At 36.6% G+C, this 54,660-nt stretch overlaps 1 protein-coding gene and 1 long non-coding RNA gene across 2 annotated transcripts; one reads left to right on the forward strand and one right to left on the reverse strand.

Moving 5' to 3' along the window:
- Positions 1–12,530: 12,530 nt before the first annotated feature.
- On the reverse strand, positions 12,531–34,007 carry LOC121735519. Its single transcript, XR_006036872.1, has 3 exons — positions 33,860–34,007; positions 19,762–19,771; positions 12,531–12,541 (listed from the first exon to the last, which is right to left on the reverse strand). It is a non-coding gene; the product is annotated as an uncharacterized LOC121735519 (long non-coding RNA).
- Positions 34,008–38,844: 4,837 nt separating this feature from the next.
- On the forward strand, positions 38,845–42,060 carry LOC121735678. Its single transcript, XM_042126579.1, has 7 exons — positions 38,845–38,866; positions 39,482–39,595; positions 40,282–40,356; positions 40,556–40,630; positions 41,486–41,557; positions 41,676–41,771; positions 41,984–42,060. The coding sequence occupies exons 1-7, from the start codon at positions 38,845–38,847 to the stop codon at positions 42,058–42,060; spliced, it is 531 nt and encodes a 176-aa protein (XP_041982513.1).
- Positions 42,061–54,660: the final 12,600 nt, after the last annotated feature.

Here is a 54,660-nt window from a genome sequence, read left to right on the forward strand (position 1 = left end):
TTACTGAAATATTAGCTTTATAAAAATAAATTATCATTATTTTTAATACTATTTTAGCAATACTCTCGACCTCTGTGGCTCAGTGGTGAGCGCGTTGGTAGCTCAAGCCGGGGGTCGCGGGTTCGAATCCCGCCGACGGAACAAAAAGTTTTCAATGTTCCCGGGTCTGGATGTGTACCTATTAAATATGTGTATGATATAATAAAAATCTTAAATATATGTATGGTATAAAAGTATTAAATATATTTCCGTTGTCTGGTACCTGTAACACAAGTCCTTTAGGTACTTAGCACGAGGCCAGACTGACGTGGTGTGAAGCGTCCATAGATATTATTATTATTATTATTATTATTATACTGTGATAATTATAAAATACAAAGAAATAGACGTATGTCGTGAAACAATGAACATTATATCAGTCTCTAATATTATCTTGATGTTATTAAAATAAAAATTAAATAAATAATATTCCTGCTTACTTCTTTGCTGACTATACTACAAGGTCAGAGCTATATAGTTTGTAGAGTAACTGACGCTAACGATTATAACTTTGGTATCGTTATTATTAATTTGATTCTAAAGGCTCAGTGATCATATTACGAAGGGTCGCGGGTTCAGATCCAGATATTGCTAGAGTAGAAAATAAATGTCCTTGTTTAGCGTTTTATTTTGTCCCCACTATAAGTGCCCTATTGTGATCGATACGAATTGTTTAAGTCCCATTAGGAGGGCCGGTGCTAGGGTTACTAGCGCCCTGGACTTTTTTGATGTTTTACCAAAATAGTTGTCTAAAATTTATTAAGCAACATTTTACTCTGAATTCTGTTTTCTTACCTTAAAGGTGGTCGCGCATTTTGGTGGCCCCAAAGAGTCGCCCTGCCTGATACTGCAATTGCACCCTTAATACTAAAATATGTAAAGCATCATGGTATATTTAACGTGATAAAAGAAAAAGTGTATAGAAAAAGCTTGTAAAATGCGTGTAGAGACTCATCCTTACTTTCGAATTCCTTAGTGTTTTCCATAACGTCAGTGCCAATTAGTGCGAACTCTCTTGGAATGTTAAGGGTATTCCCGCTCTTATTGACATCCGATATGAAGCTGATATTATAGGTGATAATAATCATCACCTTTAGGGTGCAGAACGATGCATCCGCGTCGCGCATTTTTATCCGTGTTGAAGTTTTATTCCATCAGTGCGTTACACTACTGACTACACCAACAAAACCAATATATACATTAAATTCTGAAGTAGTGACAATACTGCAGAATTTAATGTATATGTGTTCCTTATATAGAGTTCACTGCTAAATACCTAGTAAATCCATTTTTTTTAATGAAATAAGGGGGCAAACGAGCAAACGGGTCACCTGATGGAAAGCAACTTCCGTCGCCCATGGACACTCGCAGCATCAGAAGAGCTGCATGTGCGTTGCCGGCCTTTTAAGAGGGAATAGGGTAATAGGGGATGGTAGGGAAGGGAAGGGAATAGGGGAGGGTAGGAAAGGGAATAGGGTAGGGGATTGGGCCTCCGGTAAACTCACTCACTCGGTGAAACACAGCGCAAGCTCTGTTTCACGACGGTTTTCTGCGAGAACGTGGTATTTATCCGGTCGAGCCGGCCCATTCGTGCCGAAGCATGACTCTCCCACGTATAAATCCATACTATAATATTATAAATACTGCTAGCTAGCAGTATTAACATATATAAGAAACATTTAATATCATTTAACATATATAAGAAAAAACTATTACAACACATTCACTCAATTGTATAAAACCTTAACCATAGAGTGAATCTGCTTAACGTAATAATATTGTGTAAGCAAATGTTTGGTACACCTGAACAGATTTTATTAATCCCTTTTGTAAATAACACAATAGATCGGACGGGACGATGACATCGCGTCGAGCCCGCTAGTTTAATATTTTATAAAATAATAGTAATTAAACTTACTTAAAGCAAATATGAAATATATTGTTGGTGGAACACACAATATTATTAAAACAACTTATACTACTGTGTATTTATATATTACTGTAATATGACCATTGTAAAAAAAAAATGTAACTTTAGTTTTAAGTTCTCATATAAGTGACTGTATGTCTTCTGAGAATAAATTCATTAAACCTTAACCTTATAAATACGAAAGTCTGTCTGTCTGTTACCTCTTCCGACCTTAACCTCTGGACTGATTGTGATGATATTTGCTAAGGAGATACTTTCTGTGTCGAGAAAGGACTTAGGATACTTTTTATCCCGAAAAATAGTACAGTTCCCGCGCAATTAATGAATTTTGGCGCAATATACAAGATGTAACAAAAATAAGTGATAATACAGTAGGGTGTGTACATGTTCCTTGTAGAGAGTAGTACTGTGAAAGTAGCAGTGCTGAAAGACAAAAAGAAATTCACTTTTGTATGGGGAAACTCGTGAGGCTCGGACCCTTTTGCCCATACGAAAGTGAAAAAAAAATTCGTCTTTCAGCGTTGCTACTTTCACAGTATACTCTCTACAAAGAACACGTACACACCCTAAAGTATTATCACTTATTTTTGTTACACAGTGTACTCTATAGTTATAGACGCCTCCGTGGTCTAGTGGTTAGAGCGTCGCTCTCGACTCCGGAGGTCGTGGGTTCGAATCCCGCGTTGGAAACATGTTATTTCCAAGTTTGGTTAGGACAATGCAGGCTGATCACCTGATTGTCTGACAAGATGATCCATGCGTCGGATGGGCATGTAAAAAGTCGGTCCTGCGCCCGATCTTTTGCCGGTCGTGTCGGTCTTCCGTCCCACTGGGTTATGAGAGTAAAGGAATAGAGAGTGCTCTTGTGTACTGCGCACACACTTGGGCACTATAAAATTACTCCTGCGTACCTGGTCTGGTTTCAATGAAACCGGCCACCGTCACCGAAACCGGTGTGGGGAGTATTATTATTATAGTTATAGACGTCAGTCATCTAGTGGATAATATTGTACAGTGTGTATCGGTTTCTTATATTATAGTGTTCACTGTTAAAATTGTGTTTTAAAGTCACAGTTATTATAGAGTTCACTGTTAAATACTGCGTAAATAGGTAAAATAATTTATAAGTCACGACTTATAAGCCGTTTAGTCGAAACCGTAAGCATATGCATAATACGCTATAAACACGGCCATTTAATTTCGGTTAACGATTTTCAATTAATCAGTACCAATTACACTATAATTATATAATTAATATTGATATTTGAGTCGTGATACTTTTACGTAATAAAATACCAAGTTTTGAAGCGAATGGGTAAACAGTTTTTTGGTAGGAAGCCTATAAGTTTGGACCAAGGACCAAACTTATGAACATAAACTTAAGAAGTAGTAAAATACTTTTGTGTTTTAAACAGGAATAATAATAATAATGAATGCATTATTTTATTTAAAAAAACTAAATTAAGTTTAATTTTTTATATAATAAAATATTGTAACAATTCCAACCTACATTGCCTATTAGATATGTGTATTGCGATCTCCAGCTGTCTGTCTGCTTTATACTGCCGCAAACAAATCAGTGCAGGCATCAGGCTGGTGATAGTTAATGATATATCCCGGTCGCCGAACATAGAAATTCGTATTGCTTGTTGATGTATACTTTTTGAACGGATGAAATTAAATTATCTTGTTTTAAAAATGAAAGAGACAAGTAGTGCAGCGAAAAGAAGGAAATTCTATGTATTTGGTGAGTATTAATTAAATTTTAAGAGCCTGTCCAGATGAGGCATTTTACGCGCGAGTGAGCGACTCGCGCTTATATATCGCGTCCAGATGCCTACGCGCGTTTTCTTACTCGCGCGTAAAACGCTTGCAATGAGCGGGGCTCTCGACTCGCCCGTAAAACGCGCGAGCGACGCACGAGTCGAGATACTTGGGTACCATTTCAGCGTCCAGTACTACGCGTGAGTCCGTGGTGAATGGTCGTATTTGGTTTGTAGCGTAAAAATGCGCATCTAGATATCTGCAATATAAATTGAAACGCGCGTATTCTTAACTTCTACGCGCGTATTCGTAACTTCACGCGTAAAACGCCTTATCTGGATAGGCACTAATAAAGACGTTTACGCAGCCTAGAAGTGTTCAAGGTTCGCTGTCTTTGTCTGTCATTTAGATTTTAGGCTTATATGTGTCCGCTAGAACGAGCGGTTTGGCCGCTCCAAATCGAAACTGCTCGTTCGCGCGGACGCATATAAAATAAGCCTTACATTGTGCCACGAAAAGACATTTTGCATAGTCATTCGCTTGTATTTTTACTAGTAATTAACGATTATTTTCGATAAATCAGTGCAGATGTGACTGATAAAGGAAATCAGAGCAGGGTTCTCATTATGTTAAAACACTGTCGTTAGTCCATTATTGGTTCGAGTGGGCAACGTTCGCCGAAATGATATCGTGTGGTCATCTACAGAATGAGTCCGAGTTCACATTCGCTACTTATTAACTGGTTTTGCTCCTCGTTTTGTGAGGACCATCGCACATTATGGACGAAATATTTTAGCCACGTCCATAGAATAATTTTGACAAATGTTTAACACATACATTGTTAAACATTTATTTACGTAGAAACGTAAATAAATGTTTAATGTAGAACATACAGACGTATATTAATGTAGAAATCAAAATAAAAATGCAATTATAATATTATGTGCAATGTGCATATATTTTTCTATCACAAAATGAACCTAATAGTCTTATAATAGCATTAGTATGAAAATTAAACAAGACTATCTTAATTTAAATTGTGATTGTGAGTAGTGTGCGATCGTTCTTATGAATAAATAGTATAATTTTTTCTTAAGTGAGAAATTTATTCTGAGCAAAATTTACTGTTTTACATTTTCGAAGAAAGCCGTATGATAATTTAAATAATTGTGGAGGGTAATTCATAAAATTAAAAGCGTTAAAGTGTACTTAAATGAAAATGATGCCTCTTTCGTTTAAAATTATGAAGTATTTGCAAGACCTACAATTAAAAATCGTAATGTGTGACTCTTGCCGCCTTTAAGGTAAAATTTTATTTAGCGAATTCAAAGTCAAATAAAGCGGGCAGGAAACAAAAATTGTTTAATTAAACAAAGTTAAAACGACAGTTATTAATCTGTCTTTCAAAGTTAACAGTCTTGTCGGATGTATGAAATATTTTAGGAGTACAATTTCTAGGTCACAGTGGCGGCCTCGCACAGAAACATTAACTGAAACATTATTACAGCGGTCACGTACGCCATTTTTATTTTTGGCATTTAATTTTTTAGTACGCATTTGTCACACCTACAAACGTATGTGATATTTTAAGTTCTTAGGTACCACGCAAATATAGGTACTGTAGAAAAAATTTGGCAGTATATTATACGAACTCTTCATCAGCAACAATTTTTATATGTTGGGGTAACCCGTCTAATTTTATTATCTGAATAAAAGCAATAATAATTATCTCTACATTTATTATTATTTATACAAATAGAGGGTTGGATTATACGATTTAAAAAAGAGATAACACTGTGTAATACAAGGTGGTAGTTAAGTAGCTATGAATTAACTATAAAAACACCAGCTGCTAATCAAAGAAATCTATTAGAAATTGATCGGTAGTCGATTACGCAAATAATTAAACCAGTAGTAACAAATTAAGTTTTTGTTTTAGTTATAACGTCGGAATCATTAAAGCACGTCAATCAAATCATAGGCTGCGATATTTAGTAAGAGCTCTAAATGGAATGATATGATGTATACGTTTGATAAAAATGTCACTAAAATTGTGAGTAAAAGGAGCGAGTACGATGGAAGTTTTTCGAGGGGAGTTTTGCCAGCAGTAGGACAATAAGGGCTAAATAGAAACTGCTACTGTTAGAATATAGCTACATATTCCATGCAAGGTGTAAATTTTTAACCGTTTATCGCAAAGAACTTACAAGGTTTCATGAGATTAATCTTAGGGCTAATTCAGACCGCAACGCGACGCGTTAATACCTTTCTAAATTAGTATGGATTTGACAGATTTGCAAGACGTCACACGCAATTGAAATCTGTCAATTCAGTACAAAGTTTGAAATGCATCTACGCGTCGCTTTGCGGTCTGAATTGACTCTTAATTGTACACTGTTTTGATGTAGAATTTAGTTGATTATTTGTTTTATATACTATTTATCAATTATTTAAGATTTCCAGTGAGTCTGAACACTAGTTTTATCGGAAATAACTGTCAAAGAATTTTGAACCTTAGTGAATAGGACACAACTAGTTTGATATAAAGTTTATCGACTCGCCTCGACATATTTAGTTCAGTTGTGAACGAATTGCCTTCATTGCGCAGCTAGGGCGTGGCCAGACCTTAGAGAACGGATGTGGCGATGGGAGATATAAAAATGAGTGAAAAGGTCGCACCCAAATTAGAAGATAATTCGATCTATTAGCTACTTGATTCAGTCGGTCCTTGATTCAAAGTTTGAGAGCAATATAATTGGAATTATTTTGCTCTCAAAACTTTTTTTTTTTGTTTTAGATAGCGTTGTTTTTCGTAAAACATTATCCAACACTATCAGCGAAATAGTTTAGAGAGTGTTTATTCAAAACGTCCCCCAGTGGACTACACTATACTACAACAGTACTATACTTAAACTATATTATATTTTAGAAGATATACGCTGTGTGTTCTAGACATCGAGCACGTATTGGCTCGGTGGCTGTAGTCTACCATAAAAAAAAAGTTACTTCAAAGACAAATTCTCTCTTATCGATTATTTCTGCCGGGTTAGTTCTCGAACCGATTTTATCCAATAATTAGATCTATTCAGAAAGCATAACATTTTTTAATGTTCAAAAACAAAACTTACTATATTTCGTTTTACTTAACACAGAATAGCAAATATAAGTTTGTAAATCCTTATAAGCGAATTTGTGATTCGATTGTCAAGTTATCAATATAATTAGCCGTTATCATTTTATTGTGAGTCAAGGCGATTATTAATAATCGCAGCCGGAAAGTGTCCAGATCCGCAATGACTTAATTATTTATGTGGAACATACGGACTTGGACTTGTCATAATACATTTTAATGGGTGTTAAATATTTAACTATAATATATAAAATGGTTAAAATGGGTGATCAATACTGTCTTTTGATTGTTGGCCGAAGCCGAAGCCGTTTATTTGGTTGTCACTATAAGCTTCAATTCAATTTGAAGCAAATGTTTCAAATCTCTTGAAAAGTTTTTTTTTTTATGAAATAAGGGGGCAAACGAGCAAACGGGTCACCTGATGGAAAGCAACTTCCGTCGCCCATGGACACACGCAGCGTCAGAAGAGCTGCAAGTGCGTTGCCGGCCTTTTAAGAGGGAATAGGGTAATAGGGGAGGGTAGGGAAGGGAAGGGAATAAGGGAGGGTAGGGAAGGGAATGGGGTAGGGGATTGGGCCTCCGGTAAACTCACTCACTCGGCGAAACACAGCGCAAGCGCTGTTTCACGCCGGTTTTCTGTGTGAACGTGGTATTTCTCCGGTCGAGCCGGCCCATTCATGCCGAAGCATGGCTCTCCCACGTATCCCAGTTTATTCTTTATTGGCTGCAACTTATAATTTTTAATTTTACGACGATTTCAAAACTTTAATGTATTAGCTTTAAGAATTTTAGAGCAATAAATAAAATTTGGAAATAGCAATATTTCGATCTTTTCTGGATTTTTTTCAGGAAATGAAATTTGGTCGAGCCTTCGGCTACGTGTAACTTGTGCTTCGGCTTATTTCGGTGCTCGAGCCAAACCACCAAAATGAAAACATGGGATTATTATATGAAATTATACGAACTTGGCTGAAGGTAGCCGAAGTTGGCCGAAGCCGTTCTATCAAACACTAGTTATCATTTATACGCTTGTTGATTGTTCAAGCCCACACGGGAGTAAATTTATTGGGACCAGTACTGCTGATCAGACATCGACAGGCTTTACCTTAACACTGGATTTTGAAGCAAATACTAGAATAATTCATGAAAAATGCTAATTTTTATTATATAGTCGCGAGACAAAATATAATCATTTTTTTTTGGATTGGTACATGAAAAATAATAGTATAATATTATCATAACTGGATTCTATCATTAACTTAGTCTTTAAGATTAACATGAGTACCATGAGTACCATGGCATTAAATAATGACCAAGAACATGTAAGAAAGCTAAGGTAGAGCTGTGGAAACCACAGACTAAAAACAGCCAAACTGCGCCTCTATGTTTATTGTTTAATAATAATCGAACGAAAAGGAACGAAAACGAAAACGAAGTCACATTAGTGAAACTACGTCTTATTTTCTAAGGGCCTGTTTCACCACTTCCTGATAAGTGCCAGATAGGCTATCCACCACTTAACTTAACAGTTAGAGTATGGAGGAGAATCGGTCAAAAAAATTGTGCATAGCGTATCGGGCACTTTATCAGGAAGTGGTGAAATAGGCCTGAAATAGTGTTTTTTTTTTATGAAATAAGGGGGCAAACGAGCAAACGGGTCACCTGATGGAAAGCAACTTCCGTCGCCCATGGACACTCGCAGCATCAGAAGAGCTGCAAGTGCGTTGCCGGCCTTTTAAGGGGGAATAGGGTAATAGGGGAGGGTAGGGAAGGGAAGGGAAAAGTTGAGGGTAGGGAAGGGAATAGGGTAGGGGTTAGGGGATTGGGCCTCCGGTAAACTCACTCACTCGGCGAAACACAGCGCAAGCGCTGTTTCACGCCGGTTTTCTGTGAGAACGTGGTATTTATCCGGTCGAGCCGGCCCATTCGTGCCGAAGCATGGCTCTCCCACGTTTTGTATTTATTTTACGTAGAATTCTACGAATTAATATCACTTACCGTGTGTAGTAATAAAGTTCTAAGATGACTGTCTCCTCTAGGACATGTTGAAATCGTATTAGCGCTATGAATAATGGATCCATGGCACCTAGACCAGAGCATATGGTCTTGACAAGTTATCAGTGTTCATTAATTAGATTTTATCACATCAACATTAGTTGTACGCTGTAATTTATGTAAATGTCAGTGCATACAATATAAGTTCATATATTAATAAAAACTTTAGAGGTGTCAAGGGACACCCGAATGGAACGAAGTTATTTCTTAATATGTTCAAAAACCTGTATACTGTATAATATAAGTACACCTAATTTTTCATCTATTGACGCTCAGGAATACTAACAACGCATCGCTGTACTTTATTCTCAAAAAACGCTATCTAGTTGACGCAAAGGAATACTATCAACGCCCTCTGCCCCTACTATGCGGGTACTAATAAAAAAGTGTCGAGGCCAAAATATATCGTTCTGTCTAGTCTCCTTTACGCCGAAAGCGCGATAAGGAACTTCGTTCCAATAAGTGTAAGAGTTGTGTGTATGTGTATTAAATATTATGCTGATACATATTTCATTCAAGAAATGTATTTAGTCTTATCATAATAAAATAAAAAACAACCGGATGACATCTTTTATTGATCAAATATTTATTTAACCTAAACCATATTATCGATTACTTAAACATTGTTAGGTATAATATAAGAAGTCGAGATAGTTTCTTTGACGCTTTGCCTGTATCTGTGCGTGTCAAAACACCAAGCGAAATACTTACCGTTTTCAGATGCATCTCCTGTTCATTCAGAACCGTCTCGTTTCTTGAAGTGATCGTTATTGGAATCAGAAATCGTCTATTAAAGTAACTAAATACGATACAGGGTGTAACAAAACAAAGCGATACATTTACTACTCTATTGCAATACGGAGATTTCGCATAATATTACTAGCTCAGCTACAATAGTATCACGGGGGTGTGAGGTGCGGGGTGCGGGGGACTCGGGCGTGGTCGGCGCCGGCCGCTCGCCTTGACTCCAGCGTCAAGCATCGCATGATCTCTACTGGTCTAGTGGAGCGGAGTGGCTTGATACTTGAAAGTTGACAAAGTTGAGCTTTTATACAGGATATAACAAAACTAAGGGTCTGTTTCCCCACTTCCTGATAAAGCTTTCCACCACTTAACTTGACAGATAGAGTATGGAGAATCTGTCAAATAAGTCTGTCCGGCACCTTATCAGGAAGTGGTGAAACAGGCCCTAAGTGATAATACTTTAGGATGTGGATGTGTTCCTTGTATAGAGGTCACCGTGAAAGTAGCAGCGCTGAAAGAACAATTTTTTTGTGATTTTTATGAGCAACTAGCAAGAGCCCCAGCGTTATGAGTCTGCCCATACAAACAGCAAAAAAAATAATTATTTCTCTTTCAGCGCTGCTACTTTTACAGAGAATCTCACTTACTTTCTTTTATTACACCCCTTATAAGATACATGCTAGTTATAATGATATTACGTTTTAATAATATATATTATGACAGTATTGTAACATAAACTGTGTGAAAATCCACGGTCAGGTTTGTTAGAGCTGTTCTAAATGAGTATCTCCTAAAGTCTATAAAATTCTTTGTGATGAAAAAATTACATTAAATTAGGAACCGTTTATTTTTCTGAGATAAAAAGTATCCTACGTCCTTCCTTGACACCTAGCCCGGGCGCGCACTAGCGGCCAGGCCGCGGTGGCCATCGAAAGTATGCGGCCAGGTGCGCGTTGTCTATGGCGGTTTCATACTAAGGTATATATCTTGATGGCCGCAGCGGCCTGGCACACCAAATTTCAGCAAAATCAATCCAGTGGTGTACGCGTGAATGTAAAAGACAGACAGACAGACTCACTTTCGCATTTTATTATTAGTATAGATAGTTTAATTACTAATAGACATTATAGTATCAATTCTCAAGTATCAAAGCACCGTAGTCGCGGTGCAACTGGAGTGAATGTGGCGAGCGGTGGACGGGCGCGGTGCGCGGTGATAACGCGCCCGTTATCAGCGCACACCGCGCCGGGTACAGTTACCCGCAGCGGGCTGATGTGGATGAACACCACCAGAGCCTGTTTTTTTTTATGAAATAAGGGGTCACCTGATGGAAAGCAACTTCCGTCGCCCCCATATGGACAGTCGCAGCATCAGAAGAGCTGCAGGTGCGTTGCCGGCCTTTTAAGAGAGGATAGGGTAATAGAGGTGGGTAGGGAAGGGAAAAGGGTAGGGGATTGGGCCTCCGGAGGACCGATTTTTTACATGCCCATCCGACGCATGGATCATCTTACTTGTCAGACAATCAGGTGATCAGCCTGCACTGTCCTAACCAAACTTGGAAATAATATGTTTCCAACGCGGGAATCGAACCTACGACCTCCGAGTCAAGAGCGGCGCTCTATACCACTAGACCACGGAGGCGTTTATCTGACAGTACTAGGTCATTATGATCCAAAGAATTTCTTTTACTTTTTTGAATGTAAATAAGTTGAACGCGTTTTCACTAATTTTATTTTCTAGATTTAGGCTTAAGTTATATTAGTTTTAAACTTAATATTAAAACAACAAGCTTTCTTTCAAAGTCTAGTTCCACACTTGTGACATAGAAAGTGGTCTATATTCGATCCAAAGGAGAGAAATTATTTCAGCCCACTGTACTGATTGCCTTTTGTGTTATATAAGGCGTAGTAAAGGAAGTCGTGCGCCATTTTTTGTGACTATAAAAATATACCGCTCCAAATAGCATCGCCATAATTATAACATGTTTTTTTATTCTCGTATAAAATTAGTCTTAGATTAACTGAGTGAATGTGGGGCTTATGTGATACGTCTAGCTCTTTTTAGTTTACGTTACTTCAAGACTTGTTTATAATATTTTATAATCTGCTTCTTAGAATATACTCCTAAAGGGCAATAAGATGTTGCTCCCGACTTTATACACATTATAATAGTCAGAATTTTACCGTTTGATTACAATATAAAAATGATCTTGTTTTGTCGTCGTTTTCTATTCAAAAGCCGCTTCACAGTTAAGGACAAAATATTACTATCCATACTTACCTTGATTGACTGTCTGTGTGTTACCTCTTCACGCCTAAACCGCTAAACTGATTTAGCTGAAATTTGGTAAGAAGATACTCTATGTCCCGGGAAAGGACACAGGACACTTTTTATTCCGAAAAAAGGTATGGTTTCCGCGCGATAAATGAATTTTGCCACAACGGTGGTTAGTTTTTATTATTCGTAGGGCGTCATCTACTAAAACTATAATATTTGGTTGGATCTTCTGCTAACGTTTGTTAGCCTTTAATACCTTCTGTGTTGGCAAACGATAATAGTATTATGATAATATACATTTTCTGTATATCGTATGGAATAATTATTATAATGTAAAGGTGTGGTCCACCCAGGAAATGTCTAGTGTATCTAAACTCTATAAAATTATTCTTTCTTGATAAGTTAAGTATACAAACAGATGCCTTTGATTGATACCAATAAAGAATCGATTGAATACATAATAACTATGTTATTAACGTTTGACATGTAAATAATATAGACTATATTGGACTTATTATGTGCTTTGAATAGAGAAGGTTACGCTGTTCATCCAAAGAAGTTTTAGATCAAGGTTCTAAAGTGTTTTATGAAGCGTATAATGCCTGTTCCCTGGAAAAATCTATAATAGATATGATTTGCGTTTTTTTGTCCTGAAGTAAAAAAATCATCAATTTTAATGTAGTGATATAAATATGCCAACACAATATTTTCAATTCGTTTGATAAAACTGATTTATCTTTGAAATATCTCTCTTTTGATACCGAGCAGGGAAAATGCCTGCTGTTTTATTTTCACCCCTCGCCCCCCCCCGGCACTTCAGGAGTTGGTTCTTTCTGTACTTTATCTGTACACACTTCTCGTTAACGAGGTGTATAGTCCAAGCGGGGAAAAGCTCGTGACCTTGAGTTTTTCCGTACAATGTGTAATACGCTTTACACCGTCATACTTCCTCAATTGACAGATCAATTATTATAAAGTCCGCCTCTATAGTAATTACTGGGACGATACCGTTTGATCGACGAATAAGGAAACGTGATAACATAATGTACCTACTATGTTAATTAATGTAATATGTAGTTGATACGAATTCATTATTCTTTGACAAACTAAAATTATAATATTCTCAGCAGGTATAGTGTATAGAAATATGTTTAAAACTATATTTAAACAAGATGAACCGTAAATTCCGGGATAAAAAGTATCCTATGTCCTTTCCCGCGAATGAAAGTATCTTCATACCAAATTTCAGCTAAATCAAAATTTAACGGTTTAGGTGTGTCAAGACAGACAGACACACATTCACGTATTTTATAATATTAAGTAATAATATGGATTCTTGCAACTATCAAAGGAAAAAATAGAATAAGAGTATCTCTAAAGCTCAAAATATGACTCTTCATATTTTAAAGACTCCTAGTCCTACCTTGATTTTCGTTCAAGATACAGTTTCGTGTTTTTAGCACATTTTTAGGCATGTAGTCCACAAACCTGCTTCTTGTTGCCATTGCCATGCATTTTGCCTCTACTCTCTACTCTATCCGCTTAAAATATTATGTCCACAGTATGTCATCAATATTTAGAGCGATCGTATAGCGAACTCGATACTGCGAGTATGCCGTAAGCGATCCGCGGTGCCGTATTGCCGGCGATCCCCCGGCTCGGGTGACACACGCATCGCTGCTGTAATCATCAGCATCATCAGTATCATCATCACTATACTCTTCATCATCGTTATTATCGTCATCATCATCATCTTAGTCATAATTTGATATTTGCTACGCTAAGAGGCAAGAAATTTTGATTCTTTTTGTAACAGATTTAGATTAAGTATAAGACTGATTTGATCTTCAACATCTTCATCATTAATGTCGTCCTTAAAGCTAGGTAGCTGTAAGGCTGTAGCTAGCTGTATTTTGTGGGCTGCCTACTTCAAGCGACTTTAGCTCACCTTTAAAAAAATTACGACAGTAATTTAAGAGTGCAATAGAATTATTCCAAAGTAACTTTTTATTAAAGAAAAGGAATTACACGAAATTTTTTCGCGTATTTCCGATCAGTTCACGTGTGCTAGCCCTGACGTAAAACAAATTCATTATTTTCACCAAAAAGTTCCTAATTCTGTGAAAGAACTTTTTCCTTTCAAAATCGCAATTTAAATCCCATTTTCAGCGTTTTTCTACGAACATTCCTGTGCTTAATGTAATGCTGATACAGCGATTGTGCGAGTGGGCGTCCTCACGCAACATGCTAATGATAAACCCCGATAGTACGTCAACTGTGTGGGCATTGTGTGGAGGATCGTACGGACTAGGAGACCTGGCTCTACTAACGCCGCTACATTGTAAAATAGTCAATTCAGATACACACTTCACTGGCCGAGTACACACTTTTTCTGTATTTAGACATTCGAATTTATGGAGTAAGTAGAAAATACATTAAATGACGCACACCTTAGTTTTTTTTTTCCAAAAGGAACGAATTCCGCACTTGCGTTTCGAATGTAAGCCGGCGCATTGATTCGAGAAGAAAAACGAACGTTTGTGTTTGTCTCACGGAATTTCAAAACGTGTGTACGCAGCTTTCGTCAACGTCAATCCAAATACTTAAGTCATTTTAGTGCCAGCTGCATCGATTCCACGACCCTTGACAACAACGCCAAAGCATCACAAGATCCTTATAAATCTATAAGGCTTGTCTAACTTAAAATGCCCTTCTTCGTATTCACAGTACAACATTTTTCATTTTAAATATCAACTAGTGAAGTGGCGAGGCGCGTCATTTCACATTAGACGCTCTACGTAGTAATAAAATAGATGACAAGTAGATTTCGGAACTGATACTTATTAGATTACAACTCCGAATAATTCACAAACAACCGAAGAAAAACTTTGCTCTGTCTTTTCTTTACTATTTTCTGCTTTTCTCTGTCAAAGTAATCAGCGATATTCACCAATGATATTTTTTTAAGAATTCATGTTTTGTGGTGTTTGCAGCTTAAGATTTAATTGCATTGTTACTTGAATTGAGACTTATTGACCTATCTAGCAATATACTATAGCTAGATCCTAGACGCCGCGCGCCGCTATAACCTAGGCTAGGCTTAGTGCGCACGCGCATCTAGGTTCACACTTTCACGTTTGTTCGACCCCCGACCTTATGTTTATTATAATGAAGTACAAACAAATTTGTGTGATGTATGAGAAAGGATGTCGCTAAATTCAGAATATTCGTGTCCTATTGAATGCGGTATCGTAAACGCTATTATTGGAATTCTATTGTTATTTTATCAACGTATTCTTGACCTAGCACAAAATAATGTCTGTGACGTTGAAAATGGAGTCCGGTATTTGAAGCCGATTTCATGTAGATATATTATGTATTATGACTAGATGACGCACGCAACATCGTTGCGCCAACATTCGTTTATCGCGCGGGAACCGTACATTTTTCCAGGATGAAAAGTATCCTTTGTTCTTTCCCGGGACTCAAAGAATATCCATACCAAATTTCAGCTCAATCGGTTCAGTGGTTTGGGCGTGAAGATGTAACAGACAGACAGACACACTTTCGTATTTATAATATTACTATGGATTTAAAATTTAATAAATAAAATGTTGATTTGCTTTTAAAATGCATGCGTAATCGCAGATTGTGGAGATGACTGAACATAAATATGCGAAAAGTTGAGATGTAATGAAGGACGTTAAACATAAAGCCATTATCGAAACATCAATCAACAATCATCGAAACGCCCAAAAAACATTACTTTCTTGATCGCTTCAATGATATTCATCATCATTATCAGCGGTGCAATAATGATTCATTAAAAATGAATAAGTTGCAAGTTGAACGATTAATCATTGTGCTCATAAGCTCGTATTGCCAATTATCAGGAAGAGAAGATCATGTTAATTATTATTTGCATGAGAAAAAGGTAAAAGAAACGTACCAACGAATAATAATTATCAATCAAACTTTAAAGTAAGGTACGCGATGTAGTTCATAATATTATTATTACCTATTGTCACTTTTCTGCTGTCAAATACTAGTTACAAAAATTAGCTGATGTAACACTTTCATTTGCTACTACTCTCACAGTGGACTCTATACAAGATAATATACACACACCACCAAAGTACTATTACTTATTAAACTTAATTATATTACACTCAGTCTACAGGGCTTAACAGAACTAAGTTATAATACGACCTCAGTGGCTTAATTGGTTGAGTGTGTGGTAGCTCAAGCCGAGGGTCGCGGGTTCGAATCCCGCCGACGGAACAAAAAAGTTTGCAATGTTCCCGGGTCTGGATATGTATTAACTATTAAATATGTGTAATGTGTATGATATAATAAAAATCTTAAATATATGTATAGTATAAAAGAGTTAAATATATTTCCGTTGTCTGGTACCTGCAACACAAGTCCTTGAGGTACTTAGCACGGAGCCAGACTGACGTGGTGTGAAGCGTCCATAGATAAAAAAAGTATAACTAGTTACTAAAATTAGCAAATGCAACTTTTTCAGCGCTACTACTCTCACAGTGGACTCTATACAAGATATACACACGGTACACACCACCAAAGTAATATAACCTATAAATTATTAAACTCAGTTATATTACACTCAGTCTACAGGGCTTAACAGAACTAAGTTATAATACTTTAGGGAGTTTATGGGTCTCCTGTATAGAGTTCGTTGTGGAAACAGCAGGTCGGGCGCTTGATCATACAAATCACAAAAAAAATGGTCTTTCAGCGCTACTACTCTCATATTAGAATGTAGATGCTATACAAGATATCCTAAAAATTTAACGCTATGTTTTGTTGTAACAAGGTGTACCTTGTATTATAGTCCATGCAATCCATGAAGACCCACCACTATTCCTCCTAATAGTCTATAGTATATTATGTGTGCAAGCTTTCGCCAATGTATGAGTGCTATCGGTACACACCAATTATTACCTATGAGTGCACGCGCACACTACAATAAATGGACCAATTAAGAGAAAGCGTCACGGTCAAAGGGAAATATGCTCACCCAAATATTGGTGGGGCGCGTCTTCGTGCATACAAGGGCACATACACAGTACACACCCTAGATTATTATCACTTTATTTTGTTACACCCAGTCTGTATTCCATAAAGTCGTGGTCACAAGTCCTGCCCGCGGTCACGCTTGACATTACGGTATGATGATTCGTTTGCGTCTGCGATGCCCCATCAAACGCCCCGGATTTATTTATTGCCATGGAAACACTTAGATTGTGAAAACACCGCGCTCTGCCCGCAGGCACCCAATAGGTGCTACAGCAAAAAGGGCAAATTTGTAGCATAATCCGACCATACTTATATCATAAATGAGATTGTCTGCAGGCTTAAATGGTTGAACCAATTTCGATCAAATTTAAAATACTATCAGTCCCGGAAGAAAACGGTAGTTTTTATCATAAAGTTTCCGTGTGGTGTTTCTGTATGAACAAAATTATGAGCAAGATCTTGTTAAAATTCTAAAAGAGTTTTATACCTTTACATTTTTAACTTGATATAAAAGATTGCAACGTGTACTTTAGCTTGCGTTGAAAATATATATTTGAAGACAAGTACCAACTCTACTAATGTTTTTAATTTAAATTGTTTATTAAAACATAATGTTTTTAGCCGACTTCCAAAAAGAGGAGGTAATATAATATTTGTCTTATTTTATTTTATTTTATTTGGAAAGCAAACAGTTACATAGCAAAGGTAGTATAAGTATCCAGAAATGTGACAAGGGAACCATTAACTTTCTTTATAATGAAATAAAAAAGAGAGTTAAATATATTATTTTACAGTATTTCCACTATATGTGAAATTGAAACTAGATCTACAAAAAAATATCAATGTAATCTAAAATTCCTCATACTTAACTTACAGCTGACTGTCGTAAAACAATTTATTGTTTACCGACAAGCATTGCGCATCAGATATTGGTATTTATTAAGTCATTATTATATCTACCGTATCTATATTACAATTACTTTCTAATAAGGCACATAACGCATTACAGATTTTATTCTGTATGACAGCATATTTATCAAGAGCCAATCTATTGTGCGCCTTATCACCGCTTGAGTGATCGGGACTATAGGTATGGCAAATCAATCTTCTTATGCAAGCATCCGATACGCAATGTATTTGACAAAAACGGTCTACCATCTGTTGCTAATGTACTGATGAAATAATATTGCTGAAAAGCTCGGTACACTTGGAAGTTGGAACGCATAAATTTTTAATCAGATTGCTTCTCGATCACCGCTAAAAATTATAATACGATAATCCGCACTTATTTGTTTTTTTTTAATGTAATAAGGGAGAAAACGAGCAAACGGGTTACCTGATGGTAAGCAACCTCCGCCGCCCATGGACACTCGCAGCATCAGAAGAGCTGCAGGTGCGTTGCCGGCCTTTTAAGAGGGAATAGGGTAATAGGGGAGGGTAGGGAAGGGAATAGGGTAGGGGATTGGGCCTCCGGTAAACTCACTCACTCGACGAAACACAGCGCTAGCGCTGTTTCACGCTGGTTTTCTGTGAGAACGTGGTATTTCTCCGGTCGAGCCGGCCCATTCGTGCCGAAGCATGGCTCTCCCACTTTTTTTCATATTATATTACTGTAAAAAATAGTGTCAAGCTATATTTATCGAAATTAAAGGTACAAACTGGAACCGAGCGACACGCGACAACTGCAGACGACGTATTGTCGCGACTGGTTTCTATGTAATTGTATGAAAAACCCTCCGCAGCGACACGAAGCTAGCGACACATTCATAGAAATACATATAATAGATAGAAATAATCACATAAACACACACAACACAGCGCGGTAATGATATTTAATAATTTTAGTAACTTTGTTTTTATTTTTAATTAAGATACTATTCTGGTGATCTGCAGGACAGGCTCAGCCTAGTGCAGACATCAAAGAAACTCGGCACTAAAACGTCTTTAATCTTAAAATAATATAATGTACCTTTAAAAATATTTTATTGTTTTCAAAAAAATATTAATATTATTATTACATAGAAACCAGTAGTGTTGCGACGATACGTCGTCTGCTGCCGCTTCATGTAGCGGTCCAACTTGTACCTTAATTGCTCTCGAAATTGTCACTTAGAGAATCTCCAGTCACCAGTGGAACCTATCTATGGTTCAAACCTCTAATACAAAAAAGATCATAATACTTGGCGACTTTAATGCCCACCACGCCGACTGGCTCAATTCCAGTAAAACTGATCACGCGGGGAGATCTGTCTGCAACTTTGCCCTTGCGAACGACATGACACAACTGGTTACTACGCCTACGCGAATCCCAGATGTGGATGGTCAGAATCCTTCCTTGTTGGACCTCCTACTGACTTCAAATCCTGACGGCTACCAAATATCCGTAACCGCACCACTTGGTTCATCGGATCATTGCCTTGTTAGGAGTTCTGTGCCACTTACGACGGTGTTAAGACAGCGCGCTGTTAAATACCGTCGTGTGTGGCACTATAAGTCAGCAGACTGGGATGGGATGCGGTCGTTTTTTGCATCCTATCCTTGGGGGCACGTGTGCTTCTTGCCGGATGATCTCGACAACACTGCCAACTCTGTTGCCGATGTGGTGATGCAGGGGATGGAACTTTTCATTCCGACCTCTGTAGTGCCAACTGGCGGCAGATTTCGTCCCTGGTTTGGTTCATCCCCCAAAAAAGCTTCTCGCCGGAAGCAGGAGGCTTACCAATCCTGGGCCAACGCAGTGTCTGCTCGGGATTTAAATACCAGCACATATAAAAAGGAGTACAACCTTGCCTCTAGGTCCCTCAAGAAAGAGATTACTCGGGCAAAGCAACAGCACGTCAATAGAATTGGCAAGAGACTTGAGCGCCTCCCCTCGGGAACCCGTGCATTCTGGTCTCTGGCCAAAGCTATTGAAGGAAATTTCTGCAAGCCAACCCTACCATCCCTACACGTAGGAAATGGATCGTTGGCCCAGGACGCAAAAGACAAAGCCGATCTTCTGGGCAAGCTCTTTGCGTCAAACTCGACCCTGGGTGACGGGGGGCAGAAACCGCCGACCATACCGCGATGCACGAGCATCATGTCGGATATACGGTTTCATCAGCGCTCAGTGCGAAAAGCCCTCTGTTCCCTTGATATCCAAAAGTCGAGTGGGCCTGACGGAATCCCGCCTATTGTGTTGAAAAAGTGTGCTCCAGAGTTGGCTCCGGTCTTGACGCGACTTTTTCGGCTCTCCTATTCCACTGGCATCGTCCCGGCTTCCTGGAAGACAGCCTTGGTGCACCCGATCCCCAAAAAAGGTGATCGCTCAAATCCTTCCAACTACAGACCAATCGCTATAACCTCTCTCTTCTCGAAGATAATGGAATCCATTATCAATAGCCAGCTTCTTCGATACTTGGACGGCCAGGGATTGCTAAGCGACAAACAATACGGGTTCCGTAAGGGTCGCTCGGCTGGTGATCTCTTGGCATACCTGACTCATCGTTGGGCTCAGGCAATTGAGTCGAAGGGAGAGGCATTGGCTGTTAGTTTGGACATTGCGAAGGCCTTCGATCGGGTTTGGCATAAAGCGCTGCTATCAAAGCTTCCATCATACGGGCTGCCCGAGAAATTATGTAAGTGGGTCACTAGTTTCTTAGCAGACAGAAGCATAAAGGTCGTAGTTGATGGCGAATGCTCGGAAACTCAGTCTGTTAATGCTGGTGTCCCTCAGGGCTGTGTGCTATCGCCTACTCTATTCATACTGCATATCAATGACATGTTACAAACCAAAGGCATTCATTGCTATGCGGATGATAGTACAGGTGATGCTGTATATACCGGCTCCCCTAATATTTCTCGGCAAAATGTCACTGAGAGTCGAAACGAACTTGTGTCTAAGGTGGAGAATTCATTGGAGAAGGTCTCTGAATGGGGTAGACGTAACTTAGTCCAATTCAACCCCGCCAAGACACAAGTCTGCGCGTTCACCACTAAAAAGTCACCAATGGTCGTTTATCCTCGTTTCGAGGGCACATCTTTAACCATCTCCCCTAGCATTGAGATACTTGGCGTCAACATATCGAGCGAAGTCCAGTTTCGATATCATCTTGAGGGTAAGGCCAAATTAGCCTCGAAGAAGCTTGGCGTTCTTAACAGAGCGAGACAGTACTTCAGTCCGGACCAACGCCTACAACTCTACAAGGCGCAGGTTCGGCCTCATATGGAATATTGTTCTCATCTCTGGGCAGGGGCGCCAAAATACCAACTGCTCCCTCTGGATCGTATCCAACGAAGGGCTGCTCGAATTGTTGACTGCCATAGTGTTTCAAGCAGCTTGGACCCCCTGGAATTACGCCGAGATGTTGCTTCACTCTGCATCCTCTATCGGCTGTATCACGGGGAGTGCTCTGAGGAATTGTTCGGAATCATACCACCTGCAACTTTTCGCTATCGTCCCACGCGAAAAACATACCATCCTCATCACCTTGATGAGTGGCAGTCTTCCACAGTGCGTTTTTCGCGTAACTTTCTGCCGCGCACTGTAAAACTCTGGAATGGGCTGTCACCAGCAGTATTTCCGGACCGATACGACCTGCAAACCTTCAAGAAAAGAGCGTATACCCTCTTAAAAGGCCGGCAACGCACCTGCAGCTCTTCTGATGTTGCAAGTGTCCATGGGCGACGGTAGTTGCTTACCATCAGGTGACCCGTTTGCTCGTTTGCCCCCTTATTTAATAAAAAAAAAAAAAAAAAAAAAAAAACCTGCTTGATTTTGTTAGGTTAGGCTTACGTGTGAAGCAGCAACAATGACAGAATATTCAAAGTTTATCAATTTCCAAAGAAGTGTTTTCGGATGCAATGTTCGTACACAACTTGCACAGATATGCCTGTTTTTATAGAAAGCACAGATAAAGTGTGTGTACAGATCCTATGGAAGGACTTATCTTAGCGACAAAATTCCCTTGGGATTTCCTTGGAAGTTGCGAACAACATATCAAATATAAGCTAATAAATTCCTATTTACATAGAAGCTAACGCAATACATTGTGGTCACATCCGCGTACAACGTCCGCGGGAAACGCAGATTGATTCGTTTCCCTGCCTCGTCTCCGCTACTCTGTTACGGTGAAAGTATCATAAATCCGATATAGTTTTTGTCTAGGTTTTATTGGCTTTGTTACATGTTAGCCGTATAGAAGTAACCTAACCATTTCTAGATTTGGCTCGTCGACTCTAAGTAAGTCACATAGAAAGAACTACCTTTTTGCATTGATTTGTTAGCGTGAACTATTTGGTATTTAGTGTCACACTTACCTATTTAGTGGAATTTAAAAAAAAATCCTTAATTAGCATAATATGTAAGGCTTCCTAATTGTTTTAGTTTCCAATTGAGACTATATTTTTAGTACCTACGTTTCATAATCTTCTCAAGCCCTAGATCTAGCTTAGTATGTACCATTAAACAAGAGATAGACTAGCTTAGTATGTACCATTAAACAACAAAAAGACTTGTATCTAAGCATTGGTTTGACGGTGTTCTCTGACTGTCGTTTAATATTTATTACTGATCTTTGATTATTTAAATATTTCAAAATTAATAATAATTATAAATGTCTGTACTTATCCTTTAATAAGCTATAATTTTTCTATAAGTGAGTTTATGTAAATTTTTGTAAGCTTTCGTAATTAATTAGTTTCTAAATGTGAAAACGTGTAAATGGTGTCTAGATTTTATACAGCCTTCTATAAATTAAAAAACACTGTATGTTTTCCAAATAAATAAAAAAAAAAAAAAAAAAAAAGAAATTGATTCATCTTTCATCTTAAATATAAAATTCTCGTATCACAATGTTAGGCCGCGTACTCCTCCGAAACGGCTTTACTGATTTTAATCAAATTTTATATGCATATTCAGTGGGTCTGAGAATCGGCTACTGGCTACTTTTTATATTGATAAGTGCATTTGTTGAATAAATAATAGTAAATTATTACAACTCGAGACTGACTGAGACCATTGTTTGTGCGACGGGATAGCCATGGACGTTGCCATGTTGACATACTTATTTAGTAACTTCAATAAAATAATACGGGCGAAATACTTTATATTATGTCAAAGAAACGTTTGCCGGGACAGCTAGTACTTATATTATAAAGAAATTAATTCATAGGCAATTGATGAACCTACGACGTTTGGTCGGATAATGTCAATTCAATGATAGCTGATCTGTCGGCTGGGTTTGACACAACGCGACCAATTTACATAGGTCCGCCATCTGCCTATGAATCAACTTCTCTGATAGTACCTAGATCTAGCTTAGTCTTCACCTAAATCTAGTTTAGTTTGTACCTAGATATAACTTAGATCTAGTTTAGTCTGTACCTTGTTCTATGTCGTCGGCGCGTCCGTCTGTTGTTTGATTTAGATGTCCCTAATACTTCCTCTAGCGTCTTGGCCCACGATCGCTCGACACACCACCTACATCATAACCTGAACGTGACCAGCCTTATCTGACTGTGATATTCATTATCATCATCGACATTACGAGGAATTTAAATCGTAGTAACTAGCGGACCCAATAGACTTTGTCCTATATCAACTTTTTTGAAATAAGCTGTTCCAGTTTGGACTATAGTATCAAATGGAAATTATTTACTTGACTGAATTGTAAAACTAAATAACAAAGCAAAAATTTTGAAAATCGGTTCACAAACGGCGGAGTAATCGTTGAACATACATAAAAACCTCGTTTTTGGAAGTCGGTTATAAATATATCGGACTCATTTGTACACACGCGAAGAATGACATTAAAATCGATCAACGATAAAGGTAAAGAAGATAAATAATGATAATCACCATACGAGAGAGGAGCATAATATTAGGCTGGCTACTTTTTTGCAATGGATCAAAACCATAGTTCGCAAAAAGTCTAAACATTAATATCCCTTTAATAAATTCTAGCAATTCTCTGCTCATAATGTAATTCTACCTGGCACACCATTCATTTCTAAATTAAACACTATTACTGCAATTTAAACAACCAACTCATGTCGCTTACATCTATCAAAACAATTTTCACGCTTGTACTTCAGGTGGACATAATAAGCCGAATGATACTCCACTACAAGTGTTCCGACTGTACCTCTATTCCTGGTTTCGTACTGCACGCGACAGTACAGTCTATACTAGACTCTAGGATCTCTAAGGGTCTGTAGGCATTGCGATGTAACGCGTCGATGAATGGACTGCATTTTTATATCAGCCATTTTTTAGAACAGATAGCTTGACACTGCTGAAAATCTATCAGTGTTTAACTTTATGGACACCATACTAATGTTATAAATGTAAAAATGTGTCTGTCTGTTTAAGTTCGGTTTAAATCGAGTCTTTCAAAATACATTACCTCTTGAAGTTCTAATGTAAGCTGACCCTAAGTTAGTGAACGCGACAGTACCGGCTAATGCCTCTAAGTGTTTGCTCCGGCATGCAAAAATTACTGCGTCTGCGCACGGATAAAATGTAAATTAAAAGCGGACATCGCGGTGCGGTGAACGAAAGTTAAGCTGTGTGCACACTGCACACTGCTAAACGTTTAAATTAGTTTAAAAACCGGCCAAGTGCGTATCGGGCCACGCACAATATAGAGTTCCGTAGGACCGCTAGTTTTTGATTTTGTAGATCCTATAGTCTCTGAGCAAAACCGCGGACAGACAGACGAACGGACAGACCGAAACTGTAAGGGCTCCTTGTTGACTACGGAATCTTAAAAATGTGCTCCTGCTTTATTTTTACCGGATAAAATAAAACAAAGTGATTAATCTTTGAGGTTGGCCACTGCCACTTATACAAGGGATATACTCTCCCTTAAGTATTATTCCACACTTAAATTGACTCATATTTACATAGTAAAAGCATCTACATAGTAAAAGCAAAAGCTTATATTTTTCCGACTTTTATAAAAACTTAGCTTTTTCATCCAGGCTTCTTTTTTACTTTACCATGTACCTCTAACCCCCCTTCCCCAAAACCAACTACATAATTTAAATATCGACACGTCTGCCTCTCCTTTTCCCAAAACCAGTACTTTAAATTACGGACATTTAAATTATAAAATCCAGTGTGTCCCACCCCTACAATAGCATGCGCTTCGGAACATACAATCGTAACAATACATCAGCTACATTAGCACGAGAGGTGTCGCGGTCCGCCTGACCCGTCTAATGAAGGCGATACGGCGTTTGACGTACAAATATCGTTTATCTGATCCATGTTCGTCCTATCTGGTCATTTTATTGCATATTAATTGCATTGATAATGCTGCTTAAGTAGGCTCTTTCTGCGGCTTTGCGCGCGAACTTTGATTTTACCTTTGGGGGTGAAATTTTCAAAATCCTCTCGCATTTGTGGTTTACGATAGGAACACGTGTAAGTTTCTTTGCATCTCTTCAACTTTTCTATTGAAAAGAAATAAAAAAATAATAAAAACTTGAGAGGTGTCAAAGCACACCCGAATGGAACGAAGATATTTTTTATGTTCAAAAAACCTAACGTATATATACATATTAAATACTTACACTCAAAAAAATTTATTAAAAACGCCATCTATTGACGCCCAGGAATAATAACAACGCGTCGCTGTTTGTTCTCAAAAACGCCATCTAGTTGACGCACAGAAATACTATCAACGCCCTCTGCCTCTACCATGCAGATACTAATAATAAAGTGTTGAGTTCAAATATCGTTCTATCTAACCTCCTTTACGCCGAACGCGCGATAAAGAACTTTGTTCTGAAACTGAAATCTAAATGGTTATTACATATTAAGTAATTATTATTAAATTTAAAAGCGACCCTAAACTTCAAACTTTAATATGATTTAGTTAGTCACAAAAAGTTGCTTGATAGTAATAAAAAACAAAATTCTAGGGAACCCTGACTATTACTAGGTTGGTTTTAAAAAAATAAGTGTGGCACCCGGGGACTGCGGCGGTAAAGCTATTGCAGTCAGCAGCTAGTCTACACGCATAATAGTGCACAAACACCGTGCCGATATCTGCAGAACTAAAACGACGTTAGACGAGAGTTAGGTTTATTTTCGTTACGGAATTTTTTGATTTGGTCGCCGTGCTCAAAGTCGGTGATAAAAGCGACTTAGTTTTGGGTATTAATAACCACGCGATGATAGACGACTAGTTATAACTAATAATAATATAACAGCAACATTTGTAATTGAATTAAATTAATCTAAAAATAATTGAATGATTGACCCTTGTCTAAACATTAACATGACTATTTCATTACAATTAATCATATTTTATTGGCCAAACGAGCACGCAATTAATTACGTAATCGAAACAATTAAATACCGTACCGTAGTTTGCTTCTCCAGTATGTAATTTGGGAAGGCTATACTTATATGTGCATTACTCAATATAGGCCTAAATAAACACGGCACATAATGTATACTATTATCGAATTCTTCGGGATGCGCTTTTCGATTCACAATTATGTACTTACGATAAATTATGCGTTTCATATAAAACGATGCAATCGCGTATTACAACACTAACATCTCATTCCAAATTCAACCTTGTCTGTTTATGTTAAGGTATATTTTTTCCTAATTACGAATTCGTGTTACGATGTTCCATAGTGTTGTGCTCCCATTTGATTATTCCGCGAGATATGTGGTGGCTGCATGCAAAATACTTCCCTCTAAGATATGAGGACTGTCCGTGGACGTTTATAGCGAGCCACACACGACGCCATTACTGGTGAGAACTCGGATGCTGAACATAATTGATCATACGGAATAGGGTCCCAGGTTCAAATATAGTTAACCTATGTGAATAAAATGCAAAATTTTAGAAATTGTTATCGAAGAATATACAAATGGATAAAGTTCGGAACTATGGCAATCACGTCAGCTTTCAATAAAAAGTAAACTAAAACAAAATCATACTATTTATTTGTAAACTATGATGCTATGAGCACAAGCACACATTCCTCTGTTTCTTTCCAAATTCCAAATTGTGATTGTATAGTCTGTCAAGAGAGTGAAGAAATTAAAAAGTGGCAACATCGTGGTGTCATCCCTTTCAAATCGATCTAAGAAAAAAGGGATGACACTACGATGTTGCCACTTTTTAATTTCTTCACTTTCTCGACGGACTATAAAGGTTTTTGTCGGGAACGTTCATAAAAATGCAGATCTCTACAAGCAACAACTAATTAAGGAATACCAATAATAATTGATGGGTAGCCTAGAAACATGACTAAAACTGTAAGTAAATTCGGTATAATTTCGAAAAAACTCCTAATTTACCCAAATATAGTCAGAGACCACCCGTGACCTCGGGACACCCACACCCATCACGAGTCCACAATCAGAACATCTTAATTACGAGCGTGTTCCTTCAAATTTCTACCTTAAACGGCATTAAAGCATCTAAGTACGTAAGATTACTCTCCCGGTAAAGTTATGTCACGATCTGACACTTCTGTTCTGATCTGTGATCAACACGTGCCTCTTGGACTAGTTTCGAAATTTAAAAACGACTCTTGGTTTCTGAGGGTTTTTGACTCGAGTTTATCAATTCACTAGCGGTTTTATTTAGCTAACGGTCAAAATAATCCTACCAAAGTAAGCCAAACCAATCAACAACGCCGTTGATTACATAAGCTCATGTCAGAAAATCTTTTAGTTGGCATGGGCATAAGTTAAGGTTCTTGCCTAGCTTACGACATAGAAAGTTAGCAAAATTAGTTAGTGCTTACATTATTTATTGGACAACAAATGCATAGAAGTTTGAAAAGAAAAAATGCCAAATTTAATTATGTTGTCTTGATACTTGACTCACGAATACCTACCCAACACAACACAAATTGCTGCACATTTATTCTTTTTTAAATTTCAGTTTTGAGGTTATCTTTCGTCATCTGTATATCCACAATAATAATAATAATAACTCCCACATCGGTTTCGGTGACGACCCGGGCCAGTTACGCAGGAGTAATTTTATAGTGCCCAAGTGTGTGCGCAGTACACAAGAGCACTCTCTATTCCTTTACTCCTATAGCCCAGTGGGACGGAAGACCGATACGACTGGCGAGAGATCAGGCGCAGGACCGACTTTTTACATGCCCATCCGACGCATGGATCATCTTACTTGTCAGACAATCAGGTGATCAGCCTGCATTGTCCTAACCAAACTTGGAAATAACAAGTTTTCAACGCGGGAATCGAACCCACCTCCGAGTGAAGAGCCGCGTTCTAGACTACTGGACTACGGAGGCGTTTACGTATCCACAATAAATACATTCCATGAAAGGCAAAGAGAGTAATGGACGCGTAAGTCGATAACGCCGATATCTCACAAGTTAGAATCATCACATTATTCAATGGCGCGGGTTCGCACTCGATACGGGATCTATCGTGCTGGCCTCAGGCTGTTTCCACTTCAACATCGTTTACGCGATTAAACGATGCTTCCCATCCTTCAAGTTCTTTTCGACGCTTAGTATTTATGTTCTAATACACATTGCTAAGATCCTTTGCCGATATTAAAAGTTCCTAAGTAGTCAGTACTTAACTAATTTAAACAAAATCAGTTCTGCTGAACTGATTTTGTTGAAATTAGGTAGTTGGCTGAGTTGTAAAAACAGACGCAACTTCTGACCTATGGCATAAGAGGTATGGATGTTTTCGTTATAAGTGTATTTAATAGAAATACGACAATAATTTTCTTTAGCCATACTACAGTATGTTATGTCTCTCGTACTCTAACTATACAAGGTGTAACAAAAATAAGTGATAATACTTTAGGGTATGTACGTGTTCCGTGTAGAGAGTTCACTTTGAAAGTAGCAGCGCTGAAAGACCAAAAATTTTTTTCACTTTTGTATGGGGAAACTCGTGACGCTCAGGCCCTTGCCCATACAAAAGTGAAAAAAAAATTCGTCTTTCAGCACTGATACTTTCACAGTGAACTCTGTTAAAAAGGAACACGTACACACACTAAAGTATTATCACTTATTTTTGTTACACACTGTATAGTGCAGTATATATTTGTCGCTAAAAAACGACGCCTTCGCCGAATCGAGTGCTGGAAAATCCTACACGTTTCTTAAAAACTTAAAAACAGATCCGGCTCAACTGAAAATGATCCAATCTAATAAAATTAGAGGGCGAAAACGTAATTAATTGATCAATTATGTGCTTAGGCCATATAAAGTATAAATAGACATTACTAGGTCTTATATGCAACAAATTGTACATGTCGAAATGATGAATCAATAGAATTTAGCACACTTTGATGATTTTCCGTTGAGTGATAAATTGCTCATAATTACCGGATATGTGGACATTCGTCATAGAGCGTCTCTCATCAAAGCGGCAACAGCAATCTGCAGTATGCAAACGATCTTGATACTTGACGCGCGAAAATTTTAATTAGTTTCTTCCAATCTTCACTTACAGAAGGTAGTAGTAGTGTAGCTTAAAATAAATAAATAAAATAAATTGCTACAAAATGCATCATTTTGAAGTCATTTTAGCTTGTGGTAGACTGTTATAAAATGCAAAAATGAGCACTTAGAATTTATGATAAATAATTATTAATAGTAATGAGACTTACTAACGAAGAATACAAAGATACAGGACTAAGTTAACTATGGTCAATAATGACAGTTTAATAAATAAATCATAGAATTAAGATTTTAAATAAAAATCGGCCAAATGCGAGTCGCGCACGAAGGGTTCCGTACCATTATAGATCAAAATTAGGCCGAAACTTTTATTTTTTGTTGCCCCCCTTAATTTTTCAATTTTATTTAAAAATGATTATTAACTCTTAAAGTACACATATAATTAAGGACTTTGAGAAAAATTCAAGTACCTACCTGTTGTCATTATTGATATAGAGCAAAAAAGGCCAAAAAATCACGTTTGTTGTATGGGCGCCCCCCTTAAATATTAATTTTATTTTGATTTTTGTATTTGTTGTTATAGCGGCAACAGATATACATCATTTGTGAAAATTCAACTCTCTAGCTATTATTCTTGAGTTACAGCCTGGAGACAGACAGACGGACAGACAACGAAGTCTTAGTAATAGGGTCCCGTTTTTATCCTTTGGGTACGGAACCCTAAAAAGCATATTAGGTTGGGCGCCATCAGTCAACAACCAAAGTACATTTGAAACTCTGTCCCGACAGCGGTTAGGGTGTAAAAGGTATAAGTGATATAATGATGTTTAAAATACGCTATAAGATAACGACGGCCCGGTATGGTCACCTCACGCGCCGATACCTGCTAGGTGCCCCTGACACTGACTAGTCTTGAAACTGGTCACATTTTTGGAAAATCACAAATATTTTTGTGAAAAAAATATTATTGAATTATCTTAAAATATTTTAGAGTTTATTATGCCCGATCAACTGATTGTTAGTCGATGGAATTAACTTGTAAGAGAAAGCTTAAACATATCGCTTAAACATAGTAATATTATACAGTTATGTAGATAAAAGCTTTATCTATATTACTCCTTTAAGCTAATAATTAATAGATTTTAAAAATTATTAATTATGAAATTTTACTTATATGTTATTCATTTAACCTTTTTGATCTAGTGCGAATGTTGAATAATAATACATTTTAATTTTACCATCGTTTTACTGTCATTTGTTATCCGAACCTGCACTTCGATTCGCTTATTATTCCTTGAATAAATGAATATTACCATACGTATTTTTAATAAAAATATCCGTTAACATCCTTTACCTTATAAAAAACAATAAACATCAAATCCTTGCGGGCGCGCTAAATATGGCCGGTGTGATTGCGGCCTGCTACAGATAAGGCAAATAGCTCATACAATTGTTAGAATAGCCGCTTTTGTTGAGGAAGCGGTATCTAATGGCTTAGCCACTGGCTAGACTTACATGGTGTAGATTACTGCCCAGCCGTTATCGACTATTCCCCGTACTCCACTTTAAATTAGTATTTAAATATAGTTATTTTACAAGCGCTTAATGGTCATGGTATATTCTACAATTCGTGAAGGAAGGTTTAACTCGTTACGTAGTCACTTCACGAGCGAAGAAATACACTAAATTCATTTTACTAGATAATATTATAATATCTTGATGAAATTTGGCACTAAGTACAAGGCATTGGGTAGGATGGACTATTTTAGCTGCCGGAAAATGTACGATAAAAATATTTCTGCAGGCACGTCACTATTAATAAAATACATAGTTATGTTTATCTTATATATAAGATTCTCGTGTCACAATTTTAGCTACCGTACTCCTCCGAAACGGCTTTACTAATTTTCACCAGATTTTATATGCATATTCAGTAGGTCTGAGAATCGGCTACTGGCTACTTTTTGTATAGCAATTTTGTTGAATAAATAATACTCGTAGTAAATTATTACAACTAAAGACTGACGGCGACCATTGTGATTTGCGACGGGATGGCGATGGACGTTGCCATGGTGACATACTTAGTCACTTCAATATGGGTGAAATACTTTACATATCAAAACAACGTTTACCGGGACAGCTAGTAATATTATATTTTGTTTATCTTTTTGAAATAATGACATGTATCAATTTCATTTACCATACATAGAACATAGCGCTTTTGGAGATCTAGTACTTTTCCTATTTAAAATTCTTGCTAAACGCATTAACATTTTCAAGATTTTATCTTCTCGTGCCTAATTATTTAAATAAATTAAGCCACTTAATACAAATTGCAAATACAGAGAACAGCAGGTGGTATTGCATTTACATTCAAATGCCGCTTAATGCGGTTTTAATATTCTGTTCTTCTTTCAATTAAAATCTGAAATCAATTCAAGAGCTATATTTAAAACACAATTTTTCAATCATTTAACAAATTCATAGTTAAGTATCCAACTACTAGATATTGTACTTTTCCAGGATATCTACCACTGAATTAATAAAATAGATAAGCTTATATTATTAATTAAAACAAGAGCCGTACTAAATAAAAAAATAATCGCTAACCATTAAGTAAGTAAAATATATTTATAATAGCAGCAGTAGGTAGCTATATTTATTCGGTTTTCTTCGCTACGATAAAATCATATTGCTGTGATAAAAAATAAATTTCAGATCTCAGTAGCAAGTAACCATTTAATATACTTAACTTAAAATTAGTCTCAATCCCAAAATTGTATAGAACTTGAAGTAGAATTGTATACAATTTCCTTTGTCTACATTTTAATTATACATAATTTGTATCTAAAATTAAAAATCTATCTGCGATCAGGAGCTAAACGCGAGGTCAGGCGACGTCACGATCTTGACCACGGCTGTACCATTTTGGATGCGGTTGTATCGCCCATAAAACTGTCTGTGATAACCAAAACGGTGTGCTAATGGGGACACAAGTTCTGCCACCATGTAGCCGGCCCAGTAATTACTGTTACACTACTGGTAATGTGATAGGCTGATAAATAAAGTAAGGAAAATAAAATAGGTATTTCCCGCAAGCTTAACATTGGGGAATTTCAAGTGTATAGGATGTTAATTTCAATCAATAAAAAAATATATTTGATACATCAGACACTTCTTTTTTTATGATGCCTTTTTACTGACCAAATTTTATTAATAAAAGTCCTATCTTACATGGAACATGTATACGTGGAGAGAAAAGAACAAATAAAATTAAATAAATCATCACTAAAGTCATTCGCAAACAACTTTAAAGATTTCTGAATCAAAATCATAAAGTTACACTATAATATCCATAGAGCTTTATAGCTACAGTTCTCCAGATGAAATATTTTTAATACTAACTACTCTTCTTTTGAAACTCATTATTTTGGTATTTTATATAATAAACTATAAAGTACCAAGACTGTTCGTATTTGTGCACAAATTAGTGTCGAATCTGTGCATCACACATGGCCGGAGGTCGGCGCTCTCACGATTGTCGCCACAATGCGATAAGAACAATATTAGGTTTTGAACAACTATCGAGATCCACGAGTCCAATAATTTCCTTCGCAATAAACTTTATACATAATATAAAGGTGTTTAGTAGAATCAGGTCCTTTTCTCTATTAACTAACTCGCAAAATAAAGATTTTACCTACGCACGCGCGATGTGATACTGTATTATTCTGCTCTCTAAAGCAGCGGCTCTCAATCTTTTTTGGTGGCGACATTTTTGTCAATGAATGAATTGTTTCTATATTGGTGTCTGATGAGATTTCTAAAAACAATATTATATGACGTATCGCTGTATTTGGATTCCGCGGAGCACACTTTGTGAATGGCTGCTGAAACCTATCTCAAATCACACGTCTTGTATGCGTGCGGATCGATCCGGGTGGCTTAGTCTGGAGAGAGTCTACTGTATATCACTTATACTATGCTTATCGATTCTCTTATTAAATTTTACTCGAAAATATCGATTATGCGATATAGGAATGTCATCGCCCAAACTTATGTGGGAGCACGCTGATTTTATCAACAAATTATTGAATTATGATCAATAAAACTTAGTATTATCTTTTAAGTACTGCACAGGTGGAATAAATATGAATCTATAATACATTAAATCTGGTTTATTAAGGACGCTATCACATTTTTTCACAAATATCAGCGATAATATATTCGTCTCCACGTCTACACCATAAATTTTTTATAGCCGCATACAAATTTAATAAATACGTTTTAACCATCACAATAATCGCAAAATATTAAAAAATGGGGTTTGATTAGGTACCATTATAGCTGAATACACTGAACTAAGGAAAATAAATATACAAAAAATTGTTGCTTATTTAGTCCCCTGTACGAATAGCTAAATATATTATATAAAAATAAATAACATTTCCAATTATAAGCCACGTCTCCACTAGGCAACATTTAGCGCGCGACACGTGACGCTCAACATGTACGGCAACGCTGCACAACAGCGCGCGATGTTGCCAGCTGACGCGCAACATGACGCGCGGCTTGTTGTTTGTTTAAAGAGAATTGCATCAATTGTCGTCAAGTGGAGACGCGCGCAACAATGTCCGTAGTGTGGTCTAACGAACAAGTGCTCAAATTAAGCGAACTGTACCAAAACTATGAACGTCTATGGGATACTGCTCACAGATACTATAAAAAAAATTATAATCACTGCCACTAAAATCAACACAAGTTCCTCTGGCGACATGTCGGCGACGACTGACGTAAAGTAGATGCGTAGACAGAAAACGTTGTTCATCAAAAGTCCCGCGCTGACTTTCAACATGTTGGGCAACTTGTTGTCCAGCATGTTGCGCGTGAATTGCTTGCTTAGTGGAAACGAGGCTATAAGAAAAATTTCTTATTTTTCTTATAAATGGAAAAAAAGCGTCACTGTACAAGGCGCGCTAATATTGAATGTTATTTTAATGTCCTTAACGTCGATATTCGTACTGACCTGCTAATTTTTGTAAAAAATTTTGTGATAGCGTCCGTAAACATTTTGATTTTCATTGAAACTTTTCTATGTACTTATGTATTTTAATTATTATTTCTATACCAAATTTAATCAAAGAGATAACAGATGGACAGACAAACAGGTTTTTTTTTATCTATCACAAAGTTTATAAAATATAAGAATATTATTTTATCTTTGTGTATAAAAAATATAAAAAGAACGTGTCACGTTGTTTGTTCGCGAATCGCGATGGACTCCTAAATTACTGAACCGATTTAAAATTTAATTTTTTCACTGCGTGCAATTTGATTCAACTTGAAAAATAGGGTAGCTTAAATCTAAAATAGTCACAATATTATTGATTTTTTATTGCAACTTTAAGGGTAACGGTATTATGAAATCAGTTATGAAGGTTTTTTTTAAACAGAATATGGCATCTATGCCACAGCAACGCGTGGCCGGGTCTACTAGTGAAATATTAAAATTTAGACTTTTAAGATTTAGGATTTTGCAACAGCAAAATTTACAAAGCCTTAGGCGATATAATTATTGAAGTATATAAATCATAATCAAAGTCAAAGCTGGACCACTTAGACGCTAATTCTATTTCTAGACAATTATTTTTAAGTACTAACGCCCGATGGAACAAATCAGGGTTAAAATTAACTATGGGCTGTCACGTTCTCTCTCTCATTCTTCGTATTATTAAATTGACATCATATTTAACCCTGGGTTAACTTTAACCCAGATTGGGGCAAGTGGGACCATAGGTGTCATAAAGCCAATTTGCCCAGAGGGTTAGTAAAAATTTGTATGAATTATGACGTCTAGAAATGTAATGAAAATAAATTATTTATTAAACAACATGCAATTATTTCTACCTATAATCAGACAGGTAGCACGGCATTTTTGGGCATTGACAAATCTGACTTAGAAAAACAACTTTCTGGTTGGTCAACAGTACCTCTACCATGAGTTTAAAGCTATAGTATTTATCGATACTCGATACCGACTAGGTAAATATTTAGTATGGCGATTTTAGTTCCGCAAGTGACCGCTAGAGGCGCTGTAAAATTTGCCATACTAAAAATTAATTGTATTTTAAATTACCCACAGATATCAGAAACAAATTACCTGACTGGTAATATAAACAATACAATACAATACAAACAATACAATTGGTAGTCGGTATCGAGTATCGAAAAATACTATAGTTTTAAGCTCATAGTAGAGCTACAGGCAGAAATTAAAACAAAAACAGAGATGGTTATTTCATCCAACAAAGTTGATATAGATTAATAATAACATCTGCAACTCCGTTGAGTCAAAATCTGTTGATCGCGCGGGAACCGTACAATTTTTAGGGTTCCGTAACCAAAGGGTAAAAACGGGACCCTATTACTAAGACTTCGATGTCTGTCCGTCTGTCTGTCTGTGTGTCTCCAGGCTGTAACTCAAGAACCACTATAGCTAGACTTTTGAGGTTTCACAGATTGTGTATAGCTGTTGTCGTAATAACAACAAATACTAAAAACAAAATAATTTAAATATATTTATATTAAACGGGGGCTCCCATAGAACAAACGTGTTTTTTTTGCTATTTTTTGCTCGATGTCAATAACGGCAACACTTAGGCACTTGAAATATTTACGAAATACCTACTCAGTTTTTTTTAAATAAAATTAAAATAAATGAAATAATTAAATAGCCATATAAAAAACACAATTTTCAGCCTATTTTTGCTCTATTTCGTTCTTCGTGCGTTTTTTTTTTATGAAATAAGGGGGCAAACGAGCAAACGCGTCACCTGATGGAAAGCAACTTCCGTCGCCCATGGACACTCGCAGCATCAGAAGAGCCGCAGGTGCGTTGCCGTCCTTTTAAGGGGTAATAGGGTAGGGTAGGGATGGGAAGGGAAGGGAATAGGGGAGGGTAGGGATGGGAAGGGAAGGGAATAGGGGAGGGTGGGGATGGGAAGGGAAGGAAATAGGGGAGGGTAGGGAAGGGGATTGGGCCTCCGGTAAACTCACTCACTCAGCGAAACACAGCGCAAGCGCTGTTGCACGCCGGTTTTCTGTGAGAACTTGGTATTTCTCCGGTCAAGCCAGTCCATTCGTGCCGAATCATGGCTCTCCCACGTATAAAGTTGGACGTTTTTTCACAACAATATCTATACAATGTCATTTCCCTTCTTTTAAAGTATCTCTATACCAAATTTCATACAAACAGCGTGAACAGGTAACAGACAGGCACACTTTCACATTTAAAATATTAGTATGTTAGTAATGACAATTAGGATAGTCTCCAACTATTTGTATATCCTAGCGAATAAATAAGGTCCGTAATTTACCCGAAAAGCAATTCGGTTTTACGGTCTCCTATCTACCTGCAGATCTACTAGCGTTTGTTAAACTAATAAGTATTCTGTGCTAGCGTGTAAATTACTCGACATGAATACATTTTCAATCACAATCTCTGATTCAGTTACTGCCTCTAGCGTGAAAACATTGCAGTTATAATGTACGAGTATACTTAATATTATAAAGCGGAAGAGTTTGTTTGTTTATTTGTTTGAACGCGCTAATCTCAGGAACTACTGGTCCGATTTGAAAAATTATTTCAATGTTAGACAGCCCATTTATCGAGAAAGGCTATAGGCTATATTTTATCACGCTAAGACTAATAGGTTATAGGAGCGAAGAAATGGAGGAAGTGTGGAAAAAACCGGGGAAATTATTTAAAAGGGCTTAAATTATTTAAAACTACTGGTCTTATTTGAAAAATTCTTTCAGTGTTAGATAGCCCATTTATCGAGGAAGGCTATAGGCTACATTTTATCACGCTTAGACTAATAGAATTACAAATTACTTCAATAAAAGTAAGTGTTAAATAAAATTTTAATACTGTACTAACGGCTACCTATACATTTTAAGTTTTAACATTTGGAGAAGCAATAAAATAAATCTTTGTCTTGTTTACAATATTAATGAGTTCAAATTCAAAAGAAGCGTGCCGACTTATTATCATTCACTAGCTGTTCCCCGCGATTTTTAAGTGAAATATAGACTATGAAAAGTACCAATAGTAAGATCATAAGATGACGAAGATGAATGTAATTTGCATGGTAGCATATAATATGCTTTCCGTTCTTAAAACAACGCCGAGGCCCCCAAACTGGTATCTATAAGGGGTCAGGTCGAGTTCTCTCAGCACCTTCTGAACTACGGTCTACTTACGGTTTACGTACGACCCTTACTTTTTGGTAGGATATTGGACACTATGTTTTGAATACATACTTCTCATGAAACCGGAATCACCATTTAATTAATTTTTAAAAGTTTCCTCGATTTCTCATGGATTCCCTCATCAGATCACAACGTTTGTGAACATGATATCAAATAGGAATGATAGGAATGATACACTAAACACTAATTATTTTTTTTCGATAATCGGTTCACAAACGCTGGAGAAATTTTTGTATTAATCTAATAAAGTAATAACATATTTAGAGGTTTTCTGACTAAATAATAATATAATAGCTCAATATAATATTTTAGTGGACAGTATTGCAAAAGTAATTTAATCGTTGTGCATTGTGTGTGTCCTTCAAAGAGACAAGCTAGCCTGCCCGTGAAGCCTCGACGTCGGTGATTCCTTTAATTTCCGGTTTTTCCAGGTGAGTAAAAACTTTTTTACTGATATTACAATGCCTCCCTAGCGGAGATGATAAGTATATAACAATCGAATTACCGTTTGTTTACAATCGATCATTTCGTAATACTTATCGTAATATTAAAGTTTTAAATTGTGAGGGTACTTGCTATATTTCTACGGTGGCATATTAAAGTTTAATCAAAATTAAATCCTTTTTAATTGTTATACAATTACGTTTACTTAGAATTAATGCTAAAGTACCATGAAATCAAAACTTTATAAATACAGCATTTTGTAAACTTAAAAAAAAATACACGGCTTGAGCAAATTGAGCAACTAAAATTGCTGAACGTACTTATTTTTATTATATTTGTTAAATTTTTATAACTTAATAAGTTTTCATACGCACTTACGTTTTACGACCAACTTTACGATATTTTTACGGATTTTTTCAATCGGCGTACACATAAAAAGAAACGTTATAATATTAACAAATATTATTTCAGTGGCTAGTGTTCGTATGTCATATTTTGTGCTTATTTTAATGGAATTAAGTGGCATATATTTGTATTTAATTTTATGTCATCTAAAACCTTTTAAAACAGGTCAGTGTAATAACAATATAATGATTGTTTAATTTTGCAACGGCTTTTAAATGTGACATAATTTTTTGCACAATAAACTACAACGTAGAAAACTCTAAATTACTCTCATTTTTGTTCACTCAGAACTGTATCTATAGGTTGGCAAGTAAGTAATTGCGTATTACACTCATAGATGGCTTCAGTTGAATTTTTAGGTTTGCAGACGTGGTACAAATTATTGTAAAATACATGTTGTTATTTAATAGCAGCTGTTATCGGTAAAAAGAGTTTTTTGACAGGTTGCGTAGTTTTCGTTTGGCCTTCGTTAAAAAATGGAAAATCAAAAGGAACATTTTCGTCATATGCTTTCCTTTTTTATTTCCGCAAAGGGAAAAACGCATAGCAAGCTCATAAACTTATGTGCTTTTTATGGTGACGAAGCCTTAAAAGAACTACAGTGTCAAAATTGGTTTGCCAAATTTTCATCTGGCGGTGGAGTTGTCTACTTTGAATACTTTGAATTCTTACCGAGACCGAATGATTAATTCTTATTTCTACATTGAACAACTCACAAAATTAAAAGCAATGCAAAATTAAAAAAATGCAAAGCCACACACATCTTTGGTCATTCGGCAAAAATTATTGGAGCTTGGTTGGGATGTTTTGCCACATTCACCATAATATAGACCTTGCACCATCTGATTAGTTTTTGTTTCGACCTTGCAAAACTCCTTGAATGGTAAAATTTTATGGATATAGGAAGTATGAAAATATGGATATTATTTTAAGTTAAAAGTATATCATGTAGGACTGACTAAAATTATATTTAGATAATTTCATAGAAAGTTTGCCAAAATATGACGATATCGAAGTAGAATTTACTATAGAAGCAGAAGGCGGCCCTGAAACTACTACAACTAAAGTAGTGCAATTTACTAATGCATGTGAGTTTAAAATAATAATTCTTTAATGTTTATTTATTACTCTAAAACAAAATTCAAAAACCAGTACTAACACTTTTTATTTTGAGAATTTACTTAACTTGAAATAATAGCTCTATTAAACTATTAAAATTCAAAGTTCTGTAAAACAAAAACACTGCTTTTTAAATAATCGGACCACATTTTTTTTATATTCAGAAGTTTCCTAATAGTACATCTGAGAAACCCTAACCCTAAAAACATAATGATGACTTATTTTAATCATAACTTAAACTAGAACTATATTTTAAGATGAAATAATATCATTTGGTATAATTTCAATTTGCTACTGTAAATTTACTTACACCTACCTTAGCTCACTGCACATATTATTCTAATATATTCAGAACAAAATAGTGCTTCCTCCATCGAGTTTATAGTCCAAGAGCCAACGTCACATTAATGTCGAACCCGCAGCTGTATTTTAGACCCCTCGCTAAGTGCCTTTGAGAAGCTATGTTCTATTACTAACACGTTATTATTATTTTGGTGTTTTTAATATATTTATCTGTACTTACTGATATTATAAAATGGTTAATTAAAATTTTACAGTAAAACACCAAATTATTAATCGAAAAGTTATTTATATTTTAAAGTACTTAAGTGAATTAAAAACTATTTTAATCGATCTTCTACATATTTCATTATAGATAAAAGGCAAGTTATTAGTGTAGAAGATCTGAGAAGGTTATTTCAAGAAATAGGTGTTGGAAGACGAATTTTGAGTAAGTCAATATTTTTCGTGGCATAAAATTATTCGTAGCATAAAATTAAATTGAATAGTGTAATAAAATAAAACTCAAAGTATAGCAGCTACCAGACACATTTAACCAGTATGTGAGTTTAAAAAAAAAGACTTAAATAATCTTAGTATTTCGTTCGATTTTTTTTTTTATCTAATATAAATTTGAATTTTTAATACAGGAGAAGAAAATAGTACAACTACAACAGTCGCCCCTAAAACAGTCACAACTATAAAGGTCGCTAAACAAGCCGAAGGTAAAAAAATATTAAAAATAAGTAGGTACCTACCATCGAAGAAATTAAATCAAAAGCAGTTGACGGACGGTCAAATGGTCGGGTTATGTCAATTCAATAATCAATAATATATTCGTGATCTGACGGCTGAGTTTGACATAACTCGACCAAATTACGTGTAGGTCCGTCATCTGCCTATGAATTAACTTCTGTGATAGTACATAATATTATAATAATTATTCATAACATACGTCTTGTAATATTTAGGGCCAACCCACACGTACCACAACCACACTCGCAACGACAAAATGCCGTCAAGCAGTGGTTATGTATCTCCCTGCATCTTTTTGTAGTTGCGTTGTGACTTATGGTACCGACAAAATGTCGACGTGGGTGCGTTGTCGCCAGTAGTTGTGATGTGATTACGTACGAAGGTTAATGAAACGGAGCAGGGGAAGAGCGCGGGCTGTGTGCGGCGCCGCACTGTCATTGCATCGACGCAACGTTGTGGTTGCGATGTGGTCGGCCAATAGTTCGCTTGTGGTTGCGATGTGGTCGGTATCACACAAGTGGTTGACAACAACTGCAAAATGTGGTAAGTGTGAATAGTGCAGTTTACTTACAATACGAAATATACACCCGACCACGTGGTGTGGTTGTTGTTGTCGTGCGGTTGTGGTACGTGTGGGTTGGCCCTTACTAAGGCCAAGGATTCTTATATTTCGAATGCGGCTTCTATTGAAGACAATATTCATACTCGCGTATGAATATTGTCTTCAATCGAAGCGGTATTCAAGGTACGAGAATCGGAACATAGATATGACTTCATACTCGCTTTTGATTACTATAATATGTAATTATTATTATTATTTTTAGGATCGGATGATAAGATGGTTCACATGAAAGACCTTAAAATGGCTATAAACGATTTAGAGGATAGGCTTATGGGTAAGATATACCTTCATTAATTACTAAAAATGTCCTACAAATTGCAATAGTTTTTATTTTCATAAATATATTTTTAATTTCATAAATCATAAATATTTAAATTTTATTTTAATTTCAGAACGTTTCAATAGTTTAAAGTTCAATCTAACGTCGCCGTCAACCAATGAGACAGTCTCTGCAAAAATATACAACATAATGGATTTTATAAAAATTGGTGGGTTCCACAGATGAATTTTATTAGAAAACTAATTAAACTATGCGCTACCGATATGTGACGTAATTTTATTTTCGTAAAAAATATGAGCAGGGTAATTATTATTTTGTACCTTGCAAAAGCAAAGCATAGGCGATACAGTATACATTGACTGCTGCGTTGCTGTCGCAAATTCATGGATTTATAATTTTATATGTTACAATATTTTTCAGGACGTGGAGAAAAATCACCCGATCCTCGTACGGATAACTTAAATTGGTTAAAAATAAAATTTCCATTCAAAAGCTAAGACTTGTTTAAATATTATGTCATAATCCATACCTACTACATTCGTATCTATATTAATATTATAGATGCGAATATGTATCAGTCTGATAACTCTTTACACCAGAACCGCTGAACCAATTTTTCTGTTTGATATGGGTCCCTTTGAGTCCAGGGAAAAAACGGATACTTTTTAATTTTTATCCCGGAAAAAATATATATTCCCGCACGAGTTACGACAAACGAATTTTGGCGCATCGGAGTTGCGGACGTCAGTCTAGTAAATCAAATAGTAATCAATTTGAAACAAAACAGCAATTATTTAAACGCCGACCTCTACCGTTCAGAAATTCGTGGTTATTTATGAGCATGTTAAGGTTTGCGAAGTCAAATAGTTCAAATCGCTAACATACTACAAATGCGTACTAATTTATAATGCTAAGAAACAATTTGTTTGAGCTAATGATTTAGAAAGGTCGTTTAAAAATTATCTGATGTGATTATTGTTACTGCTTCCGTGACTCAGTTTTAGGATTTTTTATAACTAACAAGTTGATGTACTGTATGATTTGTTTGTTACTTCTTATAGAACTTTTACAATTTCTCCTGGTACCAAGATTTCCATACTTAGGCCTACTTGCATAAGTGTGGGTTGAAACTCGGTTAAACTATAATAGGTATGTCATAATATCACATATCAAATCATCAATAGTCAATCTTAGGCGTATCATTAATAAAATTAGGGGGCAAACAAGCAAACGGGTTACCTGATGGAAAGAAATAATTACTCTACTTCATTCAATTTCAGTTAAGTAAAAAATATTCGTCTCTGATTGCGGCTGTAAGTTTTGAAATTCTTGCATACTTTTTCTAACTTTTTACAAGTGGTTAATGGAATCAGGCGTTACTTTGCGGAAATCCATAGCTTAAAATTTAGTTTGTTATTATTTTAAGCAATATTCAATTGACGGACGTTGTTCGTAGAGTCCACATCCTGAGGATGCTCCGGTGTTGGGGCGAAACGCGCGTCGAGGTTTTCAACCTGCATGGTGGTGAGGGCCTTGCACGGATTTGCCGACATTGTTGCTTGTGTGGTGGTGGTGTTTGCAGATTCTTGCAGGTGTTGGAGGAGGGAGGTGCTGTACGCATGCCTATGCGTACACTCACTCATTTACTTAAAGGTGGAAGTTTATTTCGCGGAATATTGCTAAAAATACTAACAAACGAATGTTTTTACAAGTGTTATGATCTATTCCTTTAATGGATCTCATCCCAACCCGTCTTAACGTTAAAAACACGAGTAATTTAACATTTTCGCAACAAAGTTATCGATAATTTCTTGACCCCTCTGATCCTCGTATCAAATAATATTTCATGATGCAACTAAAACAAGAAGCCGTTTTGAACTTTAGCTGAACTTTCGCTGTCCAATCTACGGTTGGCTGGCTAAACTATCTCAATTAGCGGCTAGATGGATGAGTATAATACCAGAAGATTGCAGGGTTAAGCGTTAGCTGGGGGGTTAACTGTTATGGGCCATAGAGGTAATTGTAACACTCGTGTCAGGGTCAACTTGGATCGATTCCTAGATCGAAGCCGAAATTGGTTGGTTAAAGTTATTGTTGGAGCGTGATCACACTGCAGTGTTGCGTTTTTAGATAGAAAAACGCAGCTATGTGGCATACGAAGCGTATGCCACATACCCGTAAAGTTAATATACCTAGCGGAATAGAGCAACAATCTCGAGCTGTCAAACGAAACCGAAATTGGTTTTCATCTGTGTGTAAAAATATGTGTACGTATACACTTACACAAGCATGATTGAACATGAATTCTATGATATTAAATTGTCAACGTGCGGCACGTGCCGTCAAAAAAAGAGTGCTGCTGTCATGTATCACACGTTTCTTTTTACCACGCAGTGTTATTGATAGTGACATCTCTCTTGCTCAGGCCTTTGTTTCTCTATTCCGCTAGGTATATTAACTTTATGCACGTACCTGCGTTACGACAACGCACGTCAATATCAAGACAGTGACAACGCAACGTGTCATATTTTCCCCTCTTTGATAGTTGACATATTTAAACATTATATTTTAAGCGTAGAAAAATATATTTTGGAATTAGTTCCTTATCGCGCATTGCGCCTTGGGCTAGCCTGAAAATGTGGTTACGACACTTTTTATTAGTACCTGCATGGTAGGGGCAGAGGGCGTTGATAGTATTCCTGTGCGTCAATGTTTTTGAGAATAAAGTACAGCAACGCGTTGTTAGTATTCCTGGGCGTCAGTAGATGGCGTTTTTTATATTTTTTTGAGTGTATATGTATACAGGTTTTTTGAACATAAGAAATAACTTCGTTCCATTTTTTATATTATATACTTTTCTTAACAATTGTTTAGTTAAATCAAACTCTATAATAATAATAAAAAATACATACAGCCGAACGTATTACCTCTTCTTTATTGGAAGTCGGTCAAAAAATACAAAATATTCGGCAGATAACAACATCATTTACGATTTAAAACACCAAATTCATGTAAACATGTTGACGTGGGAGAGCCATGCTTCGGCACGTATGGGCCGGCTCGACCGGAGAGATACCACGTCCTCACAGAAAACCGGCGTGAAACAGCGCTTCCGCTGTGTTTCGCCGAGTAAGTGAGTTTACCGGAGGCCCAATCCCCTACCCTTTTCCTTTCCCTACCCTCCCCTATTTCCTTCCGTACCCTCCCCTATTCCCTTCCCTACCCTCCCCTATTACCCCTTAGAAGGCCGGCAACGCACCTGCAGCTCTTCTGATGCTGCCAGTGTCCATGGGCGACGGAAGTTGCTTTCCATCAGGTGACCCGTTTGCTCGTTTGCCCCCTTATTTCATAAAAAAAAAAAAAACAAATAATTAAGAAATGACTCTACTATACTGTTATAACTAATACGTTAAAACTTAGTATTTTGTATCTGTCAGTTAAGCACACATGCAACGTCTTATAAGACTGGCAACCAGTAACCACCAAAGTATTTCGTCTACGCTACACAACAGAGACAGAGATATACACCAATTTTGTCACTGTCACACGTGCCCCAGCAAATTGCAACAATAATTTATTGTATTTAAACCAACAGTTTGTATTAAAGCATTTCGTCATCCAGTTTAGTAATATCAAAATGTCTCCCTAACTTTGTTTCATACGATATGTTAGAGAAACCTTTACTGAAAATAAAATTAAGGCGTTGTGAATTATATCGTAATACTAGCTGTCCCGGCCAGTTTCATTTCGCCCATATTATTTTATTGGAGTGACTAAATAAGTATGCCACCATGGCAACGTCCATCGCTATCCTGTCAAACAAACAATGGTCAGTCTCGTTTACTATTATTCATTCAACAAATGCACTAATCAATATAAAAAGTAGCCAGTAGCCGATTCTCAGACCTACTGATTCTGCATATAAAATTTGGTAAAAATCAGTAAAGCCGTTTCGGAGGAGTACGGTAACTAACATTGTGACACGAGAATTTTATATATAAGATTTAAGCACCCCATTATCTATATATATAAAAATGGATTTTCAATTGTGTTAGTAACGCTAAAACTTGAAAACTGCTGAACGGATTGGGCTAATTTTAGTCTTAAAATATTCGTAGAAGTCCAAGGAAGGTTTTAAAGTGACACGAAGTTCATCGGGACAGCTAGTATTATTATAAAAGTTATCTAATTCGCTCCCCGTGTCATACAACAAAGTCTATGAAGAATTACTCTCTGAATAAAACGGCCTAATAAATCCAGCCCGGTATCAATTTAGCAACAGCAAGTACCAAATCACTTTGTCCGCTGTACACAATTTTGCAACTATCAAGACACGTTGTCCGCGGTAAGCGTGCCGGTGGCGCGCCTACTCGTCGCACGCGCAGCGCAGTTACCGATTTTTCATTACTTAATAGGTTAGAGCGCGCCTTAATACCGCACTGATAAGAGATAAGGCAATTCAGGTGAACGTTAGATTTATATAGTTTAATTATTCACTACCTGGTTGTGCGTTGGGACAGAGGCTTTATTTGAGACTGTATAGCGAGGCTATATTGCTTTCTTGCGTTGCAGTGCCCCTGATGTTTAAGGTATGGTAAGATGACAAGCGCTGAACGCGCAGTTTTATAAAGCGCGTTTACAACTATTTACTAGATTCAGTAAATAGCTAGATTCAGTAACTTGGATGAAACGACAAAATATAGAGGAAGATAGTATTTATTATGACTGTCATATTATCATATGTATATGATAATATCAGATAATGTGTCAGTTATATGTATAAAAATATAATGTGAAGTAGATTATGTAATCCGACGGAATATGGTTGTCCTTTCTTAACAGCTGTAGTTGTAGTGTAGTGTAGTGCAAAATAAAGTAAAAACTATTTTTTTAAATTAATCAAGCCTTTTAATTTAAAATTATATCACAAGTCACAACTAAGCAAACAATTAGGACACAAAAGCTCGTAACCAGGAAAATGACGTTGAACTCTTTTGTATGAAAATATTTTCTTTTTAAAGTATTTACGTTAAAATATTTAAAAGTAATTATAGACTTTAATTCATTACTCAATTCATTCATAATATTTCATCATTGCAAGCATATACGGGCATACGGCCCTAACGGCGGCACGTTTGCGTTTATTTTTTTTTTCACAAAGAGAGAATACTACATAGGTACTTAAATAAAAAAAAGTTTACTCCTTATGAAGTGACCATTGTGCATCGATTTTTTTTGGGATAAAATATGTTATTGTAAAAAAATTAACACCCTATTTTTTGGTTTAATGGACTCACCTAATGATACCTAAGCCCCAAAAAAAAATTGGCAGGTAGGTTTAATTGCACCCTGTATATATATAGTAGGAAGTAGGATTTCGCCCGTATTATTTTATTGAAGTGACTAAATAAGTATGTCATCATGGCAACGTCCATCGCTATCCCGTCGCACAAACAATGATCGCCGTCAGTCTCCAGTTGTAATAATGTACCTACTAGGGCATGGATACCGGTAATCGGTATTATCGGAAAACCGGTAATACCGCAACATTTAGACCATTTTTAAATACCGGTGCTAAAGAGAAAATTACCGGTTTTTCGGTATTTTAGCTTTAATGTATTTTTGTACACAATATTATGATTTATGAAACAATTGAAAACTGTATACCAATACACTCAAAATCAACTGCTAGTAAAATAATAGTTTTGCTGTGTGTGTGGGAGTTCTTTGTTGGCATATTTCTTAGTCACACTTATTATTATAATAATGTTACGTGCTAGGGTTCGAAGGATTTGGAGAGAAAGACCTGCTGACTCTTATGCTGTGTATCTCATGAAGAACATCTGGTACTCTCGTTCTTGGGACAACTATCTGAAGATAGAACTATCTGCCGTTAGTCTTCTCCCATTTTCGAGAGAGTATTCCATTTTGAAGTATCAGACTGTCCCAGTGCGCCCAGTACACTCCAGTTTTCTTCCATGTGATGATGTGCCGAAGGTCGTCATTTCTTTCTTGAGCCTCCCTCATGGTATTATTTTCCCAGAGACTCAAAGGACTTGTTCTATTTAACTTTAACTTTAACTGTTACTTCGTTAGATTCCTGCTTAACACAATGTTTGCAGTCTTCCGAACACGGCCTTCGTGAAAGTGCATCGGCATTCCCATGCGCCTTTCCGCTGCGGTGTTCCGTCTTGAAGTCAAACTCCTGGAGCTGTTCATGTTCAATCCATCGAGCTACTTGACCTTCTGGATTCTTGAATTGCAGTAGCCACTTCATTTCTGAAAAGAAATGATGTTTCTTCAGTTTCTGAAAAGAATCTTCAGAAGTCTTATCCCAACTAAATTGTCGTTAATCTTATGTCAGCCGATGTAATGGTTTGGCTATCTCCGAGAATCCCTTAACAAAATGCCAGCATGAGCATAGGCTCAGGAATGCTCGCACTTCGGTTTTTTTCTTAGGGTTTGACCAATTTTAAACTGCTTCCAGTTTCTCCGGGTCTGTCTGGATTCCATCACTGGAAACTTATATGTAAATGATAGTCGTTTTTTTAATGTTTAAATTGTTGGTTAAGTATACTTAAGGAAGATTTTTTTTAGTTATTTGTTTAGTTTAAGGAACAAAACACTGTTTAACTTTAAATAAACAAGTTGATTTTAATGTTTTTTTTTTGTTTATTCGATTAAATTAAATATAAAAATATAAAAGATTTAGCGCTTTTTTTAATATACCGCAAAAGTACCGAAAAACCGGAAAACCGGTTTTTGAAAAATCAATACCGGTATTATACCGGTATTGCAAAAATTCCCAATACCGCCATGCCCTATTACCTACTATTATTTATTCAACAAATGCACTTATCAATATAAAAAGTAACCAGTAGCCGATTTTCAGACCAGACAGATCTAACATTGTGACACGAGAATTTTATATATTAGAAGAAGATTTGAAGTCTTTTTTTTTATGAAATAAGGGGGCAAACGAGCAAACGGGTCACCTGATGGAAAGCAACTTCCGTCGCCCATGGACACTCGCAGCATCAGAAGAGCTGCAGGTGCGTTGCCGGCCCTTTCAGAGGGAACAGGATAATAGGGGAGGGTACGGAAGGGAAGGGAATAGGGGAGGGTAGGGAAGGGAATAGGGTAAGGGATTGGGCCTCCGGTAAACTCACTCACTCAGCGAAACACAGCGCAAGCGCTGTTTCACGGTTTTCTGTGAGAACGTGGTATTTCTCCGGTCGGGCCGGCCCATTCGTGCCGAAGCATGGCTCTCCCACGTATAATTTAAAAAATATATCAAATTAATCACAGAGTTATTAGAGCCTGAAAAAGATAACTACATATTTTGGTTTATTTAATTATTATTAAATTATTTCTAGGTGAGTACTCAGGGTACTCTCATAAAATTATAAGTAGGCATCATCAATAAAAGTAAACGAGTCTTGAATTTAGGTCAAAAATTCATATTTCTCACACATTTAACGACAAAATTATAAAATTTAATAAAACTTGTTAAATCTTAAAATAAAGGAAACGTGTTTAAATAAAATAAAATTATGCCTTTATGTCGTAGTGCATTTAAATTGATGTCTCCGTTTTATTATATCACATATATTACAAGTGTGAGGGTCTGCGCAGACGAGCGATTTTCTGTTACATTCGCGCGTATATTCGCGCGCGTCTCTTTAGCTTATTTCTCTTGTGTTGACAAGTGACAAGTCGTTGGTGCAATGAATGAATTGAAAAATTTACGTTTTATTCTAGGTGTTTAAGCTACAGTCATGCAGTATTTACTAGTAACCGATATTGGCTACATGAGATTAATGGCGAGCTTTCAAATTCAACATTCGTCCACAGTCTTCATACTAATTGCAGAAACCGTATGCACGCTTTTCAGGGAAAATTCTGCTGTTTATTCTTTGTCGAGACTCAAAGCATTTAAATAAAAAAGTAATTAATAGTAAAGAGATAACAGACACTCAAACAGACAATTTCGTGTGTATTAAATGCTGTGGTTAAAATATTTAATTTCTCAATGACAGAATTCTAGAAGATATGGATTGTAGGCTTTATGCCATATTATATTAATGGACGCTGTTAGGCATTCGTGTACTAACCCACACAAAAAATACGTATTGAGTTATGAATGCAGTTATGTTCTTTAGATGATTTAGAACAAGACTGCATTCAAAATTTAACGACAAAAAATTGTGGGTTAGGACACTAATGCTTAACAGCGACCATTTATAATATATTATATTGGTAAACGTATGCCAAAATGTCCAAAGTCGCCGACCACCGCTACCAGTCGCTCGTTTGCACCCAGCATTAAATTCACGTGAAAACAAGGGTTCATATCTTTCTCAGTCGTAAAAAAATATAATTTTTATTACCCTTATAATTACAGGCCCGATTTGCTCTCGATTCCCCTGGCCTCGTTAAATTACTAAAAAGTTCAATTCATTGTATAATTACTTGTCATATCGAACGAGAGCACTCGACTTGATCTTGGAAATTTCCAGAAATTGCGTAACTCGTAGCTGTAGCTTCATAATCGGTTATTTTAAGAACAAAAATGTAAGAGATATTTTGGGTATTTATACATTTATCATAAAAAGTTGATTTTGGCAGACGTGGAATCCATACTAGAAAAGATAATACGACCATCTACAGTTATTATAGTATCGTATAAATAATCAGCCAAGTGTGAGTCGGACTCGCGCACGAAGGGTTCCGTACCATTACATAGCTAAAAATAGCCCAAAAATTGTAATTTTTGTATGGGAGCCCCCTTAAATATTTATTTTATTTACATTTTACTATCCATTATTAAAGTACAAATATAATTAAGGATTTTGTAAAAATTTCAAGCCTAGCTATAGCCATTATTGATATCAAAATTTGATAGCAAAAAAAATCAGGTTTGTTGTATGGGAGCCCCTCCTTAAATATTTATTTTATTTTGTTTTTAGTATTTGTTGTTATAGCGACAACAGATATACATATTCTGTGAAAATTTCAGAAGTCTAGCTATGGCCGTTCTTGAGATACAACCTGGAGACAGACAGACGGACAGACAGACATCGAAGTCTTAATAATAGGGTCCCGTTTTTACCATTTGTGTACGGAACCCCTAAAAACAACGGATTGCACTCTGGGAGTTTCAGCAGAAGTGAAAGTAAACAGTATATAAGTATACAGCTAGAAACACAGCAGAAGAAAGAGAGGGGATATTACTCGTACTCCTTTAAAAACACCATCTCGTGCCCCTCCGTCTTACGATTTTCGATTAGGTTATGGGACATAAGCCTGAAGGGAGTTTAAAAATTTTTTCCATCACAAAAGTGCACACCGCCGCTAAAAAGTCGTTTTATAGATACATTTTATAATAATACAGGCTTTTTTTGTTTTATAATAAAGCTCTTATTTTTAACGTTGGTTCGTACCTTAATGGGCAAATAAATTTTTGTTTATTTATTTTACGGATGTTTTAGACTCAAGTTATAATCTTAGTAATTCTAGTACAGACTACAGAAGCTATTTGCACTAGGATCTGTGATAAGGCGGTAAGGCTGCATAACAATCTGTGGTGGGTGTGGTCGGTGAGCGTCTAAGGTCGATCGAAATTAAAAGTGTTGTTGAATAGATCCAATAATTGGGTGGCCTTACGTTGGAATTATAGTTTTCGATAATAAGCACGTAAAGAATGCAAAACCACACTGAGTCATTTTAATTAATAGGTACGTGTTTTACGTGGACTTAAGTCCTTCTCAAAGAATAAAACCGCAAAATATACTATTATATAACGCAAATAATAATATTAGATAGCTTTTATGGCTACAGGTGACCTATATAATAATTATTTAAAAGTTATATACTTATTGAGGCGAATTAAATAACAATTGCATTATTCACCTAGTCAAAATAAATATTTTTTTAAACAAAAGCTAACTTTTCGTCGAGTAGAATAGTCAGGACAGAAACTACTTCTTAATTTAGGTTTCTTCGGTATTTTTCATACTTATAAGAAATGCTATTACATAATATATAAATATAATTATATGCACTCAACTCATATAACCAGAATCTTGTCTCTGATCTCAATCAGTATAATTAAATATTGATTATGACTCGAGCAATTCATCTCTCCTTGATCAGAATGATTCAAAGGCCGCCTCTTACAAATTCAATTTTGCTCAGTAATGCGTACACTTCAACAATTTCCTGTAATAGCAATTAATTTATTTAATGGCAATAAATAGTATAATAACAATAACAGTCGACAATAGTATAAAAACTGAAAAGTAAATTAATGGAATATTTTGTGTCGCATAAAACTGGTAGAATCTGCGTACACTATAATATATACGTGCTTTCTGGAAGGAACTACAATCCAAGACACATCGAAATACAATATACTAAGAAAACGTAATTTTCGTACATCCACTGTTTTGTTACACCAAAAATATAACAATGATAACGAAACACCTACCACTCTCTCAGAGCATTGGTATTGCCGAGGTCATTTCCCAGGATACTTGACAACAACCTGCGCGCCAAATGACGACCTCCGCAGCTCGTCTTACTCAAAATTTTAAACTAAGGGTCAATTTAGGCGCGACGTGACGCGACGAGGCGAGGCGAGGCCCGGCGCGGCATAAATTTGTATGGATTTGACAGATTTTAATTGCGTGAGACGTCTTGCGAATCTAACAAATCCATATAAATTTAGAAATGCATCTACGCGTCGTCGAGAAGTACTGAATTGCCAGATTGCGTGTGACGTTTTGCAAATCTGTCAAATCCATACAAATTAAGAAATTCATCTACGCGTCGCGTTGCGGTCTAAAATTGACCCTAAGCTTTTTCGTGGTATTTTTAATACAGTTTTGACGTGGGAGAGCCATGTTTTGGCACGAATGGGCCGGCTCGACCGGAGAAATACCATGTTCTCACAGAAAACCGGCGTGAAACAGCGCTTGCGCTGTGTTTCGTCGAGTGAGTGAGTTTACCGGAGGCCCAATCCCTTCCTTACCCTCCCCTATTCCCTTCCCTTCCCATCCTTACTCTCCCCTATTACCCTATTCCCTCTTAAAAGGCCGACAAGGCACCTGCAGCTCTTCTGATGCTGCGAGTGTCCAGGTTGCTTTCCATCAGGTGACCCGTTTGCTCGTTTTTAATGTCATAAAAAAGAAAACAGTTATGTTCCTTTAGTTGGTATTGTATTTCGATACCATGACGTTACCAATGGCTTTGTAAAGTCATCGGCATTCATAATTAATTTTTACTAGGTTGTATCTTTAAATTACTATTAATCTTTGCAAACCGTTACGGTGTGCGGCGACGCTAATCATTTCTAGGTACCATTTTTATTATAGTTAATAAAGCTCTCAATATATAGGCCATTTTAGTAATTGGTCTGTTACTGTAAACTGACATAGTTTATTATCAAATATTAAATTCGCGAACCTTAAAAATCTGTTCCTATCTTAATGCTAAGTACTCACATACGGTTTTGCTCGATAGTTTTACTCCGAATCGAAGGAAATGACATTATTGACATATTTAATTCCATCGAGCCGGCTCGAAGCGAGCCTTCGAGCTATCAGCTTTGCGACACGGTGGTTATTGCTCGATTTGGAGTAAAACTATCGAGCAAAACCGTATGTGAGTACTTAGCTTTAAAGTTTGTTGTCGTTATTTGACAGGAGCTTACATTTTGTGCAGTAGTTTGTTGGCTAAACAAAAGCACGCTGAGTAACTGGTAAAGTTCTGTTCAAACACCACAATATCTAACGAGCATAATATTAGAATCTAAAAAATAAGGAATTTTTGGTACGCCACGCCGTAGGATTTTTTACCTAGATCTAAAGCAAGGCAATGATTTGATAATATAAACTTTAGAAATGTTTTTAACAGTGTCTAAATAGAAAAACATTAAAAAATCGATGAATGAATCTTATAATTCGAATTTAGTTTTTTGTGGCAGATATTTTTGTACAAATTATGTTAGTATATTTATAGTTAACCTAAAAATAATGTTTTAAAAATAGAGTTACTAATTTTCATTTCATGGCGCATCGCACGGCGCACTGCAGTATCGCAACGATGGCGATCACAATTTCTGACTCGTGCTCAGAATAGACGCTTGAATAATACACATTACACTCGGTAAGGCCCTACCCATACAGAGCTCTATAGAAATTAACCACTGAAGATTTACTTCATGTTGCAACTATTTAATCTTCGGTCCCTTATCCTTTTAGTAAAATACACATTATACATGGTGTAACAAAACAAAGTAAGAAAATACTTTAGAAGGTATGTCCCTTTCAAGGATTTCACCATAAAAATAGAGCTGAAAAAATTAATTCAGCCTGCTACGTTTCTATGAGAACTGATCCAACGTCATAATTTTTTCTCATACGCTATTTAAAAATACAGTTTTAGTGCTGCTGTTTTCACAGTAAACTCTATGCAAGTGACACATAAACACTCTAAAGTCTAAACTGTGATCACTATGTTTTGTTAAACCTTGTTCAATCACAGAAGTTGATTCAAAGGCTGGCTTAGGTAATTTGGTAGCATTATATCAAACTCAACCGATAGCTCATGACTAAAGTAGTCAGTACACAATGGCCGAGGATGGCCCACTGCAGGCCACGCCATTGCGCGCCACGCCTGGCCATCGTCCGCCATCAAACACCATTCGCACACAGTACACACCCTGTCTACACAATGGCGATGCCTTATAGTGGGCCAGCATGGTCTATTGTGAAGAGGGACCTTAATATTGAATCGACATAATCCAATTAAATGACGTAGGACGGCACTTGCCCATGAATAAATTTCATAGACTTAACGAACTATGTACAATCGAGGAAATTGATTCCTAGGCAGTTGACAGACCAACGCCGTTTGGTCGGATCACGTCAATTCAATGCTAATTGTGATCTGTCGGCTGGATTTGACGTAACGCGACCAAACTACGTAGGTCCCCCATCTGCCTAGAAATCAACTACTCAGATAGTATATAGTTTGTGAAGTCCTCATGAGATGTAAGATATACACCGCACGTACAACTGATAGACTACATCTTA

This window comes from Aricia agestis, chromosome 17 (assembly GCF_905147365.1).
Source record: "Aricia agestis chromosome 17, ilAriAges1.1, whole genome shotgun sequence".
In the NCBI taxonomy this organism is placed as follows: Eukaryota; Metazoa; Arthropoda; class Insecta; order Lepidoptera; family Lycaenidae; genus Aricia; species Aricia agestis.

Excerpts from the sequence above, each read along its gene's own strand:
- LOC121735678 (XM_042126579.1), top strand. The coding sequence starts at position 38,845 with ATGGCTTCAGTTGAATTTTTAG. Across the intron at positions 39,596-40,281 it reads AGTGCAATTTACTAATGCAT|ATAAAAGGCAAGTTATTAGT; the intron begins GTGAGTTTAAAA and ends ATTTCATTATAG. Across the intron at positions 40,357-40,555 it reads TGTTGGAAGACGAATTTTGA|GAGAAGAAAATAGTACAACT; the intron begins GTAAGTCAATAT and ends TTTTTAATACAG.